The sequence below is a fragment of the Tachypleus tridentatus genome, chromosome 6, assembly GCF_004210375.1.
Source record: "Tachypleus tridentatus isolate NWPU-2018 chromosome 6, ASM421037v1, whole genome shotgun sequence".
Classification (NCBI taxonomy): domain Eukaryota; kingdom Metazoa; phylum Arthropoda; class Merostomata; order Xiphosura; family Limulidae; genus Tachypleus; species Tachypleus tridentatus.
The window spans coordinates 53,972,335-54,044,423 of NC_134830.1; the positions used below are offsets into that span (position 1 = coordinate 53,972,335).

The following is a 72,089-nucleotide window of genomic DNA, read 5'->3' on the forward strand; positions in this document are numbered from 1 at the left end:
TGTTATATTTCTATAGATGGCGTCAGTGCAATAGATCTGCTTGTGACGTATTCATAACGTCATTTTTACACCATGAAAATAGAGAAAGTTGTTCGTGACAGGAAACGAAGGTGAAACGGAAAAATCATGCTCCTATTGCAAATATCTACATGCACGCAGAATAAAAAAAATGCGCGAAGTTGATGGTGGCACATCTCGTAACAAAAAAAAGTTCAGCATTATATAAACACAGCTCCATCACAGTATGATATCCACGACACGCAAAACATTTGCAGCAATTTTCTTGCCCTTCGTTTTTATTTTCCTTATTCTATCACTTCTATGTAAGCAATTTAAAGCTGTAATTACTTGCAGACGTTATGTGTTAGGTCGATCATGGTTCATTTGACAGCATTTTGCATGGTGAGACAAACAAACTCACGTAGACGTAACTTTATTTAATAAGACTACCTGTAACTTTAAGTAATAATAATATTTATAATAATGTACAGAGTCTGAAACAGTTACAAGTATTCAGTTTGTGACAGTTTTACTAAATGAAACAAAGAAAAGCAACTCAAAGGTGTTTATAGCAGTCTATGAAACGAACCGATGCTAAATTATTGCAAAGTAAAGTAAATATAAAGTTGTAATGAAGGAAAACTTTGCTGGGTATACAAAACGTCAAAATGTGTGTTGACAGAGTGATAAGTTTATGATTTTGAACGACCTTGCACATGCATATTTTAGACCTAAATGAGTCGAGAGAGCTCAAAGGAATTGTATTTAGTGTAATGTTAATTTGTAGAAATAAAGTGCACGTGGGTTAAATGTAATTTTTAAAATATATTGCAAATAAAAGAAATGTAAGTCAGTCGTCATGAGATGATAACGAGATGTACCATCGTGTAGCATAGTCTTTGGTACATAGTCGTATTAGGGTTTTGTATTATTAATATATGAGAAATTTTACCACGTGAAAATTGTCTCAATTAGTTTCTGTTAATTAAAAACAATGACAATGTGTGATGTGAATTAAAGTACCATTTCTTAATTTATTTGAATACTCATTATTTGAATAATAATACAGACACAGTGACTCATTATTAAATGAAAAATTATATTATTTTATTAACATATTACTTCTCAGTTCTAGAATTGTAAAATTATTTCACAGACATTAATGAAACCTGCAAATCTCCTTTTATCGATTGTAAGACACTTGGAAATATTTTTTAATTGGTGAAATTTTTCAAAATCACTTCTGCTAATGAAAAACATACGTGATTCTAATGCCGCTAATACAAGTATAACGTTCATTCGAATAAGACCATATTATCAAGTAAAAACATTATTAACAAATTCTGAATTCAACTCACACACTCTATCTTAACTATTACAACGTCTTAGAAACTTTATGCAAAACTGTGTGCGAAATACGTAATATCGAACTGAAATTTATTACAAAAATATCTACTTGTTAAAAAAAGGCCTTGTATGAAATTACAAAATTGCAAGATTCCCTGTTACATTATTATACAATCTTTAATCATATTAGAAAGATACCATGACAAATAAAATCACTGAGCAATTACTGATGCAGTGTATTTAATGTTCACATGGAGATGCAACTGGACATCTTGTGTTTTAATTTCTACACTCTGGACGATTCACAGTGTGTGGCCATGTGCAGATATTTAAAGATGTATCCCATACTGTATCAGTCTGGCATTCCTTTAACACTGGTTTATCATGGACACACCAATAATACTTTCTGCAGTCTGTCTCATGAGGGAAGTATCGCCAATCAGGATTGCTACAGTCCACGACACCTGGTGGTGGAGTTGGTCTTGGTGACGAGGGTGGGCCAGAACTACTTGTTGTTGTAGCCTTAGGATCAGGTGTTGGGACAACATAACCATCCAATCGTTCATTCATCATCTTCAACAGGATATTCTTCTTTCCACAAATTCCCTGGAAATCATCCATATCAATGGCCCATATCATAGCACCGCCATATCCTTTCTCTCGGATATAGTCCATCTGAAAAATATATTTCAAACTTCCTCATAAGTCTACGGAACAAATACAATACTGATATTTCGGGGTGATATTCCACATTTATCTAAATACTTCGAACAAGGGCCACTCTATCAATTACCATCTGTGGTCATGCAACTTGTTTGTCTTCGTGTTCTTTAAGGGTCATAGACAGGAACTAGATATGAGATATATTAGTCTCCATATGCATTTTCGTTTGTCTTTATTTAAACAGTAATTATAATTTTCCTCCTTGTTGCAGAAAAAGAAAGAAACAGTTTTCGATTATTTTCTTTTTACGTTTCTCGATGTTTAAAACGATAACATTGTTATATATTTATGTGTATGCATATATATAATATATGGACCAATGGTACTAATCATATTGTAGTACTTGTAGTTTCATTTTACACCACTGGGAGATTCGCTGTAGCCAATCTTGTGAGTGTATACAAACTTACATATATGTATAGTCAAATGGCCAATGATATCTACTCTTTTTTTTCCTACAGTACGTTAGTTCGAAACTGAAACCTTTCGGGAAATATTAAAATTTAATCTTAACAGCTCTGAAAAATCAAACATGCTTTTAAAAAGTGGCTTTATTGCTACCATGGCAACATTTACGACTATCATGTTTGTTTGCAGCGTTAGGTACCTATAACACTATTCTCTGATGATCTCAACATTACAGATGTCGTTAATATTCAGTGACTGAGTGCCTAAGTAGAGACAAGACTTCGTATATAGGACTTATGCGTTAATTAAACTAGGATAACAAGTGTTTCATTTCTCTACAACCGCGCACATTCAAACTTTTTTCCATTGCTTATATGCTGGCACTGCATTTATGATAAAGTAAATTTGACATAAGGAACTGAAAACAGGAACTTACTTAGAAATACCTGTAATGAGAGCTGAAAACATTATCCGTAAAGGTAAATAAAAACACGAAAATGCTTAATACAACTGTGAAGTAAATATATATATATATATATATATATAAAAAACATGTTTAAAAGATTTATGAAAAAGAAACTAAAAACACAAACATGTTTACAACATCATTAAAGGGAACTGTAACATTTCTAAAAGCCCGACTAGTAATCTGAGGGTTGCGGGTTCGAATCCCTGTCACAACAAACATGCTTGTCCTTTCAGCCGTGGGGAAGTTATGATGATATGGTCAATCCCACTATTCGTTGGTAAAAGAATAGCCCAAGAATTGGCGGTGGGTGGTGATAACTAGCTGCCTTTTCTCTAGTCTTATACCTTTAAATTAGGAATGGCTAGCACGGATAGTCCTCGAGTAGCTTTGCGCGAAATTCCAAACAAACTATTTCTGAAGTCAATGATCGTAGCTCGCTATTAACATTTTACCTTATACACCTGTGTAATTGCCAACATTTTGAAACTGAAAAAAGAAGTAGGTATGCGCATGCTAATGACAAGCGCCCTCTATGGGTCCAGAGAAAAGATTGAAAAAAAGATTTATAATTTACAGATCATAATGGTAATATTGCTAATACCTGACGCTGTCTTTCTTCTCTACCAGGTTTACTTGCAGGGATAATCAATGATCTAAAGTATATACCCAAAGATTCCTCCACAAATAATTAGAAAAAACGGGAATCACTTAAAAAAAAATACACGGTAGATTCGGCGACGAGAGCAAAATACCTGTGTTCCGCTGTGGGGTTGAGCTTTTTCCTTAACATTTAGTTTGCAGCCTACCAGCAAATAGGTCAGCTAAGTTTGATGTTGATAAGATCATAGTTTCACACATGAGACTTCAAGATGCCGAGGGGGGGGGGAGAGAAACACAAAAATCAGAAAACTCACTTTTGTATCCCAACATGCTTTGCAAGCCCATTTTAGCCTTCTTTGGTAAGTGGGCTACATCGTATGGCAAGGACACCCATCGAGCCACTCTGAGTCAAGTTTAGGCCTGCCAGCTACGAAACTGTGGTAGGAGTTTGCTGAACGGACACACATACGTAGAAAACTACAAACTGGATTAGCATTGGATGAAAAGAAATCGGTGATGTTGGAAACTGTACAAACGGTTATTTTCAAAATTACGTTGTACCAAAGATATGTTTACTTACTTTAATTCCAATACTGTCCTCATCTTCATAGCCAACCCACTGAAGGTCATGATAAGTATAAGGACACTTCCCAATGTCATCATATTTTTTCGTCCAGTTACCAGTCATAAGGTTTTCGCAAATCTAATAAAATAAAGAGAAATTACGTATTATTCATAATTAGTTTAGGTACTATACAGTACTATTTAAGACGTACATATATATATAATAAATAGAAATTACGTATCATTCATAATTAGTCACTGTGTTGTAAAGTAATATATATATATATATACATATGTGTGTGTGTGTGTACGTTTTAAATAGTACTGAATAGTACTTAAGCTGAAGTCGGTGTATGAACGTTTGATTAAGTAGGAAATGTTCATGTCGTTAAGAGTTACCACACATTTCTTTAAATTAATTGCATAGGTTTCTAACTATCCGTGCTGGGCTGTGGATCTGAAAGTCCGAGGTTATAACCCATTATATGTTTCTGAATAAATCCGAATTCGTTTGTTTGTTGGTTTTTTGTTTCATTCTCCTATCTTATTGGAACAATTCGACATTAATTCAGGGTAAGAGCCATGCATCACCATCAAGTATCGATGTTTTACATATATATTGTTAATACTGTCATGCAAAATCGCTATTTCATTCAGTTTCTGGCACATACGTTATAAAATTAATCTTCACATCTTACAAGTTATTTGGACGGTAAAAAAAGAGTCAACTGTTTAATATACGTCCAACAGAACATAATGATGTAAGATCAGGACAGTCTGTAGATTATGTCAGTGACTCAAGATGTTCTTCCTAGTTATTGGGACAAATTACACCCAGGTATCGCTTGACATCCATTGTATAGTGGGGATGTTGGAATTATGGTCTGAGTATCTGTGGTTCGAATCCATTACCGTACAAATTAGAATAAATAAATGAAGCATATTCGCACTTTTGAGATCCTAGATGTGTTACAGGATGCTGATCAAATCCCATTATTTCACTGCAGTAACTCACGAGTTAGCGGTGAGTGCTGTTGATTAGCCGTCTTGTCCATAATCTATCAGTTAAAAATTACAGACGACTTGCGCAAACAGTTCTCGAATAGTTTTGCGCAAAATTCAACAAACAACATAGCTTGGCCACGTATCATGCTTTCGAAACCATATGTCCCAGGTCATGTTTAGTAGCCCATACCAGGGACTCCCAAACATTTTCAATACAAGACCCTGCAGAATGTTGTTACACATCCTGACTTAGCTCCTCTCCAACCAATAAACCTATAGATACTAAGTATCTTAACACTACAATATATTTTGTGTACATGCTGCACCTCCCGAAACGTTTTTTGTGGCCCTAAGTTTGACAATTTCAGGCCTATATGAACACTTGAGTCTAAATGATTATTAGTTGAATGTTTATTAGATTTGGGCCCGGCATAGCCAGGTGGTTAGGGTGCTTGACTCATAATCTGAGGGTTGCAAATTCGAATCCTTATCACACCAAACATGCTCGCTCTTTCAGCTGTAGGAGCACTATAATGTGACGGTCAATCCCACTATTCATTGGTAAAAGATTAGCCCAAGAGTTGGCGGTGGGTGGTGATGATTAGCTGTCTTCCCTCTATTCTTACACTGCTATATTAGGGATGGCTAGCGCAGATAGCCCTCGTGTAGCTTTGCGCGAAAATTAAAAACAAACATATTCATTAGATTTTTACTTAATACTTAGTTTGTGGAAAACATAAATGTTAAAATGTTTTCGTTTTCAGATAATTCCAAGGAAGGGCTATATACGATGACAAGGGAGGGGTATTATGTATTACATTATCCTTTTCATTATAAAACCGTCCCCCACCCCAGTGACACAGTGGTATGTCTGCGTACTTACACACTAAAAACCGGGTTTCGATACCCGTGATGGGCAGAGCACAGATAGCTCATTGTGTAGCTTTATGCTTAATTCAAAACAAACAAACATTATAAAACCATATTGCTATTCATTCATCAAGTTCTTACACTATTAGGAATTGGATCCATTAATTAGTTGAATGTTTTATTGGTTTAATACGAGGTTGATTTAGTGTGAAGACCAAACATCTAATTAAACTTGAGTGATTGTACAGGTTGCTGACCATAGCAATGGTTAACATTCAATGGACACAACATAACCATAAATACTTGATGTCCTCAGATAAGCTTGACAAATCGGCTATACCGATATGTTTCAACATAAAGGAAGGAAGGCTTTTTCAGTTTCTGACTTTTAGATGAAAAATGGTCAAATAAAAAATCTTATTATACCACACCAAACAAACATGTTATTCCAACCAATTACTCTATAAGGCTGCATCTAACAAACTTTATTCTGACCAATTATTATACAAGGCCACACTAAGCAAACACTAACCCAATTAATTATTTTACAAGGCCACATCAAATTCGAACCCTCGGTGTAACAGAGATAAGTCTATAGATTTAAACCGTTAAATCAGGAGGGTTCGATATTCGTTGGTGGACACAGCAGATAACCTGATGTGTCTTTGCTATAAGAAAACCAAATGTTCTTCTGCCCAGTTATTTTGTTAAGCCACACCAAACACTCTAATTAACATACAAATAAGAACAATTAAAGTAACATAAAAGTGACTTTTAAAAAGTATCGTAATGGTACGACACTTTTGCTTCACCCTGTGTAAATTAAAGTTCTTAGCTTGGGATCATAGCCACACGTCTCACAAAAAAGAGAAAGAGACAAAACCCACAAACAATTTTAAAACAATCGATCAGGTCTTGCCATTGACCTAGGGATCTTTCAGACTTTTATACATAAATAAAGTTTTAGTTAGTAATTGATTAATTTTAAAACAAATAAATATCAGTAATTTTTTAGTGTTATAAGAGTAAGTGGAACGATTTGTGGTTGAACCTCAGTTAAAGATTTGCTTCTCAACAGAATATTTTGATCTAGAAACCATTCCAAAGCACATATCAAGGATAATGTAAATGTTTTTTTTTTTAGTATTTTAAATTGAATATTGTTCATTGAGATCTAGTATTAGTTTCGACAACGTAAATAAAATTATAGTTTCAAACAAACCTCATAATAAGCCAAAAATCCTGTGGCATTTGTGTACTGCCCCGGTAATCCTCCCCCAAGCCACTTTTGGACAGGAGCCCGTAGATCATTATTGCTTTTGCTGCCCAGGGTGTAAGTTCGGCCGTAAAAAGGAACTCCGACGATTAACTTATGCCTGGGGGCACCACTGTCAACCCACAGTTGGAGACCGTCATGCTGTACCGTAATAGGAAAATAATTAGCACTTATATTTTTCTCGACGCTTTCCATAAGGAAGTCTTAACTTATAAATATCACGTAATGCATTTAAGAAAGAAAACAAAACATAAGGTTTAACATCCCATTTTAGTTAATGGTACGAAAGGTTTAGTGAACACTACAATGAAAACAACACTTTCAGAAAATGTCAACTAAGTTCGGGAATTACTTAGTTAAATAGGTTTCTTATTGCAGACAAAGAGAAGATCCAATAAATTATTTCTTTCTTTACCGAATATTTCATTTTTGTTAAAATAACTTAACACTGCTTTATGTTAACGTAATTCAACTTACTACATTCAATTTTTCGTAAGCCCACTGATCAAACGGACGTTTATATAGCGGACTATGGACATCCGCAAATCCGGCCCAGTTTCCCCGGAGGTCATAAGTCATCACGTGGATCTGATCTAACAAACTTACAGAAAAAAGAAATCATCGCGTCACTTGAAGTTATTGATCTATGACGTAATCATTTAAAATTTCTGCTCCCTGATCTATTTTATGATTATATAAACAAAGAAAAAAACGTTGAACAGCCTCCTAATGCTCTACTTAAGAATCATTGACTGTTCGATACTATAATAACAAGAAAGTAAAACAACAATAACAAAACTTGCATTTTTGATAATTAATGTTTGTGGCCACTAAGAACTATCAGTGAAGCGCGTGCTAGGTAGTATGCATTGATTTTAAGCGCTTGTTTGTTCCGGATGCAACATGTGAACCTTCGAAACGTGAAAAATATGGAGTGCGAGTGGATGCTGTGGTAGAGTTTTTAATTTCACAGCTGGGGTGACAGCGCAGGTAGTTCTCGTATAGCTTTGTGTGTAATTCAAAGCAAATCAAACCAGAACTAGCAAGATGAATTGGAATTCATACAACACCAAAGAAATATTTTTCGCACTTTCAGTTGGGGATACGTTATAAGAGTGTCAGTTAATTACTTAACGTGAGTGATGGATGGCGAGGTTCTGTTGACCGACTACTTTCCACCTGGTTAGTTGTTCAAAATTATGGAAGACGGTAGATAGCCTCAGCAGCTTTGTCATAAATAAAACAGTAGCGCCACTAATGACGATCAGTGTAACTACTTTTATCAACTTTTATCTTTCTCAACACTGAAGTTTATTTAGTTGTTTTTGTTGAAATTTACAGTTTAAAAATACATGTTTTTAACTACATCTAACACTTATGTTTTTGATAACTTTCGTTTTTTTTACAGTTTAAAAATACATGTTTTTACCTAGATCTAACACTTATGTTTTTGTTAACTTTCGTTTTTTTTTTCGCTCAAACGTGGTAAGAAAATAGTATACATCATTTTACAGGAATTGGTCGAAACAAATTTTGGTCTAATTCAGGGTTTAGAGTTTGATACCTAGTTTAGGGTAATAATATTTTTTTGTTGTCAGTCGTGTTTTCTACGTTTGCACAACATACTTAGCTAGAGGTCTCACTTCATAGCCTTCTTGTAGTCGGAACTTTGCCACCGGCACGGCCGCTGTTAATAGAAGTCCATGAGGATGAAATGCTTCTCTCAATTCCTGGAGATAAAAACAAAACTCTTGGTTCAAAAATAAGACAACAATTTTAAAAATAATCTAAATCCAAGTTTTAAAATTAATCAGCATAAAAAGGAACATACACTGCTGGCCAAAATCTTAAGATCAATAAAAATAAAGAAAAAATATGCATTTTGCGTTGTTAGACTCAACTACTTATTTGAGTAGAGCTTCGAAAGATGAAAGTAAGAAAAGGGGAAAAAAACCAACTTTTAGCATTTAGTAGGGAAAATGTGAACACTATGAAATTAACCTAAATACTAGCTGGTCTAAAGTTTAAGACCATACTGAAACGAAATGTTAATCGGTAAACACGTAACGAAATTTAGTCATTTGTGTTCAAACGTTAGCGTTGTCAATATCTCCTACTGACATCTCCTGTGCAACATTGGGTAAAAACATGGCAAAGGCTAAAAAGCTGACAGAGTTTGAACTTGGAGAATTGTCGAGCTGCAAAAGCAAGGTCTCTCTCAACCTGCCATCGCTGGTGAGATTGGGTGTAGTAAAACTGCTGTTCCAAATTCCTTAAAAGACCCTGTGGGATACGGAACGAGAATATCAAGTGGTCGGCTTAAGAACATTTCTTCAGCGTTGAGCAGAAGAATTCGACGGGTTGTTCGGCAAGACACCAACCGATCGTGGAACCATATTAAGGCCCTTACGGTCGCAGAATGCAGCTCAAAAATAATAAGACGGTATCTACGAGAAAAAGGCTTTAAAAACCGTAAACGTCTTCAAAGGCCACGCCTCCTTCCACACCACGAAACAGCTCGGTTAAACTATGCTGAGAAGCATCAAACATAAGATTTAGAAAAGTGGACGAAGGTTTTGTTTTCTGATGAGAAAAAATTTAATCTGGATGGTCCAGATGGCTTCCAATGTTACTGGCACGATAAGGATATCCCACCGGAGACATTTTCTACACGACATAGTGGAGGAGGTTCCATCATGATCTGGGGTGCTTTCTTCTTCCATGGAACAATGGAGCTTCAGGTTATACAGGGTAGTCAAACAGCAGCTGGCTACATTGGCATGTTGAAGAGAGCATCCTAATTGACTGAAAGCCCTCACTTGTGTGGAAATGACTGGATCTATCAGCAGGACAATGCTGCAATTTACAATGCTCGCAGGACAAAGGACACTTTTATAGCAAATAACGTGATTCTTTTGGACCATTCAGCGTGTTCGCCCGAACTGCACCCCATTGAAAATGTTTAGGGGTGGATGGCAAGGGAAGTCTATAGAAATGGACGGCAATTCCAAACAGTGAAGCTATCTTCACCACTTGGAATAACGTTCCAGCCAGCCTTCTGCAAATGCTTATATCGACCATGCCAAAGCGAATGTTTGAGATTATTCGCAATGACGGCTGTGCAACTCATTACTGATACCTCTTGTTGGGCATTTTCTACCCTGTTTAGGACTTATTTTTTGGTATGGTCTTAAACTTTTGACCAGCTAGTATTCAGGCTAATTTCATAGTGTTCACATTTTCCCTATTAAATGATAAAACATGTTTTTATTTTTATTTTCCCTTTTCTTATGTTTATCTTTCGAAGCTCTACTCAAATAAGTGGTTGAGTCTAACAATGCAAAATGCATATTTTTCTTTATGTTCATTGGCCTTAAGATTTTGGCCAGCAGTGTATGTAGCAAAGAAATGTAGCACTGCCACGATACAAACATGAAAATACAAATAACTTGTTCAAATTATTCGTAAAAGAGAAAAGAATTATGTGTTCAATGTTTCCACCAAATTACTTGAGGTTCCAATGAGGTTAATTTACTCCCCCTTTTGTCCTTTGCAGATATTTTTAGAATTTTCCTTTTGTTTGTAGTTAAGCTGAAAGCTGCACGATGGGCCATCTATGTTCCACCTACCTACAGACATACCGCTGTGCCACTTGAAGCCCTTTCTTTGGTATTTTAACCGTAAACACGAAGTTTGATAATCGTGAAGTAGTAAAAACAATTGTTTTCTAACCCTTATGTTATTGATGATAGAAATCGAAATACTTTCGCAAATGTATTGGAATGTTGTCCCAAATTATTCAATTTTCAAGATAACGAAACATGTTGTATTTCTTAAATAAACAAAATACACAGTCATTGCATATTTTAATAAGAAACAAAACAACCTAACAAAAACTGTGGTATTAAGTTAGAAACCTAAAATAATATGGAATATTTTGACACATATTGTAGCTAAAATTAATTTATTAAAAATATTTATGAGTTTATTTTATATTTTATGCAGTTCTCTTTATCGCTATAAAAACGCTACTTTTCGTGTTAATATTTAATAATATCTCTATTTATATGAAAATTAATATCTGCGCTAACCTCCCGTACTGGAGGGAAGGCAGATAGTCATCACCATCCACCACTAACTTTTGAGCTACTCTTTTACCAACGAATAGTGGGATTCATCTAATATTATAATGTCCCTACAACTGAAAGGGTGAGCATGTTCGGTGTGAAGAGGATTGGAACCCGCGATCCTCACAATACGGGTCGAGAGCTTTAACCACCAGATCATGCTAAGCCCCACAGTTCTGTACAATGTTTAAAACCTGAGACCAGTCGTTGTTATAAAATAGCTCTCCAGTGACTCAACGATCACTCTGAAGGTTTATAACGCTAAAAACCAGGTTCAGATGTCCGTGGTGGGCACAGCACAGATAGCCTATTGAGTAGCTTTTCGCTCAACAACAAACAATTATAAATTTAGTAAAGTAAATTTATTCTATTAATTAAAATCTCGAATACGTCTACAAATTAATGTTTCTTTATTTAAAGACATTTGTTGTTAGAGTTACTATGACGATCATTAAGTAACCATTTTAATAAAGCGCACGCGACAGAACAAGTACATATGCTTTATACCTGAACAAGTTTCAGAAAATTTTCCTTGTCTTTGAAGTTGCCATCTCGGTCATAAGCTCCAGGGTATTCCCAGTCCAGGTCGAAACCGTCAAATCCGAGGTTTAAGGTCCACTCCAAAGCACTCTGCACAAAAATATCCCGTCTTTGTTTGGTACTCACCATGTCCGAATATTGTTTTCCTCCTTCATCCCAACCTCCGATTGCCAGTAAAAGTGTCAGATGAGGATACTTCATCTTAAGCCTAGTAAATCGTTTGTACCCTCCTGGATAAAATGCGATTAAAGGTTACTTTGTCAGATCAATTGTCACTGAAAGAGGGCTATACGACGACGCTTAGGCTTATAAACTGTTATTATTGGTACTCTATAATATACAAAACACAGATTCATTCAAATGGAATCGAAGTTTCACGATAAACAACAGAATGACGACAGTAACGCAAACATTTCACACGTGTATTTACTGTAACGAACATTTAATTTTTGAACGTTTTGGAATACTCATATACACATACAGTAGAAATATTTATAAATTTAAAAATTTTATAAAATAATTATAACATTTTATTATATATATGTATATTTTAATGTTTAAATATATACATTTTTAGACCTAGTAATCCACCACGTTCAGTATACCTTGCTGAAGATGGAATATATATACATATTTCGAAATGTCCAAGAATTAAATGTTTGTTACCGTACAAACACACGGATCAAATGTTTTTTGTTTCTGTCGTCGTTCTGTGGTTCATCATGAAACACGTATAAGAAACAACATAAAATGTCGATCGACATAAAATGGAGGTTTGTTGCTCTTGTAAGAAGAATATACAATAGAAAGCGACACCAAATAACCTTAAATAACCTTTTTGTTGAATCTAAGAAAAATACACCTTTATAACACAGAATGAGCTATGATGTTGTATGTGAGACTGTTAATTAACCGTTATTGTCCATAATGGTTAGTTCTGACCAGATGTTTAGTCTGCCCAGAGTGTAAATCAGAAGATTTACGGTTTGAGACCCCTTGCTACAAAAAATAGATGCGCTATAAAAAGAGCTGTCAAATCCCACTATTCCATCAGACAAGTGTAATCAAAGAGTTGGCGGGCGGTGCTGTTGACTAGTTGTCTTCCGTCTGGCTCACCAGCTCAAAATTAGGAAAAGTTATGAGCAGAGCACCATGACCAAGTAATCTGAGGGTTGGAGGTTCTAATACCCGTCACAACAAACATGCTCGCACTTTCAGTCGTGGGGGCGCGTTATCATGAAACGGTCAATCCCACTATTCGTTGGTAAAATAGTCGCCCAAGCGTTCGCGGTGGATGGTGATGATTAGCTGCCTTCTCTCTAGTCTTACACTGCTAAATTAGGGACGGCTAGCGTAGACATCCCTCGTGAAGGTTTGCGCAAAATTAAAAAAACAAACAAGCTATGAACAGTTACCTTTTGCGTAGGTTTGCACAAAATTTTTGAAGCAAAGAAACTTATTTCATAATATTAAAAACTAAACATTTTAAACATTTATAATGAGATATTTTTAAACCAGATGAAATGTAAATTATTTTTAGTCTAAGGCAGATGGAGATCACCAGTTTAAACAAAATTTATCAAAATGGGATGTATCGATTCGCCCCCTTCAAGTGGCACAGCAATGTGTCTGCAGACTTTCAACATTGGAATTCCAGTTTCGATACCCGTGGTGGGCAGATCACAAACAGCCCATTATGTAGCTTTATGCTTAATTACAAACAAAATGCATATTAAAAGAAAAATATATCTACTCAGATTACGAGTCGAGCGCCCTAACCACCTGGCCATGTCGGGCCTTTTAATTAGGAGTGGTGTACTTGAAAAGTAATCAGAAACTAACTTCACTGAACATTAGTGACACGAAACATAGTGCTCAAGACATTTGTTCTTATAATTCTGATTTCGCAAAGTAACGAACATATACTCTTCAAAAAAAGAAACGCAAAAGGGATATTTTTGTTATTTTAAAGAGAAATATATGTAATAACGTTACAAGCTCAGAGTATGTGATGTTACACGTGTTGAGGCACTGATTGTCAGACTAAAATGACAATAAAAGTTGTGCACTTTGAAAACGGAGGAAAACATCGGATTTTTCGCAAAAACGCATGCGTGTCCAATAAATTTGTTTGAGAGATCTGCATGTTCTGCAAGTGCAACATGTGCAAAATCCCTATAAAAGTGACAGATTCTCGGTTTCCATAGCTCAGTGTTAAGCCACCGACACGCAATACAGTTACGCCAAGACTGACTGAAGCACAACGCAACAACGCCATTGGTCGCTTGGAAGCAGGCGAATCTCGATCAGATGTTGCCAGAGCTGTGAATGTTCACCCAAGCACCATCACAAGGCTATGGAATCGTCACCGACAACATGGATCAACTCGTGACCGTCCACGATCTGGCAGACCTCGTGTGACCACGCCCGCACAAGATCGCTACATCCGGTTACGTCACCTTCGGGATAGGAACACCACTGCGACGTCTACTGTCTCAACCATACCAGGGCTGCGTAGGATTTCCGATCAGGCCGTACGCAACCGTCGACGAGATTCTTAGGCCCCATGTGTAACCCATCATGGTGAACATCAACGACGTTTATCAACATGACAACGCCCGTCCTCACACAGCCCGACTCACCACTGTCTTCTTGAGACACCACAACATCAACGTTCTTCCCTGGCCCTCCAGATCACGAGATTTAAAGCCCATCGAACATCTTTGGGACGAGTTGGACCGACGTCTGCGACGGCGACAACCTCAACTGCAGACTCTACCTCAGATTGCAGCAGCTTTGCAGGCTGAGTGGACAGCCATTCCACAGGATGTGATTCGTCATCTCATCGCTTCCATGGGCAGGAGATGCCAAGCAGTTATTGATGCTCACGGGGGGCATACTCGTTATTGACGTTGAGTGACGTTAAACGTCAACTAGTGAGCGTGGACTTCGCCTTAGCAGACTTTGGATGTTCAGCAGTGAATGTGCAAAGTTTCACACATGTCATACAGAACTACTCGGAATAAACTTGTTAACAATATGTCTCAAATTTTGCCTTTTGCGTTTCTTTTTTTGAAGAGTATATATGTAAGGGAGCATTTAGGCATCAGAATACTTTATTTTCTACATAGCATCCCAAAATTGTAAATACATAATAAAATACGACAGTATTATGTACTATAAGCTAAAATGTATGAATAGGAACTGTAAATGGTCAAAGTTGTCATGGCCTGCTGGTTTAGCGCTCGACTCGTAATGTGCATTTTGCAGGTTCGAATTCTTTTAAGCCGTGGGGCGTTATAATGTTACGGACAATCCTGCTATTCGTTTTTTTTAAAAAAGTAATCCAAGAATTGGAGGAAAATGGCGTTTACTAGCTGCTAAATTAGAAACGGTTAGCGCAGATAGCCCTCGAGTAGCTTTGCGTGAAATTCAAAACAAACGAAACCAACCAGTTCCAGGTTGTTTTCACACTATAGCGGAGAGTAACAAAGTGACGGATATGTCTGTTGCCTGCTAACATGTATGCGTGGCTTGGTGGTTATGGCACTCGACTCACAATCTGTGGATTTCTGGTTCGAATTCCAACACCTAACATATTCGCCCTTTCACCCGTGGAGGCGTTGTGATGTATGGTCAATCCCACGCTTCGTTGGTGAGCAGCAGCTCAAGAATTGTCGATAGTTGGTGTTAACTAATTGTCTTCTTTCTCGAATACATCAGTTCCGTATTAGGGAAGGCTAATGCAGGTAGATTTCAAATAGCTTTGTGCGAAATTGAACAAACAAAACTAAAATAAACTAAGACTATGTTTCACACATAGGTAAATATAAATGGACAAAAAGAAACTCAAATAAAAAAATTAAATTAAAGACGCCACATAAATCAAAATAATCTCCAGGGTACAGACTACAATTTAGGATATAAAAGGTATCCTTGATTTTGGAGGTGACTGAAAAAATGGGCCCCATATTGCGGTGGGGATACACCGTCTATTAGTCTCAACCTCCGTTCTTCAGTCTCTCGTGGAAAAATTATTTAAAGAAATAAAAGTTGGGAGAGCGAGATGTGGGTACCCAAGCCCACAACGTCCCATACCTATATCACTCTCATTGCCTACGGACAGTTTTGGGAAGGTGACTATACTTCACAGCGAACAAGAAAAACATATAAAAAAGAAAGAATAAAGAAAAATGAAATAGGGCACTATCAGTTTGGGGGTAAACCAGATAAATGTACCTCTTGAGGTTGGCATTCCAGCCCCCTTTATAGCAGTAAAGCACTAATTTAACTTAATTAATATACAGTATATACATTATGCTAGTATAGACTTATAAAAGCTCAACCAAGTTATTTAAACTAACTAGTATAAGTCCCAACTACCGTTCGTTAAGTGCACTGTAACTATCAATTTTCAGACTTTACAAGAGCTTCTGTATGCGATAAGGTGTTCATCCACTTAAAAAAGTAGTACCAAGTTGTTTAAATGGCCCTATAAAAATTGAAAATACTTATCGGAAACATTCACCAAAAATTCCTTAATTTTTATATCTTTATATTTATTTACACATCTGTATATTTATCACAAAATATTTTATTAATTTATTTAGAGTTTATTTATTAAAACTATTGAATATTAATTTTCTTTCAATATTTCAACATTGTAAAGTTTGTAATACGTTAAAATATTTCATTATTAACCCATTTATCCACTTAAATGCTATTTATCACAGGTTCGTACTTGCTATTTGTAACACAGTCGTTCCTTTTTATTTTAGTTTGAATGTTTAAGTTGAATTGTATCTATTAAACTGTGCGGACCTTGTTCGAAGTCGTACTGCGGATCTAAGCTAATCACCTCCCACGTTAGATTGCTCAGACCTACGAAGGAATAGATGATGTGGGTACACAGATCTGCTGGAATATCTTCTATGTCATAGTTCATCGGTTCTGGTCGATAAACAGCCCAGGCACTGTAGTAACACACGATTTTATAATTGTTGGGCTCATAGTTATATTGTCGTATATCTGGAAGGTTATACAATAAAAAACAAACAAAGTTGTTACTGGATTGACTAATGAGAAAATATGTTTGTTGATGCACGTGATATTAACTTGTATAAATTATTCCAAATACAGATATCCAGTAAACAGAAGTTTAGCCAGTTGGGTTTTTTTAAGAAGAGAAACTGGTTCTGTTATTCAACACGTTTCTACATTAACAATAAAGGTTTTTCGTTGTAAACTGGTTATTATTATTCTCAAATGAAACAATAATACACAATCATTTGTGTGTACGTACGTAAATATATTCAAACTGATAGAACATTCAGATTTTCAAGAACTAGTCCTGAAATAGTATACCGTAGCTTTTAGTCACATCATAATACTATAAGTGTACCTTTTTAAGAACATTTAACTGACTCTGTAAAGTTAACTATAATTAAACTAAAGATAATAGCTAAACATTATTAGATAAAAATACCTATCCGAATTACAGAGGAAAAAACAACAATTATTTACTTGTCAGAATCATCTTAAAGTTTTTAATGCTGAGAATGTTATCGTAGTAAGTATTAGATAATCCTATTTATCTGTCGGTATTGTTATAGTGTTGTAAGTGTTAGATAATCCTACTTACCTATCAGTATTGTCATAGTGTTGTAAGTGTCAGACAACCTTACTTATCTGTCAGTATTGTGAAAGTGATGTAAGTGGTGGATAATCCTACTCATCTGTCAGTATCATCATATTGTTATGTTAGATAATCCTACTTATTTGTCAGTATTATCATATTAAGTGAATGAAAATTGTATTCGTCCATTAGTATTGTTATTATTACAGCGGATAATTGTATGTTTTTCCATTGTTATTGGAACATAAGTGGTAGATAGGTTTTATAATACAATCAGGGTTTATTAAGTGCCCGATAGCCTAACTTTCCTGTTTAAATTTAAGTAGCATTAATTGTCGGAATTTTCAATATTTTTATTCACGTGCGAGTTTTATTAAAACTGCATAACTGCTTAAAAATGGAAAAAAGAAATTGTAATGACTTAATATATAACAGTCAAAGGATTTTTTTGATTTTTTGCTTTCTTACCATTTGGTTTACTATTCGCAGGTTGAGCTGCCTCATTCAGGCCTACAAAGACACACGTTCCTAACACTAAAAGTCCTAGGAAGTTTTCCATTTGAACTGTTTGATGAGGCTTGATGAAAAACAAAACAAATACTTACTCATAACAAACAGAATAATCATACCACATCTTACTTTACACAGAATCACTTACGAAAGATATAATATTTTCAAAATGAGACCTAAGACTTTGAGTGCTTTCGAATAATTGTCTATTCTTCTTCAGGATAACAAATTATTCTCTTTATTGTAAGTGTAGAAGGTGACAACGTCGTGTTTAAGAACCATATTTATATCTTAGTCAAGCTGCTTAGTATGTATATATATATAATACATTATATTCTTAGGCAAGCTGTGGTAAGGGCAAACAGATAGTTACCACCCCTTGTATCACATCACATTTGTTGTATGACAAAAACAACTTGATAAACCGTTTTAGTTAATTCAGATATCTTAGATATTACGTCTTAATTTTAATCTCAAATGTTTGTGATTGTCCGTAATCGGTACGGACTGTTTCTGGTGTCCAAAGCTATATGTGCATAAAACGCTTGTTTCGAAGTTAAAGGGTTCTTATAAGAGCAAACTTTTTAAATAAAAAACAAACAAACAAACATGGCCGAACCATTTTTTACCTGATTTTCAATATCCTGTTTACGCCAGTGAAACCTGAGCTATGTTTTTAACTATATTACACACCGATACTTTAAGTTTTTAAGATTAACTTTGACTGGGCGTGCCAATTACTATTTGTTGAAAACGTAAAATCAGGGTTACAGAACAATGTTACCACGTTTTTCACAATTTACGTTAATAAGATCTCAAATCTGGATTTTTTAAACATAAAAAGTTAAATAAAAATCTAGATAAAATATTTTCTTAAACTGAAAACAAACAACTTTTTAAAGAAACGCTAATTCTAATCTTTCTTCATCTTTTCCCCTTTAATCAGGCCCGGCATGGCCAGGTGGGTTCAGACGTTCGACTCGCAATCTGAGGGTCGCGTGTTCGAATCTACGTCGCACCAAACATGCTCGCCCTTTCAGCCGTGGGGACGTTATTATGTGACGGTCAATCCCACTATTCGTTGGTAAAAGACTAGCCCAAAAGTTGGCGGTGGTTGGTATTGACTAGTTGCCTTCCCTCTAGTTTTACACTGCTAAATTACGGATGGCTAGCGCAGATAGCCCTCGAGTTGCTTTGTGCGAAATTAAAAAATAAACAAACCCTTTAACTAAAATGATAACACAGATGTCCCATGGTATGTTCCAATTAATTTTCTCATTTCGGATTCGGCATCATAGGTGGGTTAAAATAGCATTTAAAAATATTTCTCTTGTCTCTCACACGTCAGTTGCCAGAAGGTCTTTAGTTTAATACCAAATCTCACCAGCGATTGAGTGATGAGAGACGAAAGATTCTTAGTACATCAGTTACGTATTCGATATCAATATAATCCTGCAAATATTAAAGTTTATATCGAGAAATTTGTCATTAGAAACTAGTAGGCCTAACACGTGAGATAAAAAAACAACAACACGTAACTTGCAGATGTTCTTTCGCATATTTCTCTTAATTTCGGATTCGAAATGAGATATGGATTAAGTCAGTGTGGTTGTGCTCCGACTAGGAGAAGAAAGTCAACCAGCTTGGTTGATCCATAATCTTGGCTTATTTTTGGGAAGAATAATAGTTTACAGACGTTATACGATGTTCTTAATTATAATTTACAGACGTTATACGATATTCTTAATAATAGTTTACAGACGTTGTACAATATTCTTAATAATAGTTTACAGACGTTATACGATATTCTTAATAATAGTTTACAGACGTTATACGATATTCTTAAGGCTGTGACCTTGAAGTTGTATGAAAAAAACAACTTAGCCTTCAACTATCCTGTGACTATATGGTAAGAGAGTCAGCTAACAGTCGTTGTATGGTTTACCAGTCAATATGATTTTATTGCTGTAGACAGAATAGAGTTAAATTATGCTGTTGTATAACCTTCCTTTACATATGAATGTATCTTTACGAGCGTTGGGAAAATAATAGTTATTAAAGTGTTGTTATATGGTCTTCTTATGATTGGAATTTGTAGCTCTAGATAAAATAAGTGTTAAACTACAGTTGTCGCATGGTCTTTATATGACTATTACCTTGTGATTGTCAAAAAGGTGTGTCAAGAGCTTTATTAAGAATTTATAAAGCTGTCATATGATACATAATTTATATAACACCTTTGAAGACCATAATGTATTATTAATTGATAGTAATATGAAAACACACACAAATATTTGTCGACATTTATTTAGGCCATTGAATGTACGGAAGAGTTTTTTTTTGTTATCTGTTTCAAGACAATAGTGCAAAACCTAAGTCAGTTTTGAAGTGTTTAGGTAGTAAACAATTTGATAGTAAATCATAAACCGAATAATAGCTATTGACACCTCTTTTCCCTTGTAATTTATAATCCGACGATAAGGCTGATAAACCTCTAACCCTATTTGCCTTCTCTCTTATTCAAAATTACCTTTCCAACATACACTGGTTCAGCGATAAATTGTAGGTTCATGTTACTATAAATCTGGGTTCGATCCTTAAATTGGTCGAAATTCAGATAGCCAATAGTGTGGTTTTGAGCTCTAATTAGCCCACAAAACTTAATTAGTTTGAAGAGAGTTTTGCGGTAGCCCCCGTCTGCAGCTCTACATTAGTAGTTTCTCAACGCAATAAAAAAAAAATCTATTGTTGAATCGCACAGTATGACAATGTTAAAGAGCTCGAGTTTCACCGTGTGGGTATTTGGGAATCGATGTTAAATACCCAGGAGGGTCAGGTACATCAGACCTCTTCCTCCCTCCCGAACGTTGATAGCGTGTGACGTAAGGATTTTTTTTTTTTTTTAAGCTTAGGACCTGAGCAAAAGTATAATATCGTACTCAGGCCAACAATGTTAAAACTGGTGTCTTTCGGTTTGTTTTGAATTTCGCGCAAAGATACTCGAGGGCTATGTGCAGTGTAATACTAGAGGGAAGGCAGCTAGTCATCACCACACACCGCCAACTCTTGGGCTACTCTTTTACCAACGAATAGTGGGATTGACCATAATATTATGACGCTCCCACGGCTAAAAGGGCGAGCATATTTGGTGTGACGGGAACTCGAACCCGCGACCCACCCTCAGATTACAAGTCGAGTGCCTTAACCACCTGTCCATGACGGGCCAACTGGTGTCTTTGTATGCATATATATACATATATATATTAATGTTGAAAATAAATACGTTTTCAGCCAGAAAATTACGCAACAATTGTTACATGAAAATGTATTTTTTGATTGTGTTTAAACGCTTTCCATTGAGGGCCAGTCATGGCCTAGCGCGTTAAGGCGTGCGCTTCGTAATCTGAGGGTCGCGGATTCGCGCCCGAGTCGCGCTAAACATGCTCGCCCTCCCAGCCGTGAGGGCGTTATAATGTTACGGTCAATCCCACTATTCGTTGGTAAAAGAGTAGCCCAAGAGTTGGCGGTGGGTGGTTATGACTAGCTGCCTTCCCTCTAGTCTTACACTGCTAAATTAGGGACGGCTAGCACAGATAGCCCTCGAGTAGCTTTGTGCGAAATTCCAAACTTTCCATTGAACTAAACTTGGTTACAACAAGTTCTTTGAAAAAAAAAAATAATTGAAACATAAATTCGAAACCTAATTTTATGTTTTGCATGTTTGAAATTATTTGTTGTACGAGTATTATAAATACCTTAATAAAATATTGGAATAAATACATGAACTGTGTGTGTGTGTGTGTGTTTACTTATAGCAAGGCCACATCGGGCTATTTGCTGAGCCCATCGAGGTGTATCAAACCCATGATTTTAGTGTTAGAAATCCGTAGACGTACCGCTGTACTAGCGGAGTGGTACATATGAATAATTAAATATAACCCACATTAATCCCGTATTGAGAACAACCAAACATACCCAAACCATTTTTGTTTAGCTTCCTGCATAGAGAACAGTTTTTGAATCAGATATAAATAGCACTAGTCAGTCAGGTAAAATACAGATTTTTAAGTTTGGAAATTTAGTACATAGTTATAAATAACACATATAAAATATAAACATATATATATATATATCGAAATCGAGTAATTTACTATACAGAAAGAGTACAGAAGAAAAACGAAAAGCTTAACTCGAGATAAATTACAACATAGTAAATAAGACAAGTATTGTACTTGTACATACTTTGATTTGGAAAAATTATATAGAATTATCTAGGAATATTCAAAGATGAGAATTGTATAACTTATTAAGAAAAAGGCCAGTGAAAGATATATACTTTTACTAACTGTAACTCAGCTAAAGATAAAAACAATTGAAATAAGTCTATAGACAGCTTACTTATGGGACAGAAATAGAATAAGAATTTTGTATAAGATATAAATTATAGCTTACTGAAGACAGAGAAATAATATTATGGCATTGGATAAGATATAAATATGTACTCGGTGAAATTTACTGAAGAAATCGGAACAGTATAGATAGATAAGAAATATATAATGTGTTTACATAAAATAACTAGCTAAGCATAAAAAAAGAGTACTAGGAAATTAACAAACTGAATATATATATATAAACAGTAACGTAACTGATTCAGCGTCACGTCTACCAATATGCATATCTTACTCCAGCTGGCCTAACTGTCACTGGTATTCCGCGCAAGGCCACATCGCCACTGGGTACAGTAGATATAGTTTATTTAACAGACTACATTGTTAGTAACTGTATAACAAGAATGAGGAACGGCCAGACGAAAACCGTAAATGAAACATTACTTTTAAAGTAGGAAATCAAACCGTCAGTCTCTATAGAGCATTTGGAAAGAAAACGTGAAAAGTGACGAAAAAAATAGTTATTCTAGGTGACATTTATGTAATGTTCGGTACAGTCATCGAACTTAAGTAGTTATATAAATTATGACTATATAGTAGAAGTTTATGCATAAGGACGTTCAGAGAAATTTAACATGTGAATCTGTATTAAAAATGGTGAAACAAAACATTTCCAATTCTCAAGTGGTACTGCCATAAGCTCGAGGGCTTATAATGCCAACATTTTGGGTTTGATCCATGCTGTAGGTACAACACAGAATGTGTAGCTCCGTGTTTAACAACAAACCAACATAAAGGTATGTCTGAAATCAAAATGAGGGTATACACTTTATCTGTATTAGTATGCAATGGAAATGAAACACGGAATTCTTTAAAACTAAAGATAGAATAATAATTTATGTTTGAAAATACGTATTTCAACTAAATATAGGTAAAATAAATGAAAAGTTTGTGAACGAACATATGAAATTGAAAAGTTACTGTTTGTTTGTTGACAAGGCACAAACTACACAATGTGTTATCTAGATCCTGCTTACTGAGTATCGAAACCTAATTTTTTGTGTTATAAGCTCCCAGATTTCTTGTTGAACTAGCAGGAGACAAACCACTGTTTAAATAACTCCCTGTACGTATTTTTTTACCAAACAAGGAAATACGTTAGAGGAATATAATATTTATTTACGAACAAAAAAAAATAGACAATTTCGTTATTGTAAACAAGGAAATATAGTGTTAAACATCGTTCACTGTACGTTTCTACAACAGTCAACCAATCCAGTACACTTATCATGAATAAAAACATCCACCAAGAAATGTAAAACATATTTCACAGAACTCCTAATTCCAAATAAATGTAAAATAAAATATACTTCTTCTCGCACATGGAATAGGAATACTGAAAAATGTTATATTAGGAGTAACCAAGGATCTGGTCTTATTTTCTTAACAAAAATTATGTAACTGTAATAATATAATAAACAGAAAAATATATAGCTACAGTACTGTAATAAATAGACAAAATATGTAGCAGTGGTAATATAATAAACGGAAACATATATAGCTACAGTACTATAATAAAAGACAAAATATGTAGCAGTGGTAATTATAATAAACAGAAAAATATATAGCTACAGTATTATAATAAAAGACAAAATATGTAGCAGTGGTAATTATAATAAATAGAAAAATATATAGCTACAGTGGTATAATAAATAGACAAAATATGTAGCAGTAGTAATATAATAAACATATAAATATGTAACTACGGTAACAATAAATAAAAAAAATATAGATACGGTAACATAATAAACAGAAAAATATATAGTTAAGATAACATGATAAAAAGAAAAATATGTAGCTATAGTAATATAGCAAATAGACAAAATATGAAGCTGTAGTAATATAATAAACCTTAAAAATACTATGTAATATGAGAAACATAACGACTTAGGAAGAAAAAGTAATTTTAAAAATCATTTTTAAAGACCATTTATTTCTGTATTGTGACTTGATAAACTAAGGTATTCTAGGAGGAAGATCTGATTGTGAGACGTGAAACCATGTCAGTTTCAAAACAAAATTTAACAGTTCCTGGTCAAGAAGGTAGATCACAGCGACCTCTCACTAAAGAAAAATTAAACAATAAATACTTATTCGTAATTAAACTGCATTTATACGATCACTGAATCGATCTATTATTAAAATTGTCCACCATTTTCAGTGCTAATACATTTCAATAATGAAGTGTTCTCTGGTGGATGAGCGGTAAGTTTACGGACTTGCAACACAGAAATCTGGTGTTCAATCCCTTTCAAAGGATAGAGTGCTGGTAACCTATTGCATAGCTTTACGTTAATAAAACAGTAAGAAAGAAAAATATACTGTAATACTTGTAGCTTAGGTTTTCGTTATTTGTGAATGTTGCCGTGTTCCACATATTTAATATAATGACAAATAAACCTCGTTAAACATAGTAAAGAAATGAACAGTGCATTGGTAAACAAACGAAGAAGTGAGTGAGGAATATTAGCTTGGCAAAAGGGAACAAAACCCTCCGGACCTAAACTTAGGAAAGTAATATAAATTTCTGAATACATCAATATCTTGTAACTTGAAACAAAATTGACAAAAAGTGCAAACGGAAATGGACTGAAATGTGAAAGAGTCTCTTACCAGTTGGCGCCAGTGGAGAAAATTGCTCCTTTGACAATACTGGATACAGGGCTTTAGGATTTACTTCGTGAACAAGGTATTTATATACAAGTATCTTTCTATAATATCAAAGTCACTCCCACACAATCCCTATAATTTAGTATTGGTTATAACTCATTTTTCTAGAGTATTATAAGTCATCCAAAAACCACAATAAAAGTTGATCCAATAAGCCCTGATAAGGATAAATCACAGAAAACCTAAGTGGTTTTCACCGTGAGCGATAAGTGAATATCAGAAAATGATAAAAGGTTGAAGAGCCATAAGAATTGACAGGTTCCACCTATATTTAACTTGAATATCTGCTCGAAATGTTCTTGAGATTAACGTTAAACGGTTATAAAACCAGTTAACATACTGAGACTTAATCAAGTTTTGTAAGTTTATACGGCGCCGTATAACATTTGGTTCGAGAAAAATTCCACCGTGGATAAACTTATGTCTGAGGTTATCCATCACAGCCCTTTCCGAGGAAGAACAGTTGTACAGCGAGACTAATTTACGATTTGGAAACCAGGGACACGATATTTTAAAGAAGAGAGTTTTCACTGTTATCCACAGGAATAGAAAACTTCGCATAATTAAGTGTTCAGAATAACAATGGGTTCTGTAATCAAACTATTACCCATCCAAATCCACATCTTACTCTACTGTGGCGATATAAACGTATCACCTCGTACCATTACCAAAAAATTAAAAAGAAGTTGGAGATGGCGAGAGATTTAAAACGAAGAGCTTACAAAATTTCAGCCACAAATTGATATCAGCAGCTTCTCTGACATACCTCTTATATACCCTGATGCAGCGCACATGGACTTCTGTGTCTCCAAAGTCCACGTACAGTGGAAGGTTTGTGAAATGTTTATCAAGAAGTGTGCTCTAAGAGCGACCTGTACATCCTTTACAAAAGTTTCTTAGAATAAAAATGCTATGAGGGAACAATAGCGTGTAGTATTGCTATCACACGGAATATGTTCCTTGTTGACCCTGCGATCAGTCTGAGGATTTATAAAGCTAAAAATTGGGTTTAGATACCCGCGTTGGGCAGGATACAAGCAGTTCATTTGAATATTTGATGTACAAACAAACACATTAACAGACTGCACACAATCAACGATGAATTCAGAAGTTCCAAGAAAAGTATAAGACCCAGAAAATAATTCTCCTTAAGGTCTCTTAATTCTTCGTAACTTTTCGTTATTGGACAACTTATATACAGAACGTTAATTAAAAACAGGCAATATTCCAAAATTTTGCTCGTATTGCGTGTCGATTTTGTTTTATTATGAATTTAATTCAAGTCATCTCTTATTGTTACGTAAGCATAACTGTACCATTTATTTGATACTTCTATGAAAGGGACTCATATTAGCCAGAAAATTGGTTTGTTTTGAATTTCGCGCAAAGCTACAGGAGGGTTATCTGCGTTAGCCGTTCCTAATTTAGCAATGTAAGACTAGAGGGAAGGCACCTAACCATCACCACCCACCGCCAACTTTTAGGCTACTCTTTTGCCAACGAATAGTGGGATTGACCATCACATTATAACGCCCCACGGCTGAAAGAGCTAGGATTTGTTTGTTTGTTTTTTTGAAATTTCGCACAAAGCTACTTGAAGGCTATCTGTGCTAGCCGTCCCTAATTTAGCAGTGTAAGACTAGAGGGAAGGCAGCTAGTCATCACTACCCACCGCCAACTCTTGGGCTACTCTTTTACCAACGAAAAGTGGGATTGACCGTAAAATTATAACCCCCCCACGGCTGAAAGGGCGAGCATGTTTGGCGCGACTCGGGCGCGAACCCGCGACCCTCGGATTACGAGTCGCACGCCTTACGCGCTTGGCCATGCCGGGCCTAAAAGAGCTAGGAGCGAGCATGTTTGGTGTGATGGGGATTCGAACCCGCAACCCTTGGATTACGAGTCGAGTGCCATAACCACCTGGCCATGCCGAGCCTATAACTTAGGACCAATAACAACGTAATTGAAATAATGTTCTTAACACTCCTACGAAAAGTGGGGCCTAATAGGCCCCAGAGCAACTTGGAAGGTTATTAATATTAGGCTAATAAATTTGTATTTAAATGAAATTGCCATTTCATTTGATTTCATTTCATTAAATATCATTTAAATTTCATTTAAATACAAAATTATTAGCCTAATATTAATAACCTTTCAAGTTGCTCTGGGGCCTATTAGGCCCCACTTTTCGTAGGAGTGTTAAAATACAGTTACTTGGGTGGCCCAATCCATGTTATAAGACTTTACAATTTCTTATCATATATTTTCGCCCCAACGAAGTTCTAAAGTGGAAGGTTTACATTAGTCCATTTAACCCCTGCCAAATGTTTATTAGATTTTTTTACATTCTCAGTATCGTAGAAAGCCTTTTTTGTTGAGTGGTCAGGCCATTGCCACATTTCCATTTTTAAGGCGTTCTAGGGGCATGCCCTATGGATAATTTTTGAAAATTTAATGTTATTTTAATTAAAAATGCTGCATACACACAACGTAATGTACCGAATTAAAATAAGCAAGTTTTAATGCATAAATTGTAGTTACACAGTGTACACGCCGTGGAAATGTGTCTCGCCTCACTGCTTACTACAGTCCTGATGCTAAATGCAAATATTGTCTAACTGTGCCTACAAATAATCAAACTGTGATCATGTTAGTTCATTTACGATGTCCTAAAGTATCAGATTTACTCTTCACAGGTTCAAGTTCAACATTTAGAAGGGGAGGTAATCATTTGCAAATTACATTTTTCATGAGTAGTTAACACAGTTAAGGTATACTTTAATTTTATTTCATATTTTTACGCTGCTGTTTTGGCCCGGCATGGGCTTGTGGTTAGGTTGCTACACTTACAATCTGAGGGCCACGAGTTCCAATTCTTGTCTCATCAGGCATGCTTTCCCTCTCAGACGTAGGGTAATTTTATTTGACGGTGCTAAAAGAGTAATCCTAAAGTTAAGGTGACGACTCGCTGCTTTTCCTCCATTCTTTCATTGCTGAATTAATTTTGCACGAAATTCAAACCAAACCCTCGTGTTTACTGAAAGAAGCTGCATGCGATGTAGTGGCTGTCGTTTTTAGACTGTGAATTCTAGTTTTCGAGATTCGCGACCCATTGCCACAAAAATGATCTTAGCACTTTAGAATTTTGAGTGTGTTATGAGGGTGACTGTCAAAACTCACTTTGTGATAAGAAAAGAGCAGCCAAACAATGTTTTCAACATTCCTGCATTGAATAGTTTAAAATTAAGGACGCTTGTATGGAGAGAGTCATTTGTGTAACTCCGCGAGGCAATTCCGTAATAAATAGATAAACAAAACATTATCTAACCTCTGACAATCAAATTTAATGACAATGGAGCTGCAAACTCTCATAAATAAAACGTTCTTAATGGATGGTAAACATTACTTGCGAAACATTAGTGCAAGGTCAAATTGATCTTATCAAGACAAGCTGGATGTTTGGTTGGATTTTTACGTGCTATAAGTCAAAACTGAAGCGTAAGATAAAGGAAAAGAATCAACTGGTTAAAAAAAGTTTCTCACGGTCGTTCAGAAAGCTGGAATTTTCCCTTTATCAAGTAATTTTCATCCGACTTTTTATTCATTCTTTACAGAAGTAGGCTTCTTGTCTGTGTATACGTTTTATTCCTAATCACAGTAAAACATTATTTCGAGGTCTCTTGGTTACACTTATTATGATCCCCTATTGAGAGAACGATAAGTCTTCGGATTTACATTGCTAAAAATCAGAGGTTCGATTCCCCTCAGTGAACACAGTAGATAGCCTGATCTGGTTTTGCTACAAGGAAAAAAACACATTTGTTTTCACTGAAATATGATTGCACTTTAGAATACGAAATTATTATTATTTACTTACTTTAAGCGATTTTGTTTAGTAACAAGGTCGTCAGAATACTTCTTGTCGATGACATCTCGCAGATGTCAAGAAAACCAGTCGTTATACTAACAAACTGCTGTATTTACCGTCACAACTTAATCAACATAGCTTGAAGAAAGAATCCTCCAATAAAATCAAGTGTTTTTATACGTAATATTAATTCTTTATAATATACGAGTTTGTATAAGACACGTACGCCTTAATTAACTTAATCTTTATGTTTATCAGGGCACGAGTTAAAGCTGGCAAGCCCCAGCATAAAGTCATGCGATGCGACAAATTATTCCCTGCATCTTAGACTGTGGGTGTGTTGGAAGTGTGACAGTTAAATTCTTTGGGTGGTTGGCGAGTTGTAAAGTGGTGCCACGTAGCTGCCTTACCTTTAATTAGTAGTTCTAAATCATGGATGACGGTAGACAGTATTAGTAGCTTCATCATAAATACAAAAATACAGACTTAGGGTTAGCATACTGTGTTTTCAATCTTGAAGTTGCGTTGAAATTTTACCTTTTGAATATTTAAGTAACCAAGCTTTAAAATAATATTATTTTTCATTAGCCGTGTATTAAATTGTATTGTTAAGTAGGTTCGCGATTAAATTGGTTTTATGAAACTGCTCGCTAAAGTCGAAGTAAGTTTATTACTGTCACTTGTAGATATTGGATTAGTTTATAAAAATCAGAGCATATGGCAAATGAAAAATGATATATATACATATATGAATTATATATGATTATATATATATATATATGCGAATTTATCTTAAAAGCGTAGTTTCTTTCGAATAATTTACGCCATGTGTTTTTTTCTTATAGCAAGCCACAAAGGCTATCTGCTCAGCCCACCGAGGGGAATCGAACCCCTGATTTTAGCGTTGTCCCATTTCCACCGTACGCCATGAACATTGGCAAAAGATATCAAATTCCCTTCACTTTAATTTTGTTTTTGTACGTGACTGTAATTGGATTTGTCCTATTCAGAATTTGGATACACGATGTTTAAGAAAAATTTGTAATCATGCCAAATATTTATGTGGTCTCAAGAATGTGGAAGAATATTTGTTTAACTATTAGTTCTTACTGTAAGCTTGCTCAACAAGTCTATTTGCGACGTGTCTGCCCTCAATTCCAGCTTTATAAATGAGGTAAGTTATTACACTTCATACCTTCTGAGCTCTCGCATGGCCTTATGGTTAGGACGCTAGATTAGCAGTCTACGGGTCGTGGAAATGAAACCCGTCACCAAAAATGCTCGATCTTTCAGCCGTGAGTTAAAATACACGATAAAGAGTAGCCCGAGAAGTGGTAATGGGCGGCGTCCCCCCACTCATAATCTAGCACTTCAAATGAGACAAACAGACATCCTTAGAATAGCTTTGTGGGAAATTCAACAAATAAATAGACATAGCATCAGGGCCAGTGTCTGTTTTCTCATAGCTATTTGCTGTGTCTACTGAGTGGAATCAAATCCCTGATTTCAGCGTAATAAATCCCAATCCATAGACTAACCGCTGTCTCAGCTGGGGACTCTGGGCTAGTAATCTTCTATAATATCAGTTACAAGCAATCGTCACTCATTGTGTTAGTAGAAAAACATTTCACAGAAGTTTACATGCAGAGATACAAAAATAGATAAGTGTCTGATTAATTTTCGAGGTAAGGAGATTTTAATATTATATTTACTCACGTGACTTACTGTAGTTTTAAATATCCAGAACTCGACGAATGAAAATTAATAGTTGCTTAAATTGCTCCTTAAAATATCAAACAAATATAATTTAAATACAAATTGCCTCGTACAAAATTACCCAAACTTCGTGGTGTCTCAGATTGTTTATTTGACCCCAATGATAGACCTAGTATTCAAATCAGAAACACGAATTATATCAAAACAAATCAGCTAATAAAAAAAAAAAGACACCTAAATGTACGGAGGCGCATTTTCTTATCATCTACCTAGCTGGAAGAGAGTATATTTGTTCGTTATGTGTGTTTTTCTTACAGCAAAGCCACATTGGGCTATCAGCTGTGTTCACGGACGGGAATCGAACCCTTTGTTCGTTGTTAAACATGAAGCTAAACAATGGACAATCTGTATTTGTGCTCTACCCCCACCGATACTGAAACCCAATTTTACTGTTATAAGCCACTAGGGGGACTGGGAGAAAGATCCACATAACTTGAGTTATGTTACCTAATGATAAGGTTCTATACTCTTCCTTACTTTTGTATTTAGGTAAGTACTCTTTTTTTCTTTTTTTTTACCTTTAATGAGGAATTAGTTTGTGAACAAATTGTTCTATTTGTTTTTAATCACCAAAATCTTCATGACAAAAATGTCATTCTTTCGCAGTATTCCATTATTAACCCTAGAATTATCCATGAATTTCTTTGAACATATTTTTTTTAGAAACTGTTTATGTGTTTATGCACAAACTGCATAACAGTGTGACCAAAAATGCTACAAATATTGCTACAGGGGTTTCGCAAAAACAAATGGCTTCGTTTTTCAAAGTTCAATCTTCTTAGGCAAGTTGTTATCATAATTTGACTTATTTATTTATTCGTAGTGGCACATTTTTGTTTCCGGTGGGACAGCGGTAAATCTACGGATTTGCAACGTTAAAATCAAGGGTTCGATTCTCCTCGGTGGACTCAGCAGATAGTCCAATGTGGCTTTGCTGTAAGAAAACATACACACACTACATTTGTTTGTTTTGAATTTTTTCGCAAAGCTATACGAGTACCATCTGCGCTATCTGCTCCTAATGTAGCAGTGTAAGACTAGAGGGAAGGCAGCTAGTCATCACCATCTACCGTCAACTGTTGAGCTACTCTTTTACTAATGATTAGTGGGATTGACCGTCACATTATAACGCTCCTACGGCTGAAAGGGGGAGCATGTTTGATGTGATGGGGATTTGAACCCGCGACCCGCAGACCACGAGTCGGGCGCACTAACCACCTGGCCATGCCGGGCCACATAGTGCTCGAACAGACAAAAACATGAGTTTACTGAATGACAATTAGGTGAAATATGTGAATTATTTAGAGAATATTAGTAACCAGTGGCAATGACCCAATCTCTCCATGAGTGGCCAATTTTACTGATAACGTCATAACTTATAGTAACAGAACAGAAGAGCCTAACACATAAGGTAGAGTAGCGGACACGCATTCTTCATTTTTCCAGTTAGTTGTTATTAACAACTATGTTACATTGAATTACCTCTCCCACACCCACCCCATTCCGTGTCCACATCCTTTCCAACAAAGTTAGGCATGCATGCAATGGAACGACTCAGAATATTGTTTGAAATAACGCCTTCTTCATCAGTCTTTGTGTATCATAGACCACAATAGTGTTTCATAATGATGATCGCAAAGAATTACACAAAAAACCCTAAAAGAACGTTAAGGGCAAAAATCGCCAAAAATGTAAAAGATTCAGCTGAAAGAACAGCTTAAAACCTTTACTATTGAGTGCTGAGACTGTTCACATAAAAATGCACACAAAAAAACAAAACAGAAGTGTTAGGTTTAACAAGGAAAAGATAATTTGTAATTATATATGTAAAAACGGCTGGTATGGGTTGAGAAAATTTATGTAGAGGAGCGAACGGAAGGTCGAAATGTTGTTCGCTCCTTTACATAAAATTTTCGCAATCCATACCAGCCGTTTATATATATATATATATTCTTCTACAAGTGGGTTTTCTCGTCATCACGGAAAATTTGTAATTCTTCTTCTTATGTCAGCTTACAACAAAAACTTCCTGGTATATTACATCTAAACCTATCGTAGAATACTGAATAAGATACTGCAAAGGTTGTAGGCCTATTGGTAAGTCATTATGTTTCAGCTATATTTAACATAAGCTAAAAAAGAATCATCATACTTCTAGTGTAAACAATGCTATCATTAGTCCTTGAATCATAATACTTCTAGTGTAAACAATGCTATCATTAGTCCTTGAATCATCATACTTCTAGTGTAAACAATGCTATCATTAGTCCTTGAATCATCATACTTCTAGTGTAAACAATGCTATCATTAGTCCTTGAATCATCATACTTCTAGTGTAAACAATGCTATCATTAGTCCTTGAATCATCATACTTCTAGTGTAAACAATGCTATCATTAGTCCTTGAATATAGCTATCTTACAAACACTTCTACTCAAACTATAAGTCCCATTCTGACTGCATCAAATCAAATTCTATGTGACAGAAACCATAATGGTTATTTATAATGTGTACGTAAATAGTGTTTACAGTATCTCTAACCTTGTTTATTTACTTTTTTACAATCCCCATTTGAAAGTTTTTTTTTAGTTCTGATTTTTAAAAATTTTTATGTTGTAAATATAATATTCCACAAAGACCTCGTACACAGGAGTTTTGTAGTTACTGTTCCAAAATTTATTCATTTAAAAATTAAACAAAAGTTGATTGTTTTGAACTTAGCGCAAAGCTACACGAGGGCTATCTGCGCTAGCCGTCCCTAATTTAGCACTGTAAGACTAGAGGGAAGGCAAATAGTCATCACCACCCACCGCCAACTCTTGGGCTACTCTTTTACCAACGAATAGTGGAATTGACCGTCACAATATAACGTCCCCACGGCTGAAAGAGTGAGCATGTTTGGTGTGACGGGAATTCGATCACGCGACCCTCGGATTACGAATCGAACGCCTTAACACACTTGGCCATGCCAGGCCCGTTTCTATCCCTTCTCAGAGATCTTGGTGAAAATGTTCTCATAAAACAAAAGAAAATAAATTTTGTACAATGTTTTGGATTATACAATCAGTGAGAAATTAAGTCACCATTCTCCTGAAACATATTATTTACTGAAACAATAACAACAATGTGTTGTTTTACCTTTTTGTGTTTCATTTCACATAAATCAATTATTTATCGAACCTGACGCCCCTTTAACAAAACAGTTTTGTGCATACCTAGTAATTTATAAATGCGATAACAAACAATTTCAGGAGTCCACAGTGTGTGTGTGTGTTTTTCTCATAGCAAAGCCACATCGAGCTGTTTGCTGTGTCTACTGAGGGGAATTGATCGCCTGATTTTAACGTTGTAAATCCAAAGACTTACCGCTGTCCCACCGGGTAACGGTGAGTCCGTTCTTTACTTCGTTAAAGTAAATTGAAAGAAACCGCTTGTGAACTAAAGTTTACGCTACAATCAAGTGATCTTATTTATTGCTGTATCATGAACGACTCTCTCAGATTTCAAACTTACCTGATATTAATAAAGTTTATTTTATTTATTTGTTTCTTTTTCTTTCTGAGTGGACTATACATCTTTCAAAAATTTTGGAGGTGATGCTGACTTAATTAACACGTGACATTCGATTTCTTGGATCAAATATTAATAAATATTGGCATTTTACACGTTCATCACAAAAAGTTTAGTGCTTATCGACCCCCCACGAAGACTATCTAAGTTTTTCTGTTTATCAGCCAACGAGCGATTTTACTCTCTCAGGAAAAACAAACGAACAAAACTGTTTGTTGTATTTGTTTTTTAATTTCGCGCAAAGCTACACAAGGGCTATCTGATTACTCAGATTACGAGTAGAACGCCTTAACCCACCTGGCCATGCCGGGTCACGAACAAAACTATCGGGAAATTAATAACCCTAACAACGAGGAACCTGTGATTAAACCACATGGGAATTTGAAATGGCTGAAACAAAAATATTAAGATTCTAATTTAAAGTTTATGATTTATGAGAAGCTCTTCCTATAAAAACCGTACAGTGTTTCCGCCGTGTTCTCGTCTACTTAGGTGCCAGGAAAGCGTCTAATAACATTTCACTAACGGTCATATTTTTAATGTGCATTTTACATGGATAATTTTGTTTATTCCGCTTATTATTCTTCCACAGATAAGCATCTTAATCAAAAGATTTCTCTACTTACCTACAACTTGTAAAGATCTGGTAAAAAACAACAACCAAATTTCTCTTTCACGAGTTCCAACTATAGCACTGGAATCCGCCAATTTTCCTTCAGATTTCTTTATTGCCACATTCGATGTTTATTAAACTTTAATATCCATGTGAGAGTAACACAAACTTGTTATCCTCTTGACCGTCAGGACCTCTATCTACGTCATTAAGTACGTTAAGGGAATATGTTGTACTTTTATTAAGGTTTACTGATAAATATATTACGTAAGCTTGAATGAACGTCTCTGATAACTAATAAAAATAACCCAAAAGACCTACACGTACAATAAAATCCTGTTTTGCGAAACAAGTATTAGTGAATATCGTTTTTATGAATAAAATAGGTTTGGTTTATTTTTTAATTTCTCTAATTTAGCAGTGTAAGATTGTTTGTTTGTTTTGTAATTTCGCACAAAGCAACTCGAGGGCTATCTGTGCTAGCCGTCCCTAATTTAGCAGTGTAAGACTAGAGGGAAGGCAGCTAGTCATCACCACCCACCGCCAACTTTTGGGCTACTCTTTTCCCAACGAATAGTGGGATAGACCGTCACATTATAGCGCCCCCACGTCTGAAAGGGTGAGCATGTTTGGTGCGACTGGGAGTCGAACCCGCGACTCTCGGTTTACGAGTCGCACGCCTTAACACGCTTGGCCATGCCGGGCCTATTTAACAGTGAATTTAGGAAACACTTGGAAATCACTAATGATATTTAAATACGGATTTCATTGTGATATATATGTCCAGTAGGCCTGGCATGGCCAAGCGCGTAAGGCGTGTGACTCGTGATCCGAGGGTCGCGGGTTTGTGCCCGCGTCGCGCTAAACATGCTCGCCCTCCCAGCCGTGGGGGTGTATAATGTCACGGTCAATCCCACTATTCGTTGGTAAAAGAGTAGCCCAAGAGTTGGCGGTGGGTGGTGATGACTAGCTGCCTTCCCTTTAGTCTTACACTGCTAAATTAGGGACGGCTAGCACAGATAGCCCTCGAGTAGCTTTGTGCGAAATTCCAAACAAACAAAACAAATATGTCCAGTAAAAGTGACTATTGGTTTTGTTTTTATGGAACAGTGCCATTTTCCATTATTATATCTCGGGCAGTCTGAGATCCAGGACATCTAATTATCCAATTTTTAGTCGCGGGAAAGCGGCTCATAAAATGGCTCTGAACTGTGTTTTTTTTTTTTTTCTAGTTTAGTTCATCGCTTCGCCACCTTTTGACCGGTTTGAGATCTACGTACAGTATTGAACTCAGGAGGTCAAACCCTCCGATTGATGTATTTGAACACTCCAAAGGTCTCACAGATTAAGTTACTCTAGTCCTGCCTAAAGAACAAAAAATCAATTCGAAGGTGAGCTTATAGATATCCTGATGACTAATAAAACTGAATCGAGTATACGCGAGTCCCACGCTTGGTATAGCTGGCACCCAATTGTATAACTAATAAAAAGGAATAATAAACAGGTCTCGTGGATTAATCCACTCTAATCCCGCTTAGGAAAATTACAAGTGTCACAGCTATTGAAGATTCCTTCTTGTTTTTTACATGTCTCATAAAGTGTCTGCATTTTTTACTTCGAATGCTAAGCAACCAACTTCCCTGATGAAAATGACTGCTTCATAATTTCTTTCCTTTCGCCATCTTTATTGATTTTACTCAATCGTAGAGTTGAGTAAAACAGTCAGTAGCTGTTTTTATTTAGCACTAACATTTTCGAAACATGACGAAACACTATGTTGAGAATTGGGGGAGTCATGTTTAAATATTAGCAATTTACGATTTTGATGTGTTTCCTTATAGCAAAGCCACATCGGGCTATATGCTATGCTCACCGAGGGGAATAAAACCCCTGATTTTAGCGTTGTAAATCCGTAGACTTACCGCTGTCCCACCGAGAGAGAGAGTATATAAGCCAGTAAAAACATTGTGAAAGTATAACAAATTAGTTCCCTTAGAATAATATCATAACACGCATGTTGCAAGACATCTACTCTGATTCTGAATCCATCCTTTCAGTAAGCTTTAATTACTACAGCGTTTGGGGTGCGCTCCTTTCGGTGGACACAGCACTAATAGCCCATGGCGAAACTTTGCGCTAAGAAACAGGCAAACGGCGCTCGACTCGTAATCTCAGGATCGTAGGTTCGAATCTCTGTCACACCAAACATGCTCGCCTTTTCAGGCGTGGGGGCATTATAATGTGACGGTCGATCCCACTATTCATTGGTAAAAGAGTAGTCCAAGAGTTGGCGGTGGGTGATGATGATTAACTGCCTTCCCTCTAATTTTACACTTACTGCTAAATTAGGGACGGCTAGTGCAGATAGCACTCGAGTAGCTTTGCGCGAAATTCAAACCAAACACCATGGGCTATCTGTGCTCTGCTCACTATGCATATCGAAACCCGGATTTTATTTTGGACTTCGATTTAATTTTATCTGTTCTGTATAATAATTTCAATAATTTATTATTTCAACTAATTTTATAATAACGGTAAGTTTTTTATTTAAATTTAATTCAAATGTGTTGCATTGAAACATTAGTTTTACTGGTAGGTATTTTTTCTTTTGCCAATCAGAAATGGTTACACGCTTTCTGGTATCAGTTTAAAATTATAATAAACTTTGTCTGGATACTCTAAATTTAGAAATAATTTTACAATATGAGTAAAGTGGGAGTTAAAGTTCAACCAAGTAGCCTTATTTTTCTTATGGTAATATTTCCTCTATATTAGGATTCATTCAATAGCGGAATATATTACGAAATGGTTTTTCCAAAATTAGTTTCTAAACATCCTAATACATTGTTTAAAATCTGCATGGTGATAGTTAATACTTAGAAAATTCGAAAGAATATGAAACCCGAATATGACACCACATTTTAAAGTCTGTTTCTACTCACGTCTTGGAAATGGGAATTATTAGAATCAGGATGAAATAATACATTTTTTAATTATAAATCAAACTTAAGAAAGATAAATTCAGAAACAACTTTGAAAATTTCATGAAAACCTTTATTTTCATTGAATTTCCTGGATTTAAATATTAGATAAATAATAACACATTCTGTAATGCAGGCATACCTCGAAAATCTTTACTGAGTGAGTCACTAGATGGCAGGAATTTCGATCATTGAAGTTTCAGGTATAGTTTCATTTTGCTTTTGCTTATATACAATCAAACCAGTTTTTCCACATATGAATTACTAAAAAAAAAAAAAAAAAAAGAAACATTTGAGAACTTAAAAGGTTTATATTTTGGATTCAGTTTAAACAAGTGTTGTTTTTATTCTTAACAAGGAATATAGGCAGTTTTATCAGAATAGAAAAAACAACAACAATTTATGCTCATGCCAAGCTAATTAAGAAAAGATCAGATTGAAAATAGTTGTTAAAATTATTTAAAAAACAAATGATAATTAAAAAAATAAACTTAGTTAAGTCTGCAACCTCTCCGCTGGGGGTACTATGGTGGTGAACTTATTGTGGGGATTTTAATGGTTTGTCTGAAGAACCCGAAAAGATGGCTCTTCTGTTAGACCTATAGCCCTGAACAGTAATACTTACATTCTATATTATATTATATTATATTATATTATATTATATTATATTATATTATATTATATTATATTATATTATATTATATTATATTATATTATATTATATTATATTATATTATATTATATTATATTATATTATATTATATTATATTATATTATATTATATTATATTATATTATATTATATTATATTATATTATATTATATTATATTATATTATATTATATTATATTATATTATATTATATTATATTATATTATATTATATTATATTATATTATATTATATTATATTATATTATATTATATTATATTATATTATATTATATTATATTATAATATATTATATTATATTATATTATATTATATTATATTATATTATATTATATTATATTATATTATATTATATTATATTATATTATATTATATTATATTATATTATATTATATTATATTATATTATATTATATTATATTATATTATATTATATTATATTATATTATATTATATTATATTATATTATATTATATTATATTATATTATATTATATTATATTATATTATATTATATTATATTATATTATATTATATTATATTATATTATATTATATTATATTATATTATATTATATTATATTATATTATATTATATTATATTATATTATATTATATTATATTATATTATATTATATTATATTATATTATATTATATTATATTATATTATATTATATTATATTATATTATATTATATTATATTATATTATATTATATTATATTATATTATATTATATTATATTATATATACACGCCAGTTTTAGTTCAGTTTATATTCCCATTTATAAATGAGTCAATTTAGAGAGAATAATAGCTTCGCATTTCCTGCAGAGCAGTTTGGAAAAATGAAAGAGTTTCCAACTTTTATCGGGTTTATTCCTATGTACGATATCTTAAGTTTTATATTATGGACAATAAGAACGTTAAGTTTGTTTTTGTATAGCACGAAGCTGTTAAACATGCTATTTGCAACTTTACTATTGCGAGTCTCGAAACCCAAACTTCAGTCTCAGACTTACCATTGAACCGCCAGATGGCGTATTACAAAGTTTACGATCCCTGAAATTTCTTCTGACTATATCGATTCCTTCCTTACAGGGCTACTATAAACATAATCCAGATTATTGCAGATTAGATAGTTTATTGGCTATCCATCTGTGGAAATCCTTTGAAAATCTCAGAGATTAATATTGTAATTGTTTGTTTTAAAGTAGCAAGATACGATATTACTATTTTCATATTAATTCTATATTTAGAACTGGTTACTGCGTTTTGCTAGTTTCACTATTAGATTATAATAAGCAACTCCTGCACAATTTTTAGTATTGCATTTTCGTTGATGTCATTAATGTGTCTCTTTCATGACTCACATTTTGAAGTTGTTATGATCTGGATCTGGTCGCACCAATAAGGGTACTCTCCTGATTGTGAGCAACGCTCTCTTTTACGTTTTTATCAGAAATATTTTTATCTTAGAGATGGGCTGCATATGTATATACTGGCTCTGTTTAGGGTTAAACTTGTAACCATCTCACAGATGTTCTACATATATATTAGCCTTGTTTAGGGTTAAACTTGAAACCATCTCAAATCCATCCTCTCAGTAAGCTTAAAGTACAACAGCGTTCAAATGCGGTGAGCACAACAAAAGTAGCCCATGGCGTAACTTTGCGCTTAGAAACAAGCAAATAAAACTTTCAATGCCTTATTCACACACGTAAAGGCTCCGTATGACCAGGTGGTTAAGACACTCGACTCGTAATCTGAGGATCGCGGGTTCAAATCCCCGTCATACCAGACATGCTCGCCCTTTCAGCCTTGGGGGCGTTATAACGTTACGGTCAATCACACTATTTTTTTGTAAAAGAGTACTTCCAGACTTGGAGGTGGGTGATAATGACTATTTGCCTTCCCTCTAGTGTTGCACTGCTAAATAAGGGACGCCTAGTGCAGATAGCCCTCGAAAAGCTTTGCGTGAAATTCAAAAACAAACAACCAAGTGTAACTCAGTCAAAAAATGATTGGATTTTAATGAAACTTGGTGGATAAATGTAAAATATTATTCTTCGTTGTTTTGCCAAAAAATAGTCAATGTCAAACATACGGATAGGTTTTTGTATTTTTAAGGTCAGAGCATGATCAACGCTGCGTGGAGGAGGTATATGATCTGCTGAGTGCCCTCTAGTGTCATACTTATGTATTCACTCATTCACGAAACAGATATTAGTCTATAAAAAAACAGCGTTTAAAGAGAGAGTGACAACCACTGCTTTTAATCCACTAGCGTCTAGAAAGAATTACTGTGCCAATAAATGTGGTGTAAAGAAACTTTGCTTAGTGTTTTACTAGACATGTGTTCACTGCTTGACCTTCGATGACGTCAGTAAACAATAGCCTTTAATGAGACTAACACGCCCTTCACTCTGTTTGAACAGAGGAACAAATTGCACGAGTTCTGGCGGAAAGCTTCGATCTTAATAACATGCCTACATTATCGTGAAAGATCAGGTTTTCAACTTATCTGGAAAGTTAACAACCAAGATGAACTTAACTCTTGAAAAGAATGCATACAGCTGGTTCATTTAAATTTGAATAAACCGGGTGGGGATTACAACAGTGAAGGTGAAAGCACTATTATTTTTATACAATGAGCGGACTTGACATCAGGTTGTGAAAATATGACTCATTTAGTTCGCGTTTGATGGGGTCAAAAACCCTCTTGTTATGGCCACTTGTACAACCGCGAGAGGATAATGCTTGAACTCATCCAAACGTTATAACATAGCACAAGATGAGGTTAAATCTCCCCTAATACCGTATCACGTCACGCGTCCTCCTTCACTGCCTCATTCATAACCTCCGTCATCTTCCGTGTGTTTGCTAGCGAGATTTCTCAAGAACAGCTGAATATATATGGACTAAAGTTGCTATACGTTTGGACTATGACATAGCTTGAAAGTGATCATGGCTGAAGTCGAAGAAAAGTCACGGTTCCCCCCCCCCCAAATCCCCATCTGTTAACACAGGGGCCGATTTTTCACACTATCTTTGCTCTTATAACTCAGTCAAAAATCATTTGAGTTTAACGAAACTTGATAGGCATTTGTGGAACATTATTTTTCATTCTCGTGTCAAAAATGGCTCGTATCCGTTTTTAACGGCGGCCATATGAACACATTTTCGTATACTTACTTGTTTGGTCTAATATGATCAAAGCTGTGCTCTGTTAAGCGCCCCTCTAATTCATAGTTGTTCTATTTCGCTTCTACCTGGTAAATCAGCGGTAAACTACAGAGCTTGTAACGCTAAAATTCTGCGTTAAATCATTGTGGTGATTACAGTATAGAGAGCGTATTAAATAAGCAGTTTGGTATGTGCTACAAACAACCAAAGACATTTTTTCTACTTTATCGCCACATAATTAGGTTTTTTCATAGATCTCTATATTTCATTACAAAATACCAAATAGTTCTCTCCTTTCTCTCTAGTTCTGGTAAATTAATTTTACGTTTTGAATGGTCTAGAACTGAGTTAGAAAAAGCATAATACAAAGGTGTCAAAAGCATAATACAAAGGCGTCAAAAGCATAATACAAAGGCGTCAAAAGCATAATACAAAGGTGTCAAAAGCATAATACAAAGGCGTCAAAAGCATAATACAAAGGCGTCAAAAGCATAATACAAAGGTGTCAAAAGCATGATAAAGATAGCCTAAGTTTACGCAAGTAAGAGAAAAATTAAGGGAATCTTCAATAGCCACTGCTGCAAGTAGATCAAGAGATGTAACTATGAGCTAAATGTTTGTGCTTGTAAACCACATTGATAGCCATTCTATGAGCAGCTAAGTCGCAATTAAAAGGTTAAAATGTTTTTTAACAATCTGTAAACTCTTACGTTGCAGTTATATTTGACATCCTGCTAAGTTTGTTTCTCACATTTTTGTTTAAGCTACACTTGCTAGCATTTATTTTGAAGTTCCATTGTTTGGTAGAGGCACATTTGTCACGTTTAAGGTCTGGTAGAGTCACATTTGATGACCTTTCTCCTGGAGTCCCACTGCTTGAGGTTTAGTAGAATCACACTTGTCAAGTTTAAGGTCTGGTAGAGTCACATTTGATGACCTTTCTCCTGGAGTCCCACTGCTTGAGATTTGGTAGAATCACACTTGCCAAGTTTAAGGTCTGGTGGAGTCACATTTGATGACCTTTCTCCTGGAGTCCCACTGCTTGAGGTTTGGTAGAATCACACTTGTTCATACTTATAACATTTCTCTAATCAATTTGAGCTTGATCTTTAGATGAAAGTGTTTGTGGTTTATGTCGCGTGTAGTATAGTTACTGACGTGAGTAATTTGTTAATAAAGAACTACTTCTATACAGATTACACTATTTGCATTCTTATGTTGTCACGACACTAGCTTGAAATAAGGTAAGGGTCAAAGATTTACATATTTCTTTGGTACAGTATGAAACAACATTACATAATAACATAGACAGCTTATGTCACATCCAACATAAAAAACGTAAGAAAAGAGTAATTGAAATAAAATCGAAGACAGTCATGGGTGGAAACTGAGATCACAGCATAAGAAAAACACTGGGGTTCAAAGATACAGGCGTTGCTGTGAGAAACCACTTTGAAGGCTATTAATTTTGCGAAAATAAATAAAACATATTTCTGTATGAATTTCTACATCACGTTTGGCAATTCTCAGGGCATTATATTTATCTAAAAGGTATTATCACATTCTCTGTCTTAAGAAAATTTGTACACTGCAGTAGTTTTCCTATACTAAGAAAATTAAACATTTTTAGAAAACGATTGTTTGTTTGTTTGTTTTGAATTTCGCACAAAGCTACTCGAGGGCTATCTGTGCTAGCCGTCCCTAATTTAGCAGTGTAAGACTAGAGGGAAGGCAGCTAGTCATCACCACCCACCGCCAACTCTTGGGCTACTCTTTTACCAACGAATAGTGGGATTGACCGTAACATTATACACCCCCACGGCTGGGAGGGCGAGCATGTTTAGCGCGACGCGTGCGCGAACCCGCGACCCTCGGATTACGAGTCGCACGCCTTACGCGCTTGGCCATGCCAGCCCCGTTAGAAAACGAACTAAATGTTTTATTCGGTTATGGTGCCGACATGCAGATTGAAGGGTTCAGAGTTCAAGAAGTATTGCTATGGGTGAATTTTAAGATCCCCCGCTAATACAGCGGTAATACAACGCTGAAATCAAGGGTTCGATTCCCTTTAGTGGACTCAGCAGATAGCCTGATGTGGTATTGCTATAAGAAAACACACACACACACGCGTTTTAAGAGTGCTAGTATGTCCCGTTGTTCGGTTTATAGAGATGGACACTTGTAGCGGGGCTTGCCACCAAATGAATCATTACCTTTAGCCATTTATACAAAATTAGGGACGGCGATATTTGAGCAGCGGGGGTTTTTGGCTTTGGCTTTTTCCATGGATGTGCATAAGGTGCTGTTTAATTTTAAAATATTTCTATATATTTTTGCAAGAAGTTGTGTACAGAACTGAAAATTCTTATATTTGCGATGAATGTTTCGCAAAAGTTTGTTTTCAAACAACAAAACATATAAGAACAAGGAACATTAAAAAGTATAAACATTTTGTATTTATAGCAAACCAGAATACCTGGTTTCGTTCCTAATTTTGAACTACTAACCAGAAGGATGGCTTTGTTTTCATTTTGAATTTCGCCAAAGCTACACCAGGGCTATCTGCGCTAGCCATCCCTAATTTAGCAGTGTCAGACTAGAGGGAAGGCACCTAGCCATCATAACCCACCGCTAACTTTTGGGCTACTTTTGTGACAACGAATATTGGGATTGACCGTCACTTTATAACGCCCCCACGGCTGAAAGGGCGAGCATGTTTGGTGTGACGGGGATTCTAATCCGCGACCCTTGGATTACGAGTCGAGTGCCTTAACTCACCTGGCCATGCCAGACCAGTTATTTTGAGGTTAACTGCATCTACAGTTTTGATTGTTTATTCAAGAATAATATTCTTACAAAACTATTGGACTGCAATTTATTTTAATTATTAAATTACTGACATTATGATTACAAACTTTTTGGTTTTCATACCTAGAGACTCAGTGTTAAAAGTATATTTATATAAACTTTTTTAATCTAAACGCAGTATTTCCAACTGAAAGTTGGTTTAATGTATATTTTGTAATCTATAATAGGCAATAGTTGAAATGATATTAAAATCAGAATTAATTAGTATAATTCTGTTAAAATTGAAATCAAATAAACCCAAGTGTGAGTGTCGCGGGTTCGAATTCCCGTCACACCAAACATGCTTGCCCCTTCAGCTTTGGGGGACGTTATAATGTAACGGTCAATTCCACTATTCGTCGGTAAAAGATAGCCCAAGAGTTGGAGGTAGGTGGTGATGACTAGCTGCCTTCCACCTAGTCTTACACCGCTAAATTAGGGACGGCTAGCACATATAGCCCTCGTGTAGCTTTACGCGAAATTCAAAAGTAAACAAACAAACCGAACGTAAAGACATATACACTATTATGAAATATATTTCTAAAACTGTTCTTTAGAAGTTACTAGAAGAAAGCTATAGGTATTAATGATCATATTTAGATCAGTAGACTTAATAAGAAATGTTTAAAACAACAAGAACGTTTTAATGATATCCTATATTGGATTCCGTTCTGTATTCAATATTTTGTATTCCCAGTCTGTACATTCTTTAGTAATATAAAATTCTTTTGCTAATGCACTAGCACTTCCACGATGGTGGAGTTGTATTACTGAAATGTCTGGAGCCACCTTGCTTTCTGGATTATAAAGATTTATCAACCATTTGAGTGCATCATGATCTGTTCAGATTAAATTTTTTGTTTGTTTGTTTGTTTTTAGTTTCGCGCAAAAATACACGAGGGCTACCTGCGCTAGTCATTCCTAATTTAGCAGTTTAAGACTATAGGGAAGGCAGCTAGTCATCACCACTCACTGCCAACTGTTGAGCTACTCTTTTATCAACGAATAGTGAGATTGACCGTAACATTATAACGCCTTCATGGCTGAAAAAGCAAGCATGTTTAGTACGATGGAGATTCGAGCTCGTGACCTTCGGAGTACAAGTCAAGGGCCACCTGGCCTTGTCGGACCAGAGAGAAAACAGCCATCTCACAATATCTTACTGTCCGCAATAAATGATAAAAGCAATCCATTAAAGTTGTCCCTCTTATAACGCGGAAACGGCTTAAAATTTGGGAAATATTTTGTGGTGTCGCACAGATTCACACCCAACTCACCAACCCCAAAATCCATAGCTTTACCACACGGTCAGTTCGGGCTCTAACATTGAGGCAGGTGCCACTAAATTACCTGCGCCAAATATTATCTGAGTATTAACGCGACGAAGAAAAATTACGTGTGTGTGTTTTCTTATAGTAAAGCCACATCAGACTATCTGCTGAGTCCACTGAGGGGAATCGAACTACTGATTTTAGCGTTGTAAATCCGTAGATTTACCGCTCTACTAGCGGGGGACGAAAAATTGCGTACACCCAAAGAACATCTAAACTTGTGAGGTACTTACAGATAATACATATCCCTTGTGACGTCACATACCTTTGTAAAGGTCTTTTGTTTAGCAGACTGAACATTCTATGAATTGCATTTTTAAAATGAAACACTACGCGGCCTGTAAAGTATTTTAAAACATCTTTTTTTTTTTTGTGGCATCGTGTCTTTTCTCATTTCATTTCTCAGATCGTAGTTTATCGGATAATTTGAGAAGTAAATGGTTGTCCTCTTTAGTTAACACTTACACAAAAACAAGAGATAATTTTCTATTAATTTTTAATAATATAAGTTTTCTTTTCGTTATTAAGCCTCGCGCAATATCAGCTTTCTTCAAGAGGGTGACTGATTTCCTAAAAGCTGTTAGAGTCCTTGAAGTCATTATTGTAGCTTTGGGTAATCCGTTCGAAGTATACTGGTCATAAGTCTTTAATGGATTGTTTTGGCAATGGCTGTTTACGTTTTCTTAAATTCTTGTTTTTGGTTAAGCTAACAACAACAACTACTACTACTAAATACAAGACACTCTTATTTCATCCAATCATATATCACAGATAATCTTATTTTCTTGCTTTCTTAGCTTTAAAGTTCCATTTCAATATGGCTCTTATGGGAGTGCAGCAGGTGCGAGGCACCCGGATCTCCGATTGAAGGAGACTCCAAATCTCAATCAAATGATGCCTTATTTACTTCATTTCACTTGTCATGAAATAAATGGCTTCAGTCAGTCCCACTATTTGTTGGTAAAAGAGTAGCCCAAGCGTTGGCGGAGGGTGGTGATGACTAGTTGCCTTTCCTCTTGTCTTACACTGCTAAATTAGGGACGGCTAGTGCAGATAGCCCTCGTGTCGGTGTGCGCGAAATTCATAACAAAGAAACCTTCGTTTTTACCTGTATGACTGTCGTATTACTGCTACAGAGGCTTGTTAACCTTCTTAGGAAACGCCGTGTTTGGAAGTTTCTAATAAGTAGTTTGTTCAATATGTAACAAACTCTTGACATAGCTTAAGAGATATGGCTATTGAAAGGAGCATACGCCTGGTGTACTCTAAGAATTATTCCTGTTAACAACAACAGACGCTTAGTTATACCTGATGAAAGATATCTATTGATAGCAAAAACAATTAACATAACTTAAAGCATGTCAAACGTGTAGTTCTGTCCTGTCACATCTTATAATGATAGACGTTTAATTAACCTTAATAGTCATATCTCCTGACAGCAACAGTTGACGCGGGTGTCTGGTACCTTCACGTGTTTAATATTACTTTTGAAATTGTGAATGGAAAAGATACAAGTGTTTTAAAATTGAAATTAACAAAGAGATGAAATTCTAATGAATATAATTATTTTCATACGAGAACTATATTTCATTGAAAACTGCCACCAGGTGGCTGATTTATTACGCTGATATACGTACATTTTTTTATTATTATGCATAAACTTCGTGACGAAGAAAATCAATATCACTTGTGTAGAACGGACGAGATAGAATTACCAGTAAATTCAGACTGATACTAGTATTAACGTGAAAAATAAGGGACATAACACCTCTCCCTAGTAAATCTTTCCATATGAGGTCAGTCTGTTTGAATCTGTTTATTTCTATGCGTGTGATGTATAACGTGCCCCCAACCCCAAATGTAAATTCCTGCGCACGGCTCTGACATATAGCATTATATAGAAAATTTTCCCACTTATAACTTTTACTTCTCGTCTAAGTTCGAAGTATAACTAGCTTCGAGTTTATTATATTATTGACAAGGATAATATTACAGTTCTGAAAGGTAACAAATACAGTTTCCTACTCCTAAGTTACAAAGTATTTTGCGAGACAAAAGTTGTGCTAATACGGAAGTTATGCGAGACGGAAGTTGTGCTAGCAATGAATCTTAATGTAAAGAAAAAATCAAGGGTTAATTCTATTGCATTTCAGAGAATTTCGCGAAACGTGCAGAGATAATGTGAAACGTAAATCAGTCACAGTTTCTGTAACTGATGGTGCAAGTTAGCGTTAGAGATGCCATTTTTGCCTGCTTGTAAGGTATAATATAATAATAATTCAGTGTATATTTGGCGGACGGGGTCAACTTTCCATTCAACTGAAACTAGTGCACGAAGTGATGAAAGAATATATATATATATATACGACATCAAATAGGTAACGTTCACCAATACTGGTTAGTTTATGCCCTATTTGTATATTTATGTCTGATACCATAATTATGTTTAATAGGAGATAGCAAGGCACGTGCTTACCTCATACATTTACCTGTGGTTGTTACATTGCTTAATCATATTGCAATCCTAAACGTGAAATTTTTTAAAGATACGACTACCCCCCGTGGTTCAGCCGTGAGATCGTGGGATTATAACAAAAAATTCTGGTTTCAATACCCGTTTTGGAAAGAGCATGAATAGTCGAGTATGTAGCTTTTCTGTTCTCAAGAACAAATAAACACACGCATCTGCGACAATAGCTCCTTCTATGTATTTTGTTGGGCTTTGCTTTGTAAGGTACGAAAGCGTGCCTGACACTTGAAACACAAAATATGTGTTTGATACCAACGGTGGGAAAAGCGTAGATAGCAAACATTTCTTAGGATAATTTATTGACACAATGTTTTAAAGTAAGCTAGTCGTAGTATATATTAACGAGATTGTTCCTCACCCTAAAACAAGGACACATTAGGTTGCAAAGAGCTTCTAAACTAATAGTAAACTCTTTTCTTTCTAGTTTCAAAGTAATTTAGCAAATAAACACCCATTGTTTGATTTTCTCTGATAAAAAGGTAAAATATGCCCTTATCAAAAATCTTTAAATGGTTTATCATGTGTTAGCAGTTTATTGATCATTTGTACACCTTTTATTTAAATTATACAAACTCAATAATAAAACAACAATTCAAGAATAGTCGGTTAGTGGGTTTATTTAGATTAAAGCTACACCAAGCCACTGTGTCCACCACGAGTAATCGACAGGGTCGTAGATCCTGGGTGGATGGGGTTAAACCCCCTTCATTTTAGGTGGGGTATGGTGCATACAATCATCCCCTACAGTTTGGTCTGTTGAATTGTTTTATTGCATCACAGGTCTGCAAATTGTGTGTTTGTTTTGTGATTCTCGTATTCTTACCAATCGAATTACATAATTAGACCTAGATGTAGGCTTTTTCAGTAGCCGAAATGTACATATTACTCCCAGGCGTAAACTCCTGTGATCTAGATCTGGCAGGCCATTTATAGCTTGTAGCAGCATCAATCTTATGTGTATATTGTGCGGTTTTCCTACGCCATTTGATCGTATGCATGTCTAGCCGGTTTTATTGTCGAACGCCTTACTCTCCTCAGCTGCCGAAGCCACTGACTATAGTGTACAGTTAACGACAGGTTCGGGCCGCATGGATACAGACGCGCCCTACATTAACCCCTCCGCTGCCTTTAGTCTGAGCCTCGATTTTGCAACAGAGCTTATTAGACCTGTGTTTGTGGCCCTCATTAATCCATGAAATTTTGGATTGTCATCGCACTTTAATAAAGTGCTGGTACTTTATGGTAAAAGAACAATATATTCTCTTGTCATAGATAGTAAAAATATTATATTTTCTTGTATAATTAGAACACAAAAGGAGCGATTTCAACGGCCTGAAGCCTCTACTTGAATTGTATTGCTAGTTTTTGTTTAGTTGTTTTTAGTTAATAGACGTGCTTATAGACATTATATCACAACGTGTTTGCCTTTTGATGAGCTTTAACAGGAATATAATATATTTGTAATTGTTTAAGTATTTTTTGAGAAACTTACATTTACTTGTGTTGTAACTAGCACACATTATTGTTCCAGCGATGCCCAGGTCGTCAGTCGGCTCGGTAGTCACTGTGAGGTTCGCGCGTTCGACTTAAATACGTTGTACAGTTCAGTCCTACATCCATTCTGTTCTATCTTCGTTCGTTGTACGTTAGAGTTTTTCAATAAAGACTAGGGTGCGTCAAAAAACAAAAAGTTGTGACACTCAGTCGCTCGCTTATAATTTGATTCCATTCAATGAAATAAATATGCTAGCGTAAAAATCAATCCAATAAATTAATATTTAGGGGGTTGCGCAATGCGCACAAAATAACAACGTGCTTCCGGAACCAAACGAAAAGTTGGCATTAGTGAAAGGCTAGCTTCGGCTTTAGACAGAACCCAGATCAGTGACCGAAAATCCGCGCAAATTTTGCTTTCTTTTGCAGCTCATATTGGACATAATATCGAGGATCTTGCCATTAGCCCAAGTTCCATAAGGAGGAAACAAATTACTAACCGTACTCTTCTAGCAGCTGAATTGAAGGAAAGTTTTTCTCCAAACGTTCCTTTGACATTACATTGGGATGGTAAGCTGATGCCTGACTTGGTTGGCAGAGAGAAGATCGAACGTTTGGCAATTTTAGTTTCAGGTGAAGGTGTAGAGAAGATTCTTTCAGTGCCCAAGATTGATAGTGGGGATGCAAATTCAGTAGCTTCTGAGATCGGATCAGTTTTAGTAGAATGGAATGTAAAAGACAGAATTAAATCGCTTTGCTTTGACACCACGGCGACCAATACAGGATCCAAATCTGGCGTCTGTCTGAGGATTGAAATGTTACTTGAACGTGAGCTCTTGCACCTTGCCTGTAGACATCACATTTTGGAGATTCTTCTGAGCGCTGTATTCTCTACTCTCGTGATAGAGACATCAAAAAGTCCAGATATTACTTTGTTTTTAAACTTTAGAGATTGTTCGCCTAAAATTAATAAAACTAAGTACATAACAGCAGTAGAAGCAATGCCACTCCGAATACAGCCTTGGAAGGATGATATTATTCAATTTTGTCAGAATCTCCTTCAATCTCATCATCATCTTGGAATTAGCTGTCATTTTTCTTGGATCTCTTCCACACGGACGTTCTTCAGTTTCTTTCCGTACTTCTGGATGGCTCGAGCAATATATTCTCTAAAAATTTGGATGTTCCAAGAGGAGTTTGGTAGACTGCAACCACGGCCTGCTTCATCTCGTGTTTCATTTGACGCACATTTCTGCAGCAAACTTGGCGATTTGTGTGTCTTTATAACTAAACATTACTTGCTCTCATGGTTTACAGCTAAGGATGCTTCCGTGGCAGCTCGAAGGGCATTACACTACTCAAGGAACTTGCATTGCATGAAAATCATATGATTAAGGAAGTTGGTACAAAGGCAATGAATCGGCATTTATGGTATTTATCTGAGGTTGCAGTTGGGCTTGCGCCCTTTGATGACGGTGTAACGAATAGCGACAAACTCAAGATGGTCTCAAATATGAATACCGTGAAAGGATCTCCTAGGCCAACTCCACGTTTAACAGTTGATGCTGCAAGCAATGCTGTTTCCAGAAAACTTCCAGATTTTTTTTACCTCGGCAACGAAGAAAATTTTCTACCATCTGGATATTAGTAGCGCATTTTTATCATTACCACCGAAAGAGTGGAGCGCCCCCGAAGAGTACAAACAAGGAAAGGACAGAGTAAAGAAACTTTTTGTGACAAATGACGCAGCTGAAAGAGGAGTAGCTTTAATTCAACAGTTTACGACAAAGGGCCGCATCAAGAACGAAGATCAATTTCAGTATATGATTCAGGTGGCAGAAGAACATCGGCGAACATAATGCGAAGGGGGCAGGCAAGATAAAACTTCAATGAAATAAAATTTTCTTTCAAGTTTTTATGTTTTTGCTAATTGTATAATCAATAAATATTAAATACTTTCTTTAACTAATTTAATTACCATTAACAATGTGATGTAGGGTAAATTTAAGGAAAATAGTGAACTTTGCGAGGGATGCGCGACCCCCTAAATACTTCGCGATTGAAATGAAACTTTGTCTATGTTCTTTTCTCATGCAGTGGAATTTTTTTGCTGAGCAAAAAAATTGGGACATTTTAATTTTTATTCTTTATCCGCTGACGCACCCTAATAAAGACTGTATTTTAGCCTCTTGAGTCATCTGGGAAACAGATTCCAATTATGACAAGCAAGCGTCTGAAACTTTCCGATATTAGACAGTTCTGCAAGCCAGTTACCAGTACTACAAGTGACAATGCAGATGCAGATAATCCAACAACCTCAAGCAAAGGAATAGAAACTTGCCATAGAGAGGAAATACCATGTTCATCAGAGGACGAGTCTGAAAATGAACCACCAGATAGTTGTGAAACAAGTTTGTGCAGTAATGAAACATTTGACACTCCACAGATACAGTGTGGAAAGCCATATCATCCAGACGCACAACTAACACCACGACAGAAAGCAAAATCTCAAAATATCAACTTCCAGGGCAAGTGGTTTGATGAGTTCCCATGGCTGCACTTTGACAATCAGACGCAAAAAGTCATATGCTTTCATTGTGCCAAGGCGGTAAATAGAGGCCTTTTTACAGGAAAATTGGAGAGGCCAGTGGAGTATACCTTCATATCCACCGGTTTTTGTAACTGGAAAAAGGCAAAACAGAAATTCAACGAACATCAATCCTCCTCTCAGCACAGATTCGCTATATCTCCAGAAGGTTCACTTGATGTAACTCCAGTGACTGTTCAACCACATGATGGAAAAAAGAAGCAGCAGGAAGAATGCAAAAGAAGTCTAACCAAAATATTCAGAACTTTACGTTTTTTACTGCGTCAAGGTTTAGCATTACATGGACATACTGATACGGAGGGAAACTTCCTGCAGTTAATAAAGCTTCTGGAAGTCCTCTTCCTGAGTTGACAGCCAATATGTTAAAGAAAACCACATTCACATCACCCCAGGCTCAGAATGAAATAATAGAGATGTTCAGCCATCAAATACTGAGGAACACAGCACACAAAGTGCAGCAAAGTAAAATCTTTTCATTAATGGTTGATGGCACTCAAGATGTTACAGGTGCCGAACAGGAAGCAATATGTGTACGATACGTAGATGAGAACCTTGACGTCCATGACACATTTCTTAGTTTGTACAGTGTTTCCAATACAACTGGTGAAACAATATCCTCGACTATACTTGATGTACTGACTAGACTCAATTTACCACTGTCAGGATTAAGAGCCCAAACTTATGATGGAGCCGCTAACATGAGTGGTGCGTACAGTGGATGTCAGGCAAAAATAAAAGAGAAGCAACCGTCAGCTTTGTTTTTCCACTGCGGAGCACACAAGGCTAATTTAATAATGCAACATGCAGTTGAAGCTTGTGAGTGTGTTCGAGATTCTATCCAGTGGGTACATGAACTTGGTGTCTTGCTTCAGAGGTCAGGCAAATACAATATTTAAAAATATTGTATCGTCAGACAGCCACAATGGTCCAGTTAAATACATCCGCCCACTGTGTCCAACCCGCTGGTTGTGCCGCCTATCTGCAATTACATGTGCTAATGATCACTACAGTGACATTGTTGATTATTTTTCTAAATTAGCAAATGAAAAAATCAGATGTAGCAGTGAAAGCACGAGGTATGCTGGACAGATCTGACAAAGGAAAGACAGTTTTAGAATTGTTGATGGCTCAGCATCTATTAGCTGCATTAGAGGAACTAAACGGTGCATTCCAAGTAAAATCAGCGACAGTATCTGGCATGTTTGAAGCATCTGCAATGACAGTTGAGCAATTGCGGGTATTGCAAACAGATGAAAATTACAACAAGATATTTGATGAAGCTGAGAAAAAGGTAACTTCCCTAGATCTGGTGCCTATTGAACTACCACGAATTCGCAGACCCCAGAAGGATCACAGGTGATGGCTCAGCACACCATTCTGCAACAGCTAGAGATTACTACAGAAGTCAATATTTTGAATTTGTGGGCACAGTCATAGAACATCTGACCACTAGATTCAATGCAGACAACAATGACTTGAGACAATATCTGGCATTTGACAACATGAACACATCTGGCAAAATTGGCAACTCGGTTATAAACCTCTATCCAGAAATCTCTGCATAACGGCTCGAGTTTCAGTTGCCCATGTTCAAAGGAACAACAAAAGCAGTATCTCTGAAAGGTGCGAAAGATGCTTACTGTAAAATGCATGAAACAAGCTAGCAGATGTTTAGTGAAGTGTTTCTTCTCACGAAAATTTTGCTTGTATGTCCAGTATCCAGCTGCGAATGTGAACGCAGCTTTTCTGCATTAAGACGGTTGAAGACATGGTTGAGATCAACTATGTCTCAGTGCCGCCTCAACCATGTGGCAGTTTGTCACACTCACAAAGATGAGGTCGACAAGATAAATATAGAAGAGCTTATGAAAGAATTCATAAACAGATCGTCACAAAGGAAGTCTACGTTTGGGAACATGTAGACTAGAGAAATAAATGAATCTTACTTCAATGAAAAGTATGAATAATTTTTGTGCAGCATTGTTTTGATGTGTAATTTTCAAGAGTTCACAAAGACATTTTGATTATTTTTATCAAACAACATGAACAGTTTTTCAGTAGATATAAACTTATCAAGGGTAATTACTAGTTTTATTAATATTTGAAAACATAATTCATGCAATAAAAGTTATTAGTAACCTTGTTAAGTATAATGGCCATCTTTTATGCTGTGCAGTGTGCAGGAATAAAATCATGTGGCAGTTAATTTGCGACATATTTGTCTTTATTCTATTAACATTTTGAAAACTGTTCATAACACCTCACTTATACAAACCTACATGGAAACCTTGAAGTATCGTGGCAACAAGATTACTCTGTGACTGCATGTTTACAGCTTTCAGGTTCACGTAATCAGAGATTACCAATTTGCAAATTGAACAGTCCTCATAAGTGGTTGCAAAAATCATCCCCCCATCTGGTGTAAAAATTCTACGCCCCTGGTAATGGAACTCTAGTTTTTAGGCGTTTCAAGTCTGTAAACTTGCCATGTTTCAAGGGAGGACTGGTTACCTCAGCAAACTCTGCTCTATCTTGGAGAAAAGTTTCATCAGGAACGAACTTTTCCTCTGACATTTTATTTTTCAGTCTGACAAAACAAAGGAACACTTATATATACAGTATTTTGCAAAATTGTTTGGACAAGAGAATATTTTATCATTCTTTACAGCTTATAAGACTAATTCCTCCATGTCATTACTTATTGTAAATTTCAACACAATGGTAATACTTTACTGATCACTTTTAACAACAAAATGAGCTACTTATTATTTTTTAAAATTCCTTATATTTGTACCATAAGAGTTGTGTTTAAATGAACATACTGATTGAATTGAGAGCCTGAAATAACTGTTATGGTACTCCATGCATTGTATTAATTATATAGAAAAAAGCTAGCAGGAGCTAGAACAAATCAATTTAACAGTGCTCCACAAACAAACCTTACAAAATAGAACACCTAAACTCAATGGTACTGATGTTAAGTATTTTAGTTTATGCAGCCTTCGAGAATGGAATGTTTTGTCACGTAGCAGTTTAAAAAAAAAACTTTACTTTGATCTCCAAATATTGTCGAGAAACTGAAATTTGTTATAAAGTACAAAAACTGGGCTGTTGATGATTGGAAAAGGATGTTATGAATGGATGAGTCGAAGTTTGAAATATCTGGTTCAAAACGTAGGTTGTACATTCGGGGTAAGAAAGGTGAAAGATACTTACCTCAGTGTTAGCACCTACTATAAAGCATGGATGAGGCAGCGTTATGGTTTGTGGGTGTTTGTCTGTTGAGGCGACACGAAATATTTGCAAAATAGATGGATAATGCACCAGTGCAAGTACCATCAGCTATTAATCCGTCATGGTAGACCCAGTACTTTGTGTATTATTGGTAAAGGATTCTACTGCCAGGTACATAATGACCCCAAACACTCATCCAACCTATGTAGAAACTACTTAGCTGAGAAAGAAGCTGCTGGAGTCATTCAAATGATGTAATGGTCCCCACAGAGCCCCGATCTCAACCCATTTGAGGAGATCTTGGATTTGATAGATCAAAAGCTTGACAAAACAAAAGTCAATTCCAAAGAAATTTATGGGAGTTTATTAGAGATATTTGAAGAAAAATCCCAAAGGACGCTTTCATTAAACATCTTGCAACAATACCAGAAAAATCTGTCTGGAGTTTTTAAACCAAATGGGAGCTTATATAAAATGTGAAATGTTTGCTGAACTCAAATACTGCTACTGAGTTTCTGTTGTACTAAATATGAAGATTAATAGAACTTTTGATGTTTCCCGCCGTGATTTACCTTCCACTGTTCTTTGAAAATAGCCTGAAATATAGCTTATGACTTTGTCCTAACACGTTTGCACAGTACTGCAATAATAACAAAAAGGTTTTTATATTTTTACCCAATTATTAAAACAGTCACTATTACAGACTATTATAAAGTCATGTTGTATATAGGAATGGTAGTCTGTACTAACAACAAAGAATACCAAACTGCCAACAAAAACAAGTCCACGAGTTACTATGCGCTCTAGTTTCGCCGAGTACTTAGCAATATCAGTTTGCAACGCTTTCAACGCTCAGAATCGCCGTTTGCATCATAGCTTTTCCTTCTAAACGTGAGTTTTTTGACCATTGACAACAGCTATGCACGAATATCAATGTCGCTGATGTCAACACTAACAATATTTAACACTCTTAGGGATGTATCGTTGTTTAACGTTTCCTCTACCTGTTTACACTGTTGGACTCGTCCGACTGGTAGACTACGGTATTAACCAATGATTACGTATTCTAAGCGCCAAGGTTAGTTAGCAAACGCATATCCTTCCATAGTAACCTTTCGCTACCGCCATCTAGCCAACGACAAAATTAAGTCACTCTTCACAGATCAAAGTGAGAGATTCGTGAATCTTAGCGCACGTGAGTTTGGTGTTAGAAATCCGATCTACCGCTGTTGACAAGTGCACTTCTGCCTGTTCTCTAGTTTTCCACTTTTAAACCAATGGTAAGTTTAACCTTTAAATTTCATACATTACAGTAACTAGTTATTTTTTGCTCTTTTTAATGAATTGGTTACGGTTTATTAATAATCGTCTACTAGTGTTTTCAGTTCTGTTTCGGTAAAATATTCAGAAGTTTGAGTATATTAAAGAGAATAATTTACCAAACCCATTTTCTATATGATAAAGGGCCTAATTATGTAATATGTGTTAATTGAATGAACTAAATTTATGCATAATACCTATGTTAAATATCCTAAAACATATGTACTAACTGAGAAGTGTCGCTAAGATGTCAGGATCAGAGTGGAGAGAAGTTATAATGCTAAACGGAAAACCTGAGAAATAGGGGTGGTGGTAGGGTGGAAAGAGGGTAAATTTTAAACTGGAAAACCTAGATAATTTTCTGCAATTTCATTTACGATAATTCTTGAGGTGTATCTGGTTATAAGTTTAACAATAAAGAATTAATAATTCAACACTACAGTATCTCCAGTGCTCCTTCACGTGCAACTACGCCAAACACTGAAACATTAATATAATTGACATTTTAAAATCAACAATTTGAACGCCGACAGTTCGTGACGCTCTGGAATCTTGTAGGCCTAACGTCCGTAATAAAACAATTCACTGCGGACGTTTTACGTACATACAGGGTGGCCCGTAAGTCCCTACCCATCCATATATCTTATGTATCCAGTGTATCTGTGTGCTGTTCCTCATTCTCGCTGCATAGTATACCCACGTACTTGTCACAATACGCTCTTCAAGTGTAAGTGGGCTTACATCGGCCATATTTTTCTGAAAAAAAACAACAACAACAAATTTATAATACATGCGTAATTGAATATAACATAATACCATATGGATGGGTAGGGACTTAGGGCCACCCTGTATATATATACATATTCCTTTTAATTTGCCCATTACGCATTTCACATCAGAAGGTGTGAAAATAACGCTACGAATTTAAATCTATCTTTTGCCTCTCCCAAATCACTACCCAATAGGTCTTTCGTTTAGTACCTGATCTCGTCCAAAATCATATCAATAAAGTTCCCATATATACGCAATATTTTTGGCATATTTCATATCAGTACATCGTAGAGCAATAGTTGTTTTCAGTAATACACTAGATGTACTTCCGCGGGGTTTCTGATAGCGTTTTATTTCAAGAATAAATAAAACTAAAATTAAGAGTAACAAATATTTCGATTTCCTGCTTTTGACGTTCATATATTGTATTGTAGCCTACATAATGCATAATTCTTCTCGTGATTCATGGAACTCGCATTTTACGGACCTCATGACAGAACAAATCACAACATTAAACGTCTCTTGTATAAGGTTATTTTAGTGTCTACTGACTGACTGACGGACAACACACTACTGTAAAGTTGTGCGAGTTGTTACAACAGGTAACCTCTCCACGCAGCTATCGGCCTTCTTTCTGGGAAGTTACTGGCAAGTGTTAATTCCACCGACACACTTATTATACACGTCCAGAAGTATAAATGAATACAGCACATTTGTACTACAAGCCAACTTTCGGAATTCTCATGTCAATACTCCCCCTTTTTTCCTTTAGCATTCATAAGATGTAATCGAACGTGATTCTATTTGAGGTACACCGTGTGAGTTTGCTAAATCGAGCTAACAAGTCTTACCTTCAACTGTATTTTTATAATGTCTGTCAGTTGAAGAGCGTCAGGATATCAACACACTGTTTCTCTTTGAAACGTGACTTTAACTGTATAGTCTAGTTTTAAAACAACTTATTTATTTATTTATTGTGTCCAGTGGCGTAACTACAAGAGCTGTGCACCCCTAGATAAAATGTAATTGGCCACCTACATTTATTCTTCTATCGACAATTATTAACTTGGTCAGGCCCTTCGTGCCCTCTTTAGGTGCTGACCCACGCAACTGTAGGGACTGAAGGAACATAGTTATGCCACTGACAAAGATAGAGAAAAATTTGTTTCATAGAATTATTTGCCTATATCCGTCCTTGAATTTGAACTAATATACCAGAGGGAAGATGGGCATTCAATAAATAGCTCCCACCTCGAACCCCTGAGCTACTGGGAGGTGGAATTTGACTGCACCCAAAGTTCCAAAGTGCGGAATACGTTTTTACGACGAGAACCGTAACCCTCAGCTTCATAGACAGAGCAAGCGAGCGACGTACAAACCTTTCATATTGCTCGGATTTTCCTTGTCTCTGACTCACGTTATTGGTTTGGTTTGTTTTCAATTACGCGCAAAGCTGCAAGAGGGCTGTCTGCGCTAGCCGTCCCTAATTTAGCAGTGTAAGACTAGAGGGAAGCCAGCTTAGTCATCACTACCCACCGCCAACTCTTGGGCTACTCTTTTACCAACGAATAGTGGGATTGACTGTCACATTATAACGCACCCACGGCTGAAAGGGCGAGCATGTTTGGTGTTACGGGGATTCGAACCCGCGACCCTCGGATTACGAGTCGAGTGCCTTAGCCACCTGGCCATGTCGGGCCCTCACGTTATTAATAGTGAGAGATAGTTAGAAATCGTTTAGAGAAACAAAGTTCCCCAAGATCAAGAGTTTATCAGAACTTCTGTGTTTTGTTCTCGCAGAACAGCAAAGATAGAGCAAAATTTATTTAAACAGTTTACAACAGACACGTTATAAACGGTACCAATAGTAGTACAGTGGAGACAAGTGGCACCTCTCCTTTCAAGTACAAATATGCTTTTAAGTTTGTAATGCAATAAAAGTTTCTTGTCCAAAAAAGGAAAAGACATTCAGCATCTTGCATTCTTATGATTTTTTCATATTGTCACTTTTCTTAGCCGTACTGGTGTTGTTTGTAAGAACGGAATTATAATACAGGGCTGCGATGGTTTTATTGCCTTGAAAATTTTAGATGTTTTACGGTAAGTAGTTCCAAGACGCTGAATCTGAAAATGATATCAGTTTTCCTCCAATCACGTATGGTTTTTTCACAAATTGTCATACGTACTTTTACACAAGTGAATCGCTTTCATTGAAATCAGGTCACATTTTGTTATGCTTAAAATCTTGACAACCAATGGCTATAGATTTCTCTAGACCAATCGCGACGTCAGTCTTATAGGTCGTTCTAGAACCCAAACATAATAATAATAAATGTTCATTGTGGTAAACAAAATAATAATTTGATCTAAGTAACAGTTTTTCTTCCCAGTTTGTAAACAAATATTTAAGTGGTGGAAAAAAATAAATATTTTCGAAATCTGTGTAACTGAATTATGGAAAATCCGTTATTAAAACGAAAAAAACTTTCATGAAATTTAAATTTGCAGGCCTGTGTAATCGGACACCACAGAAATTGAAAAAGTAAGTTCCAGAGGCAGTGAAAACGTGTATGTTTTCTGTACGTAGAAAAAGACCTTATAACACTGGTCAGCAATGTAATGGACTAAACAGGTTTTCCATAGCTGCTCGACGGTTTGAAGTCGTAGCACGTGTTCGTGTAACTCAGTCCATGAACCCTTCTTTAGTCACTTTCTTGTTTGGGTGGAACGTCATGTTAACCTGTCTTTAAATGTAAATCAACCGGCACGTGCACAGTGAGGTGTTTTTCGAACACAGAAATACTCATAGGAAAACGAGGTAGAGTACCAGATAAGCTAATCTTTGGGCTGAAACATTCACAAATGGTTCCTCTCAAATCTGACATTGCAGAGGGTGCCAAAAGAGACTACTAAGTAATTTAGGAACACAACAGGCGGTAAGATAACCATCATGATATGAAAATTATCATCACGTCATAAGAACATAACAAACTGTTGATGTTTCACCTGCTGTCAAGCTGAAACAACAACAAAGACAGAACTCGATAGACAGATTAGATATTTGCACATTAAACTATAAGGAGAACATCTACAATGCACAAAGTCACAACAACAAAATAACTCCTTGACGTCATGCACGTGATTGTTGTTGTTTTTGTTTTCTATGGGGAGGGGAATCACCAGTGATAGGTTAATAATAAAACTTATCATGAACTGGATGCCTTTTAATTTTACTTTGACCAGCTCGCTGGCTTTTTAATACAGACAAACGTTTTGAACGTATTTAATAGACTGTTGTTTATAGATGGAGCTGGGGTTATTAAAACAGGGTGTGGAAAAACATTGGAGGGGGGCTGCACTCGTGGCCCATGAACACTACGACATCGAGAGAGCTGACAACTACAAATGAAAGAAGTGTTAGCATATAACAAATATTCACCGCCATGTTTCACTGATTATACTGTTATAAGCACTTGGACATAACACAAGTAAGGTAATCCATACTTAAATTTCAACACTATCTTAGAACTTTCTGGGTAAAATGACCCTAGAAACCTCCGTTTTAACACGTGTTCATGTTACATTCATTTTTTCTCAAAACGCCATTCTACATGACACCTAAAAGTCCTCCAGTAACATAATTCTGCTCTGGCGTTGTCCAATTGACTAATTGTTCAATACCAGATATTCGGATTTCCTGTCTAACATGTAGAAAAACGAACAATTTCCTGTAGTTGACCACTACAATGATCGCCATTACTCCTAAAGCTATGGTCTGACAAATATTAATAATTTCTGTCCACTCTCAGATAACCTTTTACTGGTAAAGAAAAGATAACGGTAAATGGAATTAAAGAGAAACAGATGAAAAATTATGTACAACTGAAACAAAAATGAATAAATTAGATCACATAGCGACGGACAGATAGACGTGAAAGTTAGGTACAGATAAATCGTAGTGTATATATATATATATATATATTCTAAAAAAACACACCGTAACATTGGTAAAAACAGCATTATAAACATTAACATCCTGTATGAATGTTTACAGAAAGTTCTATCGCAGAGGTTTCATGTGGCATCCATTTAGCGTAGAGTACAGATCTAGATGTAAATTAGACATCTAGGTGGAGCGTGACATTAGAACAACCCTGTAGTGTCACTATTACACTGTAAAGTAGAGATCTAGATGTAAAGTTGACATCTAGGTGGAGCGTGACATTAGAACAACCCCGTAGTGTCACTATTACACTATATACTGTCTGTGTATATTATAGTGTGTGTATTTATATTTCTCATACTTCCGTGCCCAGGTAATGAGACACGTTTGATTTAAGAGGGTTGTTTTCTATCTTTAAAGATATATTTTTTGTAAACATGAATGTTTGCAGCCTTTTCAGCCGTGGGGGCGTGATAATATTCGATCAATCCCACTATTCGTTGGTAAAAGAGTTGACATTGGGTGGTGATGACTAACTGCCTTCTTAACTGCTAAATTAGGAACAGGTAGCGGCGCAGGTAGCCCTTGTGTGGCTGTGTGCGAAATTCAAAACAAACAGACAAAAAGGATGCAGGTACTTGTTTGTACCACAGTTGTACTTCTTTGTTATTCCTTGATCCGTCGTTATCATCAGTTATTATATTTAAATATGTTTTGGTTTCCTTTCTGCGCGCGTGCCTTTTTTTTTTTTTTTTTTTTGTCTCCGCTGTTATTACGTGGACGGGCGAAACACGAATGATAGAAATAATTGTAATCTTGGTAACTACCCTCCTTCTTTGAGTTATGTTGTCCATTCTTTTGCTTGTTTTACGCGATTTTTCCCTTTAAGCGGTAACCTACCATTAAAAAACAAACAAAAATCATTTGATTCAGTTCATTACATAATTGCTCAAATAAAGTATATTCTGGTACGGGCAGTTCACCTGGGAAGAATATTCGATGTTTAGGCCTCAGGCAATACAGAGCCAGATTGTTTGTTATACAATGTTAACATTCTGTTTGTTTTTGTTTGTAAATATTCTTGCTGATTACGATGATTCATTCCATAGAACTCAACCACAATGTGTATGAAACCAAGACATCCAGTGATAACTTTATGAAATGTTTACGTGAAACATTGTACTAGAGGACTCAACTGGTGACACATTAGGTAACACTGTCTGTAAACAATTTAGAAAAGGACTCGACTGATGACACTAAGTAATACTTTCTGTAGACAATATAGAAGAGAACTTCCCTGGTGACACATTAGGTAATACTTTAGGTAAACAGTATAGGAGAGGACTCTGTTGATACATGAGGTGGTATTTTGTGTGGACAGTACAGGCGACACAGATTGAGATTACTGAAGTACTGAGAAGAATCAAGTTTTACGTCTTGACCATTCTGTCGTAATAAAGTCAATTGAAGTAATAACCACAAGTGTAGATACAAAATAATGTAGCGAAGTTCAGATGTATGGTCATCTATAGAAATGGTTCTCAACTCACTTTCCTCTCCTCGGTGAGTCGCTTGATAAACCAAAGACAATCTCGCTGACCCCTCCTCTTCTTCCCATAATTAAATATTTCTATCTGCACAAATTCACTCTGCGATGTCTGAAGCAACAACCGACATTAATCATTCCGTCAGCTAACAGAGAATTTTAAAATAAAACTTTATTTTCATTAAAATAAACATGACCTTCGTTTTTATTTTATTTAGTTATCGTAATATGGAGATTCGTTCTTTCCCATCTCCAACCATATCAAAATGATCTCGCACCCCTGGTGGTTCCTCGGACGAAAGGCTGAGAACCACGAATGTAAAAGAGTGTATTTATAGATATATTAATACCAAAGGACCAATCTGGCGGTTATACGGTATAGAAGCTACATTTTCCTTTAAGCTAATATTAATATAGATCAATCACCTGGGCCTGGCATGGCCAGGTGGTTAAGGTGCTTGACTCGCAATCTGAGAGTCGCGGGTTCTAATCCCTGTCACACCAAACATACTCGCTCTTTCAGCCGTGGGATCGTTATAATGTAACTCTCAATCCCACTATTCGTTGGTAAAAACAGTATCCCAAAAATTTTGTTTTAAGACGTGATACTAAAAGCGATGAAACACCATTCAAACTTGTACGTTTCTTCGTCCAAAACTCTCGGCGAATCCCCCTGTTTTTCAACTAAGAAAGTAGAAGAAATAAAACCTCCAGAAACTTAGTTTTGTTTTTATTTGAAAAGAAAAGCTGAGTCACAAATGTGAATGTCCAAGATATCTTTAGCTTCCAAATAGGTAAATGCCACTTTACTTCTTAAGTTTACTTTGCATAAAAATTAGATAACATTCATGTTTTAGACAAAAACCAAAACGCATACGCCTACTTTAAAACTACAAAATCCCATTGCAAGCTCATAAAAACCAAGTTTGCGCAGGCGCGACTTCTTTTCAGTGTTAAAAGTTAGTGGGTTGCATGAATAGAAGCGCCTGTTTGACATTTAGTGGTAAAAGCTGTGCACGTTAATGTATGCAGGGATAGAAATGGTAATCGATTATCTTAATATGGTTACAACTCTTTCGTGTTATAAAGAAGTGTAGGGAGCAGGGGAAGTCCATCCCCATTTTCCAACTTACCCTAGCAAATATTCATCTTGTTTAAAAAAAATATTACTGCCAAGAAAAGCGAGCGAATGCATAAAATTTAATATCCAGGGCCCTAAGAGTAAGACTAATCTAAGATTATGATTAGTTTTGAAACCATGGCCAACTTACTGTTGCGTCGCTCCCTTCCCCCACTTTGCTTCCTACACTTCTCTGTAGGAATGTAACGTAGGAATTTCCATGGAGGAAAACTGTTTATGTAATTTTATTGAATGATTTTCTGTGAACTCAGATAAGTGGACTACACTGGTGTGGTGGAAGAAAAGCAAGCCTGATCACTCAGGAATTGTTTGTTTGTAGTTAAGCACAAAACTACATAAAGAGTTATCTGTGCTTCTCACACAGAAACAAATCTGCAAACATGTACATATAATTTGTTGTTAACAAAATCAGAAACACTGCACCAATCGAGGGGATCTCCATGGTAACCGACTATAATGTGGGATGAAAAATGTACCCTACGTTTTGGAGGTGATTGAGAAGGTAGGACTTGCATTTTGATGGCAATACACTGTCTATCAGTCTTAACCTCCGAAATACACAAGAAATATATATATATCCACGAACGTCATTTTCAAATACCGTAAGTATATATAAGGCATCAACTTCCACAATATAATTACAAAAAAATGTGCCATTATCAAAACAGTTGTACATATATATATATATATAAAACTAGTAGATTCTAGTAATATCTTATAATAAACAGTACGTTTGATTCATATGTTTTGGAACATATGACGTGGGACATAATTTTACATTGATACCAGTGTTAATTTGTACACAAATTAGTGAAAGTACTGCATAAATTACTGAAAGTAGAGACAAACCAGAAATATTCTAACCTCCGAAAAACTACCAGTCAAAACCAATAACAGTGCAGATAAGATAATGAAGAAAAAGGCGTTCTTCCAAGAATTGTGGATAGAGGGCATCTGTCTGCGCTCATTCTAAAATTTCATATTGATTCTGAAAGAGAAATGAAACTCATGACTGACAGTTGATAGGTTTTGCTTGTCCATGATACAGAAAGTGTTAATTGTTTGTTGGTATTGGTGCGAAGCCACATTGAACTATCTGCTCTATTTATAAAGGGGAATCGAACCCCGATATTTTGCGTTATAACTTTATAAATGTATCACTGATCTTCATCTAAACTGCATTAAAAACTGTTAAGAATTTTCTATGGTGTGATGTTAACTTTCGAACACCGCAGTCTTGAAGATAAACACGCTCTTTTTTATATATTCAAAATAAATATCGTGAAGTGCTTGAACCTGTTTCTTTTTACAGTTTAACTGAGATAGAATGAAGATAAACTTACACAAACTATGAATTAAAATAAAACAAGAGGCAAGTCTGTCATCCACCACAGTAATTATCAAAATTTGTTTATAGCTATAAAATTCAACGACTGTCTTGAAACATTGTACCGTTGATGTAATATTCTGCTTTCATTCCTGATGGCTCAGCAAAGAGGCTGTGATCTTATAGCGCTTAGAAACAACAAGATGTTTCTACACTCACGGTGGAGATAGATAGGTAGGTAGTCCATTGCATAACTTCGTGCTTGGGCCAAGTGGTTAGTGCGTAATATGAAGCTCGCGGCTTCGAATTCTCATTCAACACCAGACATGTTCGCCCTTTCAACCGTGGGGACGTTGTCATGTGACGGCCAATTTTATTATTCGTTGATAAAAAAAAAAAAGTAGCCCTACAAGTGGCAGTGAGGAGTGACAACAAGCTGTCTTCCCTTCAGTCTTACACTGTTAAATTAGGGACGGCGCGTAGATAGCCCTCTGTAGCTTTGTGCGAAATTCCAAAATAGACAAACAAACAAACTTTGACAAACTAACGAAGTCCACATTTTCTAAATGACTGAGGCTCTTTTTCTTTTCAAGGCAAAATTTTCCGACATTTTTACTAGAGAAACTATGCTTCCAGGTGACTTGGCAATAAGTCCAAGGGCTTATAAAGCTAAAAATTGAATTTCGATACCCGATAAAACGAACAACTAAACACAAAACCGGTTGAAGTGATTTATTTTTAATGAACACTACATCTTCGTTATCAAAATTAACTTGTGAAAAATGTTTTTCCAAAATTCTTATTTCTAGAAGTGCTGTGTACATATATCGTTCAAAAATAAACGTTGAAGTTCTCACGATGACATTTAGAAGCTGAATATTGAGTAACTTGTTGGTGTTATTGCTTACAAGGTGTTTTAATTGCCTGCTCTTTCAACTCTACTCAAAGTAAGCTTCGCAACCCTCAAGACAATATGGACAAGAAGGACTTTCGCCTGATTTTCCTTTACGACTTGGGCCCGACATGGCCAAGCGTGTTAAGGCGTGCGACTCGTAATTTGAGGGTTGCGGGTTCGCATCCCTGTCGCGCCAAACATGCTCGCCCTCCCAGCCGTGGGGGCGTTATAATATGACGTTCAATCCCACTATTCGTTGGTAAAAGAGTAGCCCAAGAGTTGGCGGTGGGTGGTGATGACTAGCTGCCTTCCCTCTAGTCTTACACTGCTAAATTAGGGACGGCTAGCACAAATAGCCCTCGAGTAGCTTTGTGCTAAATTCAAAAACAAACCAAAACCTTTACGACTTAAAACTTAGACGAAAAGCTACCGAAACTACACAGAACATCAACCAGGTAGTGGAAGGAAGTCATCCTCAGATGGAAACACGTTAAGGGAAGCAGTTGAGACAGACCCTCACACAACAATACATGAGCTTGTAGAAAGCAAGACACAAGAAAATCAAGCATTGCCAACTACCTGAATGTGATTGGAAAAACGAAAAAGTTGGATAAGTGAGTTCTGCATGATCTGACTGAAGATCAACAAAATCAGCATTATGAGACCTGTCAAGGATGATGCTCCAAAAATTGAAAAAATTGGGAATCAAAGTTATTTCTCATCCATCTTATTCCCCAGACCTTTTTCCTACAGATTTTCATTTTTCAAGCACTTTGACAACTTTTTGAACAACGAACGTTTTCAAAACCAGGCAACTGTAGAAGAAACTTTCAGGGAATTAATTGACCATAGAATCTCTGATTTCTACAGCAGAAGCATAAAGAGCATCGTTATATGTTGGCAAAAGTGTGTTGAAGTAAATGGGGCTTACTTTGGTTAAAACATGTACAGCACTGGTTTATACTTTTCCAAACTTCACAGTTCAAAAACGACATTTATTTCTGAACAACCTAATAGATACATAACGGTAACATTTTCAAATGTTACAAAACAATGAAAAATTAGAAAATCAGCCGTGGTAGCGCTTTAGAGAAGAAAATAAAATGTATTGTCTTTAGAAACTTTAAACTGTGATATTAAGAAATAATTATTTGTTAAAGTTAATTCGCGAAGTTCAGCAGCGCTCCACGCAAACTGTTTTTTTTTCTCTTACTAACGAATAATGAGATTGGTCGTCACAATACAACACATCCTATGCTGAAAGGATAGGCATGTTCGGCGCCTGGTTTCGATTCCTTTATCCTCCACAGATTGCGGATCGCAATCCCTAAACACTAGACCAGGCTAGTCCAAACGATGGGTCATCTGTATTTTGCTCATGGAGAGTATCAACTTCGACTTCTATAAGACCTGAATCTTACCTCCAAGCCACTATGAGGTGATTCATTTGTAAGTTTTTTGTTTCTAATGCTAAAAATCGAATATCAATCAGTATACGCAGTTGGGCAGAACATAGATAATTCATTGTGTAGCTTTGCATTCAACAAGAAGCAAATTTGTTTTAATAAATGTTAATTTAAGTACTTCAGATTTATTCATAAAGATATCAGGTATCGTGTATTCATGACAAATATACTCTAAGGCTGTTTGAAACATCCATTATTCTTAACTATTGACCGAAGGGTATGCAGCAGGTCAGCAGCACCCTATTATCTTGCATTCACGCCAAGAGTTTGAATCTGAGGGTCGCGGGTTCAAATCCCCGTCTTACCAAACATGTTCGCAATTTCAGCTGTGGTGTTGGTATAATGTGATGGTCAATCCCACTATTCATTGGTAGAAGAGTAGTCTAAGCATTGGCGATGGGTGGTGATCACTGCCTGCCTTCCCTCTCGTCTTACATTGCAAAATTAGGGACGGCTAGCGCAGAGAGCCTTCGTATAGCTTTGTGCGAAGTTCAAAACAAGCCAAACCAAGAGTTTGATTCTCACTCTAATAACTCCAAAACTTAAAGTTCGGAGGGAATATCGTTCGGATTATAACCCGGCTCACCAGATAAAAAATACAGAACTTCAACATCAGATGTCAGGAGTGTGGCAGGTCCATACAAACACTGGAAATTTTGGAGTTTACTATGGAGTTGTATGACAGAGTACCTGCTAACCATGTCCGTGAAAAAAGACAGAAAACTTTAAGCGTTCGAAGAGAGCGAGCCGATAAAACACTCGAACAAAACGTTCAATAACATGCATATTATATGGAGATATAGCTTCTAAAATACCACGCGCATCGAAGTCATTATAATTTAGTATATAGTTTCATGCTATTTAGTTACAAGCCATGAAGTAGCCACGTGCTCTTGCATTTCTTATTGCTTTATCAGTCGTGTGGGAGGAAAGTGAAGTTAGTTAACCAATTAATGTATATAAATACACTAAGCTTTCTCTTAAATGTTTTTAAATCTCGGTCTCTGATTCCTACACCTCTAAAGTTTCAGTTATGTGACCTGCGATCTTGATATTTGACCTGATAATTAACCAGACATCTCTGTGACAAATACCAAGTGTCACGATTAATTCGCCCTTCTGAGGAGTAACTTGGACACAAAACAGACATGCCAGCTGGGGCACGAAAAAAAGGTGTTGATTTTCCTTCCAGTTGGATTTTAAGCACAAACTCGTGGCATTTAAAGTATGTCTGGCTCAACTTATACCTAAGTAAATTCTGATTAACCGTCGTAATTTTAACATTATCGAACAGCCAGAAATTTTTTTTTGTTTCTTTGCAGCTTGAAGCATAAGATAAGTCATGAAATATGAAGTTAAGTAAAATGTTATTTATACATGTTAGAATACACTATCAATAGAGTCTCAGTTTAGTTTTAGTGAAGTTTCTACAAAACATGGCTTCCCAGCATAAAAGTAATTGGGACCCTTACACTTGTTTTTTTGTGAGTACCCCAGTGGTACAGTAGTATTTCTGTCGACTTACAACGCTAGAAACCGGATTTCGATACCCGTGGTGGATATAGTACAGATAGCCCATTGTGTACCTTCGTGCCTATCCACAATCAAGCCAAATCTTGTAACTGTAGCTACGATTCTGGCTGATTGAGGATCCTTTTTAGTTCGAGCTCCCCCACAATTGAGGGGGCTGCAGGAGGTATACTTTCATCACTGTGTGGCTATGATAAATGATGCAATATTCTATAAAGATATATATAAAAACCATTTTCACATTACGGAACTGATACATTTTCAATTGAATTTTATTATATGTACAATTAATATTATTTAGTTTATTAAATGCTTATTTACCAATTTGATAATTTACTTAAGTTTATCAGCGTTAAACTTTCTTTAATGAAGATTTCTTTTCTTTCATTATTCTTAATATGTTCATTACGGATCTGGAAGGAAGATTGGATAAAAATTAGCATTCCAGATCTATCTTTTGTATACCACAAGACACTGCTCGACTCGGAATGTAAGGGTCGAGTCTTCGAATCCCCGTCACACCAAACATACTCGCCCTTTCAGCCAGAGTGGCGTTATAATATAACAATCAATCCTATTATTTAACGATAAAGAGTAGTCCAAGAGCTGGTGGTGATAATTAGCTACTTTCTTTATCTTTCACTGCTAAATTTGGGACGGCTAGCGCAGATAGACCTCGTGTAGCTTTGCGTGAAATTCAAAAAGTGAACAAACGAACGTATTATAAAAAATGTTAGAGGAAAAGTATTAGCAGTCAAATTGGACTTTATTCATAATTCTTAGGCCTAAGAAAAGCCTCTTTGCTGGGCTAACTTCGGTGTTTTATATCATTACAATTCCAACAGACATGAAGAAGCGCGAGCTTTATACACTGTCAATAATTAATCTTTACAATACCGACTGAAGAAGATGACAGGTAAACAACAGAGGGCGAGAGAAATAAGGGCCCTATACTTTGGTTTAATTTCGGGCAAAGCACCACGAGGGGTATCTGCGCTAGTCTTCCCTAATTTAGCAGTGAAAGACTAAAGACAAGGCAGATAGTCATCACCGCACACCGCCAGCTCTTTTACCAACGAATAGTGAGATGACCGTCACATTATAACGCCCTTACGGCTGAAAGGGCAAGCATATTTGATGTGACGGGGATTCGAACCCGCGACCCTCAGATTACGAGTCGAGCGCCCTGACCACCTGTCCATACCAAACCGGACAGAATGCCGTATTGTTTTCTGTCGTCATATTTTTCCGCTCGTACTCTGCTGTAATAATTATCATTTAACGCTTTAATTAACAGTGGGTTTGTTCTGTTTCTGGTAAAGCCACAAACGCCACCGTTTCTAATTTTGATCTATTGACCAGAGGGAAGTCAACTGCTAACAGGACTCATCCCCAAGTCTCGGGCTACTCTGTATCAACGTATAGTGGGATTTACCATAACATTGTAAGCCCTCATCTTAGATTCTTGTTGTTCTCGGTTTTGGTGCTGCGATGTTCATATTGCGATTCCATCATCAGGACAATAAGGACGGATTACATTTTATTACAGCTCCTAAAGTTTACAATAACTATGAGACTAATAGTCTCCTAATACTGTTGGAAAAGTTAATTTGTAAAACATTGTTTTAAAGTTTTATTTTTGTGGTTTTTTTTTTCCATTATAATTTGTTCCCTGCTGGTACAGCCGTGAGTATTCGGATTTACATCGTTAAAATTAGAGGTTCGATTCCCCTCGGTGAATACAGCCCGATATGGCTGTGCTATAAGAAAAACACACACACAAATACTCCCTTTGTGATTTATTTGCTGAAAATAATACTGTTTCGAATATTGTACCTCAAGATGGCTGGTACGGGCATTAACATTTTTGCTAATAAAGCAGAGAACAACGTTTTGACCTTCTTAGGTCATCTACTAATTAATACTACGCCATTGTTAACCGTACATGTTTGTACAGTTCTAACGAAACTAAGAAACGTAAATTAAAAAATCATCACCAGAAGAAATTGCATTTATTTCATCCAACAGTGAAGAAAGGAAAAACTAATCCTTAATTTTGTGAAGATAAAACTATCCAATAATTTTAATCAATGTACAAACATTATCCATAATTTACAGAAAAACTACTAAAAGCCATGTTAAACTGGAAGTGTAATGAACTAAATGGCTTGAAGAAACAAAAAAACGAATCTAGACCATCAACTGGCCTGCTGCATTCAACCAGATATTTATGGTCTCATACAACGCAAAATCGATA

At 36.0% G+C, this 72,089-nt stretch overlaps 2 protein-coding genes across 3 annotated transcripts in view; one reads left to right on the forward strand and one right to left on the reverse strand.

Annotated features, from left to right (window-relative positions):
* Positions 1-1,005: 1,005 nt before the first annotated feature.
* Positions 1,006-35,307, reverse strand: LOC143252539 (endochitinase-like). Of its 2 annotated transcripts, none has more exons than XM_076504839.1 (9): positions 35,032-35,307; positions 18,033-18,141; positions 16,751-16,957; positions 11,897-12,159; positions 8,889-8,992; positions 7,740-7,863; positions 7,209-7,403; positions 4,128-4,250; positions 1,006-2,022 (listed from the first exon to the last, which is right to left on the reverse strand). In XM_076504839.1, exons 2-9 carry the CDS (start codon positions 18,121-18,123, stop codon positions 1,627-1,629), a joined length of 1,503 nt encoding a protein of 500 aa, XP_076360954.1. In that variant the 5' UTR covers positions 18,124-18,141; positions 35,032-35,307; the 3' UTR covers positions 1,006-1,626. The 2 variants fall into 2 exon arrangements, with proteins under 2 accessions (XP_076360954.1, XP_076360953.1); XM_076504838.1 differs by lacking the exon at positions 35,032-35,307 and adding an exon at positions 25,136-25,268.
* A 21,652-nt stretch (positions 35,308-56,959) lies between these two features.
* The window catches only part of LOC143252540 (uncharacterized), an 18,359-nt gene continuing 3,229 nt past the window's right edge, over positions 56,960-72,089 (forward strand). Inside the window, exon 1 of the mRNA XM_076504840.1 lies at positions 56,960-57,173. The gene's annotated coding sequence lies outside the window, so the exon portion shown is untranslated. The remainder of the gene's footprint in view (positions 57,174-72,089) is intronic.

Excerpts from the sequence above, each read along its gene's own strand:
- LOC143252539 (XM_076504839.1), bottom strand. The coding sequence starts at position 18,123 with ATGGAAAACTTCCTAGGACTTTTAGTGTTAGGAACGTGTGTCTTTGTA. Across the intron at positions 16,958-18,032 it reads TGCGAATAGTAAACCAAATG|ATATACGACAATATAACTAT; the intron begins GTAAGAAAGCAA and ends ATAACCTTCCAG. Across the intron at positions 12,160-16,750 it reads GCAGTACGACTTCGAACAAG|GAGGGTACAAACGATTTACT; the intron begins GTCCGCACAGTT and ends CATTTTATCCAG.